The following is a 69,410-nucleotide window of genomic DNA, read 5'->3' as shown; positions in this document are numbered from 1 at the left end:
CAAACTTCTTGGTTACAGAAACATGGCATATTAATTTTATGGGGTTATTTACTCCATAAAGAAAAAATAGCTCTGAATAAACAACAGCTGAGCAGAAGCGCTTGTCGGCCATGGCGGAGAAATAGGCGTCTGGTGTGAACAGGGGGGCAGCGGACCACGTGCAATTTTCGTCGGCACGCCGCGCCGCGGCGCTTCCACAGCCGGTGTGAACCCAGCGTAATCCTGTATTCAGGGTCACGGGGGGGCTGGAGCCGATCCCAGCTATCATTGAGCGAAGGCAGGGTACACCCTGGACAGGTCGCCAGTCTATTAACTAACAATCATATACATATATTTAATTTACTTTCTATCATTGTTTTTGGATTCATCATTTAACATGATTTGGAAATTCTCAATTGCGTGAACAGAGATTGGGGGAGAAAGTAGGAAAAGAAAGTTTGGTTAGTTTGGAAATCAGTCTGTGTGTGTGCTGTCAAACGGCGCTGACACTTGTCACAGCAAACGCTAGTCAGGGAAATCTATCGACTGCTGCTGGCCAAAAGACACAGACTGGAAAAACACAACCCAAAAATACCCTGAAAGCATATTGCCATGTATCTATTGATTACAAAATATCGTGTAGTATTGTTACACTGCTTAACTGAGATTGTTGTTTCAAATTTGACCTGAGGTGACATTTTCCAAAAAAGGAGTGAGTTATAACTGCAAGGAATGTTCAGGTTAAATAAATAGAAACCACGCTGTGGGCAAAAGCCAGTCATTGCCTCCAAATTGTCAGTGTGGGTTAGAATAAACGATTAACTTTTGCTAATTCAATGACAGGCTCCAATGAGCAACTTGATCTATCTGCTACAGAGTGAGACTGTGTCCGTGAGCCAACCGAAGTTTGGCTGAGACCTCAAGGACATGGAGCTGGTGGGAATAAATAACCCTCGAGCCCAATGACCAGATTTAGACACAAAGAATGCCAGGTGGTACTATTTGCCTTTAAGGCTTGACAAATCATTATTTCTTCTGCAGGGAAAAACAAAAACAACAACAACAACAAAAAAAAAACCCATCCACCTCTCTCAGGAACTGTCGTCTCCAATCAACGCTGTGTCTTCCCCGTGCCAGCTCTAAAATATCAATGGTGGAAGATGGCCTTGTTGCTCCATTCAGTGCGTACGTGAGTGTGTCACTGCCACTCATCAGATTGGACTGCTACTAGTATCTGCCACTGTTTTTAGCACGCATTTGAAAGTGACTGCTATTCAAAGAGTGACTCATCTCCTCTCGACTATACGCGTTGCGGTTGTGTACCGGTGTTTTTCTGTGGTCTTTTTTAGCACGTGGCAGAAAACCTCTATTATCCTATTTGTGAACACCGCCATCAGACGTGGCACTTTGGCGTTATTTGACCGGACTGAGGGAGCACTATAGCAGAGGCCGGAGCCAATCTGTGGTAATGTGTCGTCTGGCATCTTTAGGGTCTGATAAGTGCTTTCAGAAGCCTGATCCTCGTGTTCGTTTTTGATTGATGCTCCCAGGATTTTTTACGCTGACACACAACAAAACTATTTATATTCTTAAAAAAACCCTGAAGGATGTATGATTTGTAAAAATAATTAAAAAGGCCTCTGAAACAGCTTTTGGACCATCAAAGGACAGTTAAACATGCCAGGGAAAGCCAGACTAATGAAGGCAGACACTTACATGGGTTTTTGCAGCTCCATAAGGCAGAGTGACACAGGTTTCATTAAAACCTCCCACACGGTTAGTAGTTAGTAATAAGCAAATGGAAATGGTTTATTTAGAGCATAAATGGTTTGAAGTAGCTGTGCTGCACTTGAGGAACAGCATGTACAGTATCTGTTCAGACAAAGGCTGGCCTGTGTGATACATACAAAGTGAGTCTTGGCATTGTGACTGCACAAAATGCTCCAAACAGCTTTTCTTACCTCCGCCTGCCAGTCAGATGTTGGATTATCCTGGAGCAGTTCCCAGCCCAGTATGAAAGGATCATCAAAGATGGCATCAATGTGCAATAACCGTCATATTTAAAAATTAAATATTGATTTCATGTTATGATAGCATCATGTAAATAATCCAGCACCTCTTATATCATTTAATATGGTTACGGACTTTCTCTCCACCTCCATACGCTTGTATTTTCAGTGTAATTCTTTTGACAAAACAAAGAGACAAAACTCACAATAAACAGATTAATTTGAGTGTTATTTTTAATTTTTTTTAGATATTGCAGCAGTATTGTTACTGTAAACTCTTGGCCATGATATTCATGTAGTGTAATCATGAGGGACATTGTTGTGACAGTGTTTAATGTTGGATAATTGTTGAGACAGAGTCAAAGGTGGTGACTAGGCTTGTTGGTGATTTGTTACAAATATTTCATATTGGAGCTGCAATCCTGGAACACACACATCACCCGTGAATAAAACGTATATGTTCCTAAGTGATCAGAACAAGTGCTTCTTTTGTTTGCAAAAGATGCCTTTACTTCTCCCACCCTTTATTCGATCAAAACCTGAGGCAGAAATATTTTTAATTGGCTCCATTAAAAATGTGGAAAATCCTTTTCGAAATGTTCTCTGCAATACTATGTACATTCCTGCCTGTGTGTGTGTGTGTGTGTGTGTGTGTGTGTGTGTGTGTAATATTCCCTCAAGGCAAGTTTGTAGTACCTGAAACATCAATGAATGGCTGGAAAATAACAATGAGGGCCGTCGTGCTTTCAAAGCTTCAGCTAAAGAAAGTCAGTCAGCACTACATCTTTGCTCCTCAGCCTTCAGAATGTGTTGTCTTTGACTTGGTCAGCTCTAACGATGCCTGTTACTATGCAAAAAACCAGAGGGCTGGAAATGGTTAGGTAGCGATATGTTGTGATGGCATTAAACAAGCTTTACTACCCACTTATCTTTCCAATGTGAGAATGGGTTGGACTAGTGACTAATACCTGACAATGCAGAACACAGTACTCTCATGTATATGTATATTTGCACGGACTACCTTACTGTTCCTCTCACTGGATAGAACATTTTGTTCATTGTATCCGTGTTGTTCTTGATTTGCAATGTGTGTAGGTGGTGAAATAGCTGATTTTGTTTGGGGAATAATGGACTCAGTAAAACATTCAATTTGGATGCTATTACCGAGCGCTACTTCATCCCCAAAACCTCCAATTTATTGCTCTTGTGGAGGAATCACAGTTGAAGTCACTGAAGTCCTACGCCCAGTAGGAGAAGAATTGAAGAATTGAAACAACTTGAAGTTCAGAGAATGGGCGTCCTTTTTAAATCAGCCCGTGGATCAGATTTGACACCCAGCACACTTTCGCAGACACATGCCGATGATTTTAATGAGCGCTAATCACCACCAGAGCTCTGTTGTGACATACGAGAGGCCAGCATCTCCACAGGGGTGTCATCGCAACTTCAGCATCTTTTACTGATGCTTTGCATCCGCCCGACTCTTAACTTCACATCAAAATACCTACAAAGCCAGAGGAAAGCGATGGCAAACAAGTCCAGAGTGTCCTCGCTTAGCGCTCCCAGCTTTTGAGAGAGGTTGCCTTAAAAAATCGACATGTGCGAGACGTCTGTCATTGTGACTTCGTTGTTACGGCAACAAAATCCTCAATTCGAACGTTCACCTTGATCCCTTGTGTGTGCAGTTTATCTTCTCTTTACAAGCTTATTCGCCCGTTGTCAAAAGATATAAGTCAGGAGTGTTGAAAAGAGTCAACAGATTGTCGCTGATGTGAGGCGGGAGTGTAGGTCAGCGTTGCATTAGTTCCAGCAACCTTTTATTTGTATCTCAGTATAAGGAATGGATCATTTGTTTATTTATGAGACCATGACATGCCTATATTTTCTGCTCTCTCTGCTGGGATGGTGGATAATAATGTGTTCTACTTGCATGCAGGAAGCCATTGGGGATGATTCCCGTTTAATTACCAAAAATGTTCCCAATAATCTTGTGCTTGATAGCTTTGCGGCTTGAGACAATTCCTCCCAATTTTTTTTTTTTTTTTTTGCCTCCATCTGTTTCAAATCATTGCAACAGGACAAACACATTGTACGACCATAAAATCATCACTGAATAAAACATAAGAGTCTCAGTGAGAAGGGCATACTGATGTAATCCCCTGTTATTCTGAGATGAAATGCTATCTTAGCTAAATGAACACCAGAAAAATCACCAGAATACCTGCAGAGTTTGTGGCAATCCCGTTGACCTCGTTACGTAACTTGCGTGACGGCAGGCAGAAGTGACTAAAACAGGAAGTACAGTAGTAGGAGTATTTGGTATTTTTTTTTACATTTAGCTGTTGATTTGATTTGGCTTTTGGAAAGCTTAAATCTGCTGCTCTCTACCATATTCTAATGGGAATGTAGTTGACAGAGACACATAAATACAGAAATGGCCTTTTGTATTACACTCCGTGTATTAATTGTTACTAACAAGACGGCATTAAACCGGCTCATTACGGAGTAGGAGGCGGTGACAAGTGCACGCGCATGACTAAAGCGTTATCATAGTTCATTAATTTGGTTAGTTTCATCTTCAAGAATGACACAATAAGAAAAAAAAAACAGTCATTGCTAATTAGCAACAACAAGAGCGACTGCCGTCTCTATTCACGGATCCTAATTATGTCTCTCTGTGTTACAGAATGAAAAGCTTGGTGTGGGTGTGAAGCTTTAATATTTCATAACAGCAAAGGAACAGATGATGGGAAGATGAAGGTGAAGATTTCTGCTGCTTTTTGAGGTGATCGAAAAACCAGTAAGCATGATGTCATGGTTTACTTTGAACAACTGCATGTTCAAGGCCTCAGAGATACCTAGGTGTCCGTAAAGCAGCCTGACAACCTCCTGCAATCTGATGTCTTGAGCCCCTTTTACACAGAAGATTCCACCGTAATGCCGGAAAGGCGAGTCAAAATATGCCGTGGAATGGAGCGTTTTGATAGAACTTTGTTTCCATAGTAATGCCGCAACTGCGTTTAGATAGCACCCCGGCTTTCTGGAATGAGTGAGAACGCAGTCTCTAGATGCTAGATGCATCAAAACAACTGTGAAAAGTGAAGTTTTGCATGACTCTTCAACGGCAATAAACATGTCGATGCGTATAACGGCGGCCTCGTATGAGCAACTGCCGGCGTTTTATCTGATTCGGATATACGTTTTGAGCTCGCTAATCCGCTGGCGACGTGTCGCCCTGGTAACACGTCTTCACTATGTCACGTCTTTTCCGCCTCGGGTGCTCGCAGCGTTTAGACAGAATGCCGTATCGCCTCGTCTCTGATGCGGCTCTGTGACGACCTCCATTGCCGTCTCAGAGGCGTAGTATTCTGTTATGCCTTTCCTCCTTGGCGAGCGTTTAGACTGACGACGGGGTGGAATAACGGTGGAATACTCCCGCAATGAAAAGGCAGTCTAAAAGGGGCTTTGCACTTTATCAGGCAGCAGGGAGAGACATGCAGATATGCATCCTGTGGGGAAGTTACAGCCGGAAATCCTGAAAGTACATCAATCTTTCATACTGTTCAATCTTTTACTTATTCCTACAGACTATGAATATCTGAGTTAATAATTTACAGGAAAGTGATTTTTTTTTTGGTTTAGGTTACATAAATGATAAAATCTGTGTATTATACCCACCATGTGCCTCTGATATCTGCATTGCATCGAAACAAAAGGTTAAAGCTGAATATTTTTGTAACGCAAAACGAATTGCTCTCACTTCTCCGGTTATAGCTTCAGACTGTCCTGATGAAAATGCCCTTGCTGTCTAGGCCCCGATCAGACAGAGAGCCTTTCAGCAGCCTGGGGGTGGATTTTCCTATTGTTTTTAATGGGAGTGAAGCATTTAACGCACTGCTTTCGCATCGCTGAGTGCACCTCAAGTTGAAAAAACTTCAACATCATTTTAAGCCCCTTTTTTGTGCTGATCACCATAAGCTGCAGATTGTGCCTCAGCTGGTACGTTAAGGTTAAACGTTAGGTAACTAGTACTCTGTATGCCCTGTGTTGAGGAGGCATGCAGAGGCTAAGGGCAGGTGGACCAGTGGTTGCCTGACAACAATAAAATAAAGAGAGAGCAAGCTGCTTTTTAAAAGGGTTTAACAACAAATCTTGTAAAACCACTCTCCGTCCGATCGTTTTTCTCTTGCAGAAAAACACAAGCGTTTGGGGAGATAAGAGGTTTTCATCGAGAAGCTGTCGGAGTGGACGCACAAGAAAGCCGGCGCTCTCTGAAAAAAGTCTCCTCATTGGAAACAATTTAAAAACGCTGGTGCTATTGATTTTCACTGAATATATATAAAGTTATGGATTGCAGCTCATTATTTATCTTCAAGAATAAGTGTATAAAACTAAAACCATTTGGTTTAAAACGGTCACATTTCCTTCCACTCTCCACCTTTACTTTTCTCCATGCTTCAAAAGCGTATGACTAAGCTGTAATTTCATATTGAGGTGTTTAAATATGTGTTTATTACTTCTGATATTATGTTAAGCACAGCATGAAGAAAATCAACTCATATTTACCAGCTAAATCCATTAAATACATAGTATTATAGTTTCCATTTTTAGTATTTACTTTGTTTTTTATCATGTTTGAAATAGTGTGTTACTGGAATCAAACCTTGCTTAAATAATTGCTTCTCCTGCAAACAAACAATGCATCTCATAATAAGACGCAGATGTAACAACATTGTTTGTACAGAAACACATTTTTGTAGGCTGATATAATGGTCGAGATCATTAATCCTAAAGCTTTTAAATGCACTATAAACACAGGAGCTGTAATGGTTCCGATTGTCTTGCTGTGACTGTGATATTTTATAGTGAATGTAAGCGTTTACTACGAAAACAATTTACTCTCACATTAAAACCCCTTACAGAACACTGTGCTCACTGACAGATAATAACTGAAATACATAAGAGAAGAAGAAGAAAAAATGCTTCACATTACAGTTTTCCCACGAGATAATTTAGGTTTCATTGTCCATGATCTTATTAAAACAACGGTCAAATTAATTTGCTGGGGCTCTCATCTTTTCATGAAGAAGAGAGACGTCTCCCTCATGTTGTCACTTCCTGGTGTTACTCAAACACAATCCTCCTAGGGAACATAAGGGCTCTCACCGCCCACAGTACAACTACTAGATGAGGAGACTGAGAGCAACTGTAGCGGATTTATTTTAGGAAGGAGGACTCCATGTTTTTTTTGTTTGAGGCTTGTTAGAAGCTGGTGTTCTGCCGTAATGCTGTTGTGACTGCAGGCGTTCGTGTTGAGAGACGGTCCTTGTCATTCTTGAACTTTGTTTCAATAGTTGTAAAACCGTGGTCTTAAAGGAGCCACTCACCCTTTTTTATATTAAGACTTCTCTCTGAGGAAATTTAAGCTTTGTCCGAGAGTCACTTCATATCCTGGTACGATCTTTCACTCACTCAACACTTGATCAAATGTCCATTTTTTTTCATCATTTGGCAGGAGACATTTTGTTCTCAGTGACTAATATGAGCTTTAACCTCACTGAAGTGTTGTTGTAGGCAGCAGCCATCTTTATAAACCAAGATAAGTGACCGCAATGCAGGAAATGTCAGGTTTGTTAACCCATTTCTTTTCATTTTCAGCATTAAGATATTACCTTTTTTTATTAAATTAAACAAGAAAAAAATCTCCAAAGGTGAGGAAATCCAATCCGACATTTCCCATCAAGGTTTACATTTTCAAAGAATGTCAGGAAAAATATTGATTTCACCAAGGATAAACAAAGGTTCACCATCCCTTTATCAAACACAGCCAGTTATTGTTATTGCTGGATTAGTCTCGGCCTCTCTCTTGTCAATTCTCAATGCACATCAGCCCACACATCACACCCAACTGTCCAAATCTTTATCTCCACATAGCGCGGAAACCAATCTACAGCACATCCTAACAGTCAATCAAGGGCTTTCCAACATCAATCAGTCATTTCTTATACATGAAACAAAGTGGTCACGCATTTATATAACTCCCTGCGAAATAGCAGAGGGCTGCAGCGCTCAGAGGGAGGTGAGTTGAGAGATTGATGGAACATGTAATACAACACCTCCAACTCGAAACCAGGAGCCAGCGCATTTTATAACCAGACACTAATTATGACCATCATCCAAAGACCTAATATTACCCAAATTACATCAACCGGCTCCTTTTTACATGAAAGGATTTCCTACTGTCTTCGTACTTGATCAACTCTTTAATGAACCTTTTCATTGCCTCTGCATAAAATTAAGATTTCACACTTCCTCTAGTGAAATAGGGGAATGTGCTACAGTGATACTGTGAACCAACTTGTTAAAGTAAGTAAGGTGCACATTTTAGACATTGTGTACTATTGCTATACATTCACACAGCCTTTTCTAAAGAACCCCCACCCCTCATATGACAAGTTTAGGTCCAAAAAATGAACCTGCATCCCATCTGACCATCGACGCATTTAAAAACAACCACTTTCAGGGGTTTGGCAATCTTATTGAACGATGAGGAACACTTGGTAACGGCTCGGAGTATTTAATTCCCCCCTGCATGGAAACACATTATGGAAAAGTGGCTTGCATCAACCATGAACTTCGAGAAAAGGAGGAGAAGCAGTTGTTGGGGAGTGTAGATAAGCTTCTTAAAAAAATAAAATTAAAAAAATACTACCCCTTTTGACATATTTAGTAAATTTTCACCAAATGAGATAGACTTTGTGAACAATATTGAGATTACAAATAGGTCAGAATGAGCCATTGCCACAATGAGACTTTGGTGTCTCTTGCAACACTTAAGAAGTTTTCCTCTTCGGCCCCTACAGGTTGGAAGTGGAATTGTCCATTACTGCCTTCGTAAATAATTTAGCCTACCGCAGCCTACCGTCGCACGCACGTTATTTGTTTGTATTCAGAACCGGCTCTGGAAACGATGAACGATTTGACCGATGTCCAGTGACAAGGTAGAGTAGCTAACGCCTTAGCTAAGCTTAGCTAACATGAGCCATAGCGATAGTTACATATATATTAGCACAATAGCTAACGCCTTAGCTAACATGAGCCAATAATTTAATCGACAATGTATTGTACACAGATGCACACTGTTGGAAAAAAAATGATTACCGGTATTATTTACAAGTCCAGCAGCAACAAAGCCAAGTCACCATCCGTCTTGTATTTTGTAGCCTCCTTCAGCTCTCGCCAACGAGTGTGAGCCGGTCCGATATTCACTCTCGTTCGAGCTCTTTCTTTGTCATGCTGCCATTTTCTTTTCTTCGTCTCATCGGACATTATACTGCCAATTTAAAAAATTACCTAGCTGCAAGGTATCTTCCACGCACCTGCTGGGTGTTCTCACACTGATCTCCACGCAGAGCCTCCACCTACCGGCTTTTGTAACGCTTGCTGTAAATCTGGTCAAATTCGTAGTCTCATTAGAACTACAAAAACACTACCCGACGAGGCAAAGTTACATAGTGCGGTTACAGCAGATAGAGGGCCGCAGAGCGAATGCTGAAGTGCCGTTCACCCGGTTTTGAGGTGATGATCCACTGAAACTATTTTGGAAACATTATTTTAAGGCACTAAAAACTCTTTAGTGTTGCTTTAAGTATGACACAAAATGTCACTGACTTGCCACAGAAAATATTATTCTTGATAATGAATAATATTTTTCTGATATTACTCTTATCTTGTCTTCTTCACACCTCCTCATCCTCCTCCTCCTCCTCCTCCTCCTCACTGACGCACCTCTCTGAGCTCTGTCTACGGCCAAGGGTAGCGCGCTCCCGTCCGCGGCGCGCGCCTCCCCCCTCCGCTGTCGACACAGTAAACGGGTGTCGGCATGAACGTCGCTGAGCTGTGAATGGACATTAATAGGGAATGTAATGTTCTTCTCCCACTGCCTGATTTCTTCTGTCATTTAATCTCTGCAACGGAAGCCGGGTGAGTTAATATTTTTGCAGGCTGCATTTCTTGACAGACATGCTGTCTACACATGCAGTATCTGAATTCATGCTCTGGGAAGTATAGTTTCTAGACGGGCGCTTCATGTGAGATGCGCACGTGAGGTTTAATTGATATGAGATAAATGTGCATTTGTCATCTTTGGCTTTTATGTATTGCACTTACCAGCGTTGCCTCTGTTCAGCTCTAAAACTGACTGCCTCCACCTTTGTGTTGATCATAACTCTTTCTGCATGTCATGAGATAAAGTCAGAGATGGATGATCCCATAGACTTTATTATAATACGTCTATGCATCTTTGTCATTGTGTCCAACCCAAGTTTTTTCTTGATTCCTGATCATGGTTATATGAGGGGAGGATTTTAATTATGTAAGAGAGAAAACAAAACAAAAAATCAAATGTAGCTGCTAGTATTGAATGATTTGTATCGACTGACTGTTGTCACAATTGCGACCTGGCTCACTAACGGAGTGATGATGAGGAGATTCTTTTCTTTGGGAGGGTTGATCTGAATGCAAAGCCAGTGCACTGGCTACATGTGTGTTTGTGAATGTCCAGTGTGTGGACACACTATATCCGCTCAAAATGAACTTCAACTTGGAATTTATTAAAAGCAAGCATAAGACCCACTGGGATTAATCTGGGAGTCTTGTTTTTCTGCAATGAAATGGCTCTTTCACTAGCAGAAGGTCAATTTCGGGAGCGTTCCCAATCCGCGGAGGTTCAAACCCACAACATTATATGAAGAGCGATCAAGAAGGATGGTGTGTTCCATAGAGATAATATGAGAAAGAGAGCCTTGCATGCGAGGTGTGTGTGTGAGTGTGTGAGTGTTTATGTGTGCATGCAGCGTTTGTGCAAGACACAATTGGGCTGGATTGGTGTGATGAAAGAGACACTGAGGAAATCACAGGGTGAGTGACTTGCAGGCTTTTCCGCGTACGTTCAGGACAAATTTGAAGATACATCTCTGTAACGGGATGCAAGCTCTGGTCATGTGCATGAAAGTTAGGCACGCCCACCCAACCCTTTCTGCCTCACTACAAAAAGGAAACAGCATCCTGCTCTGCACACTGATACTGGATGTAAATATGAAGTCCCAAGATACTGCTGGCTGCTGGCCTTTGCATGCCCATACTACGAATATCTACCATAAAGCCAGCAATCGCATTGCAGTGGAGAACATGTCATTGAGGACCCTGCCATTTAATTACTTGAAATATGGAAGGAGTGATCTTTTTGGCCGAGGAGACACATCTACTTCTGGTGTTTAATTACCGCGGGGGAGTTAACTTGTAAAGAAAATAATGGACACCAGTAATGGGTACCAGAGTCAACCCAAGGACACATTGTGTTGCTGATGATATTAGGCCACGGCGGAGCGGACGTTCATTGTAGCTCATCCTGTCAAGTGTGCTTTTATATGGGGAGCCCAATAATCCCACTTTTCCTCTTGTGATACTGATGATCATACTGAGCATCAATCTGATACCAGTAGACTTCTTATTGGACTTGGATCATTCTTTTATTTTCATTTGAGACCTTAGCTATACACGATTTATAACTATAGGTGTAGACGTCAGCATCGGTGCAAATTCCAATCCATCATTTATATTCAAGAGACGTGGAGGCAACAGTATGCATACACGTGATATACCCATAACCATTATGACCTTATTTGCATTTAAATTCCCTTGTACTCCTTCCTTGTTTGTGCTCTTACTTGGAAGCACCATATTCCCCTTTCTTTAACAGATACATTTGATATCAGCGGATTTTTAATGGAACGATATTTGTGGCCATTTTATAGAGGGAAATATTCAAACTCACACTGCACTGACTTCACTGCACCACATTTACACCTTTAAAGGTGCTACATTCAAAATAAAAAGCTTATCTACGTTAGAGGCATTGCCTCCACAAAGCTCTCCCTTCAGGAGGAACAGCTTGGGGTACACTTAACAGGGACTCACATGAATTAACATACACGTGAATCCCTACGTGAGCAAAGCGCAGAGAAGTTCTGATAACAACACACACAGAGGGAGAGCGACTTAATTCTCAGCTCAGGACGCCATTACTCCACTATATCTTTCAAATAGTTGTTTGCTGCTATATTGATGCTTTAAATTCAGCATCTGTAATAGTAATCATATTTATTTACGTAAATAATAAAAAAAATATTCTCAAGTATTTTACAAGGAAAGAAGATGAAGATAAAAATACAAGCGAGAACAATAGAGAAGCAGTATAGCAAACAGTCAATGGAAAACTGGGTGCGAGTGCTGGGTTAGGGTTATGCATTGTGCTATGAATATTTCACATACATCAGTGAATTATAGCCTGTGATGGCTATCAGGAACTACTAACTACTTTAGCTGAGCCAACTTGAGTGTGTAGGACAAGGATGCTTAAATTATGTTAAACAAGTGGAGTGATGTGCTTGGGTATATTCATTTTGTATATAGCGCAACAGATCTAACCAGTGAACTTTAAGTGTATTCATCTGAAATACAATGAACTGCAAGGTCTATAATGTCTTTGGTTTATATGCCAGGTACAACCTAAACAACTCTAATGTTTTCCATTGGGCCCACTGTTTCTGTTTTTATATGCTTTTAGTTTTTTGCACGACTGATAAGAATACAACCAGCCTCAAAGTAGAGGACCTCGTGTTCATTGACTGCATGGAAGGGCTTCTTTACTGGTGTTTACTCCTAAATTTCACTTTGTCCTTTACTGTGACAGAGCTGTCTATACCCTGTAATGTAATTTCATTAGGACAAAGCAGTTTGCATGGCTGAAATGCCCTCATGGTCCTACCACATAAATTAGATTGATGAGACAGGTACATCTTTTATCTTACCTTGTGGAGGTTTTAAGTAAGCTCTCGGTGTCTGTCTGTGTTCCCCCGGCCACTAAAAAAGCCCAGACAGATATCTGATGTACAGCTTTTCACTGACACATCGCAACCGAACTCTGTCTCGAGACGTCTTACCTATTCGTGACAGACAATGAAAATTGAGCTCCGGCTTTCCCTAATTTGTCTTGCTAGCTCTGCCTATTGTGAAAGTAACCGTGTATAATTTTCACAGCTGCCTTTAAAGGCCCATAGCCTATTCGGGAATCGATGTTTAATTAATTATCACCAATCCGTGATAGAAGATAATTCAAATTAGAGGCTTTCATGCGGACGTTAGGTGCCAAAAAAATGCTCATGCTCGATGGCTCTCTTTGTGGACGTTTGAAGACATTTGAGGTGTCTTCAAAACCAAGACCAAACATACCGACACTACCGTCTTGTTTGTGTATCTGTGTGATTTACCTGCGATTGTCTGGTTAGCAGAAATACAGGATTTTACGGTAACTGACTCTGTAAAGATGCACTACTTCCTAACTTTGACAAACCTGTAGGGGCTACATCTATTAGAGTGGTCCCTGTCTGAGAGATGGTCTCCCCTCATGGTCTTTAAATGGAGACTGGCTCATAATGCAACAAGAGTAAAAGCCTAAAGCCCCAGTAGCAGTGATCAGAGACTGCAATGTCCGTTCAGTTTCAGAAAACAAGAGTGTTGTGTTGCAACATATGGTACTTACATTTGTGTTCGTCTTACAGCCTTGCTAGTGGTGGTCCAAAGATAGACCATGTGGTTCCATCCACCCAGTCTCTACCCATTTATCCTGTTTAGGGCCAATTCATGTTGATTCACTTGCTAACATCACAGCAATCTTGTTTTATCCCCAATTAAATAATTACTTTGTCCTGCTCATGTCACACCCCCTTGTGATGGCTCTACAACCTGGGAACTATTGATCAGAAAGGCAACCATTCTCGTCAAGAAGTTAAAATGTTTGTCAGCAGAACAACATGATTTTTCTGTGAGATTCAGGGAAATGTTGTGGTTTGTGTTAAAATGGCTACTAATCGAACTGCTGTGTTGAAGTACTCTATTTGGTTGTCCGAGTCCTCCAACCTGATATCCTCCCCACATGGACTTTGTCAGCTCCTTTGCTCGCGTCATAATTGCAAGAGGGCTTTGTCACTTGTCGCAGGTAAACATGTGGTTTTGGGGCACTTACAAAAATGACTAATGCTGTTTTTCGTCTTGGGAGCGCATTCAAGGACATCAACAGGATGTTTCTCTTTAATGATGAGGCTCGCCAAGGCAACGGCGGTGCATATGTTGTTGTGGCCAGTAGCTCCCATTTATTCTGCTACATTTTTATCTTAATTTGTTATTTTGTCCGTGTTATATTAATGAAGCACTGGCATATGAGTGAACTCATAAATATAGGCAAAGGAAGTGTTGGGGTTGGATAATGAGCAGCGGACCTTGAGACGATCACTGCGGATGGCGGATCGCCCAGCAAGACCTGCCGAACCAGGCGTCACTGAAAGTGGTAGTGCCTCTGAAAGAGAGGGAGGAGAGCTGAGATGGAAGCCAAGCATCCCAGGTAGGACCGGAGGCTATTCCACTTCCCAATCTACTAATGGCTGTCTGATGTCTGGTCACGGAATTGACATGGATGAAATAAGACGTCAGGTCGACCTAGCAACAGGAGGTCGGTGACGCTCTGTGCCCACGTCTTTACAGAGACCCAGCACCATTGTGTTGGGAAGATTCCCAGTCGTTCAGGTCATGGTTATCTTCGAAAGTTTTACCGTAGGCAAACAAACTTTCTTTAGCTCTTTGAAGACAATTTGCCAGGCGATGACGAGATGACTCGCTCCATTGTGACATCAGGGATCAAGCTGCACTTGACGGACAGAGTGCAGGAGTGCAGGACCCCGGAACAGCGTTCTGTTATGCGACCTTGTGTCCCACACTGACAACAAATCATTCTTGAATCCTTTACAAGCTCATATTAAAGCAGTAAAATTGAACCAATGGTTCAATATGTTCCACCTCATTCCACAAGGACTGTTTACCTGCATTCAACCAATGTCTGCTTGAACCTGATGTGTCACTACTACTCGGACTAGAAAATGAAACCAGAAGGCTTCAGATACAGATTCTATTCTATTCTATGATTGCTCTCCTTTCAGTACAAGCTTTTTATCTCGGTATATTTGCATTTTTTTCCCGCGCTGTCCCATTTTTGAGCTTTGATCTGACACCTTGCTAGGGTCCCTGCAGATACAGACACCGTCAGGGACAATTGAGAGGGTTATGACTGAATATTTTTTAGGAAAATCCTAGTCATTCTGCCATTAATTAAACCCACTAATGAGAAATGTCTGTGTAGCCACAGCCGTATACAGCTCATGTCTCAATCCATTGATTTCCAATGTAACGCCCCGTGATTAACAACATGTCCAAGCTGCTAGAAAGAACAAACAGTGGAGTCATCTTCCCTATTTACATCCCGCAATTTCATTCCCGTCTGTCAAGTTCTGATGTACTTATTCCAAATTAAATAACCACAGGAACCAAAGACAAAGAACGGAGTGGATTGTGGATGGACTTCTCTGCAGCATTTGAGGGACAGACAGACTGACCAGTCAGCATCACCATTATCAAGGATGGCAGAAAAAAATTAATTTGTCAGAATGGAATTAGCAGCAAGGCAGTACATCATTCACTCTGCCTACATATGCTTTTATGTAAAATGGCTTTTAAAAAAAGGATCCACACAAAGGAGTAATCTCAGACTGTCTGCCATTATCACAAACTTGACATCTGTGAAAGATGACGGTTCGAAATTCCACCTCTATACCTTCCTTATTAAACACGAAACTGTCTCTATTCCTCTTCCCCTCTCAAATACTAGCCTGATGTGATGAAAATGTCGATTCCCCCCCGTCTTTGTGTCACTTTGATTAATTCTATGTTTGGGCTGATTTTTTAGAAAGCAGTGCCATTTCTGCAAACCATGCTGAATGCTTATTTTCCGAATGTTTGGGAGAAGTCAAATGTGAAATGTAATATGTTTGGTTATTGCTTGGTGAATTAGGGATCCAGACAGCACTCGGGCGCATGTTGCAAAGCCCAGCCATGAATGTTGGATATACTCTAAGTGATGCACACAAGGGCCAGCAAGATACAGTTTGAATACATTTTTCCCAGTGGCTCTCCACGGTTCGGAGTGACTTCCTGTGATTCATTTCCTCTGCTTGTAGTCCCATTTCAGCTTGATATCAGTTGCGTTCTGGCACACAAGTTATATGTCAACCCACCAGTTTTTTCATCAGGGTTAAATGGGTTGAATATATTCCGAATGAGCATAAATGAGCAGTACTTGATCTCATGTCGCAAAAGCAATGGGCCCAGTTATGTTGCCTCAACTGATGTGCATGTGAAAGAATAAAAACTGGATTTGATTGGGCAGCACTTGTCCATTACTCATCCCATGATTTCCAGTGACCTCAACAACTCATTCCAGTTTCTTTCAAAAGTTTCTGTGTGTGGGAGGGTTGTAGATGCAGGCAGGATCATGTGTGTGTGTGTGTGTGTGTGTGTGTGTGTGTGTGTGTATGTGACTATTTGTGTGTGACCGTGTGTTTTTGTTCACTGTGAATTCTCTTCCACTGCACCACATCTCTCTCTTTTCTACCCGTAGTGTCTTCCAAACACGCAACGATAAAGATAGAGATGAAAATTAAGCACCCCGTGTAGGGATGCTGTTGTGTTCCCTTAATCAGTCGTCTGCCTTGTTTTTTGCCAAAGTACATCACCTGTAAATTTGTTCCCTGAGCTTAATAGGCCAATTCTATTGTTCTCTTAATCTATTCTGCAAGGAGTCTCGCTGATGCAGTACAACCTCAGATGTAGTCTGGAAAACCATCATCCTCTGATGTTGTTCTGCTAGATTTCTAATGGCGAGGCACTTTTAATTGTACGCATCTTATTAAATGTCTGTTTTAAGACTCTAATATGCTGATGAACTACAGCAAATTCAGATATTGCTTTAGATTGTGTGAGTTACACTATTTGGAATGTATAAAACCACTCCAACCCAAACCGCATCTACAGAAAATCCAAGTGCCACTGCTTGACCAAGAATAAGAATAAGGTTAAGACGAATAAGGTAAACTAGTAAGGGTGTGGTTTGACTTCAGGGATACACTAAGATAGCAATGGATAAGGGAAGAAGTTGTGTTTTAGTGAGCTTTTTCATCTGTTTATTACCTCGTCGTTTGACATAATTTAACAATTAGGAAGTGGGTTGGGTTCGTCAAGGTTGGGTTTACAAGAAGCTTCAATTAACTGACTTCCTCTTTGTCACATTTCCAATTAAACTAATCTAATATCATTGTCACAATCATTTTAGATTAATCTGTAATTGGTTTAAGTTATGACTTGGAGTCTGTAGAGTGTAATATTGTGATATGATTTTGTTTAAAAGTTCTCACATTTCAGCAAGGTTTTTAGTATGGAAGCCTAGAGGAAACCATTATTAACACACTAGAATTTAATACGAGGTAGATAAATGACAGGGATATAAAGTATAACAAGCTTTGCATGTTTCCTATCACCACTATATCTTGAGACATAGTGGGCTGATACATTCCACTAAAACAACTCGCAAGCTCCTGATATCCTGGTTTATTTACTTATATGTTGTAAAAAAAACAGTTATTGGGGAGATAAAAAATGCAGGTGCGATATAAAAAAGAACTGTTACATGTGTTATTTTGTGAAAACCACAGTCAGTCTTCTTTTCAACAATGACGTAACTAGCATGCCCATTTGGAGATAGTCTGTAGAAACTACTAAGTTCAAGTCACTACTAATTGGTTATTTTACAGAAATGCACTATGCGTTGAGAATATATTCACATTTTATTTCCCCATTATATGTCTCATCTGTACTCACCTCTTCGGTCTTGCGCTGCAGTGATATCAGTGCACCTGCTTGGAATCAACACAATCTTCTCTTCTCTCACAATCAATAACTGCTTCTTTTGAACTTAATGTAATTTTTTTTTTTTATCAAGCGGAACTTTAAAAGGGAGGACTGAAATGATTTAATGGATTAAACACACAATTTCATGGTGAGAGAGCGGTAGAATAAGGACATCATTGCATCATGTTAACATCTGCAGGCCCTCAATCTTTAGAGTGATATTTCACCCGAGCTGTGAAGATCACACGTCTTCAGAATCCAACCACTTACCCACAAAAGAGTAACTTTGAAATCCATACTCCAAGAAAAGGGACTGAAAGGAAATGGATATGACCTCACTTACTATGGACCTTTTTGCCCTTTCATTTTTGAAAAGCAAAATAACCCCAAACTCCTTTTATGTAATCAAAAGTATTCAATTATAGCTAATCTTCGCTTGACATTTAAAGGAAGAAACCCTGCACGTCATTAATCTGTACGTGTGTAATGTGGCGTAATGAGTGAACCCCTATACGTGACCATAGATCTTCATCTATGTAAGGAGAATTTCCAACGTTTAAGACCAGCTGCCAGTGGCGAGCTAAGGTTAAAAGAGCTGCGGGCAAATCTATTTTGAAAGCCCTAAATCGAAACACTTGATAACGCAATTGAAATTGTTAATTTGTAATGTATTCAGTCCCTGCTGCTCCGTTGAAGTTGTTCTCAAGCATATTTAAATTCTAAAGCTTCACGCTGCTGCACTCGAAGCCTTTTCTCTCACCTTGCGGGTTTTAATCACCCATCTGTTTCCAACGGTGGTGAGCATCCAGCTTGAGTCAGCAGCGTGTCAGACGGAAATTCCGTAATGTCACTTCAGAAGGTTTCCTCGTTTCTCTCGACGGACGGTCACTAATACATGCTGTAAATCCCCATTCCTCTTACCACTCCTCATGCTTTCACATATGGATCCACCTTGAGCAAACATATGCAGTGTGCCAAGAAACTACTTATTTCATATTTTATCACCCAGCTTCTATTCTGCATTACATTTTCCAACATCACTCTAATTGAAACATTTATTACCAGAGTGACAGTGTGCCAGTACTGTATAACCTTGATGTGCACCAAACAACTGCAAGGAGACTTGCTGAATAGATGGGTCCGTTTCCAAGTCTGATGCACTATGGTGAACACCAGCCTTTATGTAACAAAGTTAGGATATTTATTGCAGTGAAGTTGATGCATTCAAGGGCAACCCGGCTTCTAAGACATCCAATTTCACAGTTGTAGAGCAGCTTTTATAAATCAAGTAACAACTAAATTCCCATTCTCCTCCTCATGTTGTTTGGTGTCACTATATAACAATAATCATAATAAGTGCAAGATGGCAGTATTCGGATAAAAGAGACATTCAAAAAACATTTAAAATTGCATTTACGCATGAATTATGTTCTTGTTTCATTTAGCCATTTGCTTCACTGCCTTCACTCAGTCCATTTAACTAAGGTCCCATTACAAGGTAACTGTTGTGTAAATAAGTGAACATTGGCAGAAGATACTACTTCCTGCTGGTTTTTGGAACTATGCATGAGGTGCGCTGATTATGTTGGTTCATTATGTGTTAGTTTTACATAATGCATAGGGGATTTTCTAATGAAGCTAAATGTTTAGTATGTGTATAACAAATTCACTGTTTGACGTTTGCAGAGAATATTTGTCCAAGTCAAAGTGTATGTTTGAGAAATAATATGAGCTTGATACTAACATATTGCTTCATACGCTAATTTAAAGCTGTATTAATGAGTCTTTTATCAGTTACTTAACAACAAGAAATTTCAGGCATTGCTTTCTATTAATGTATGAAGCCCTTAAAGGAAACTTACTATCAACTTACTATCATATATCACTTCCTTATTAAATTGCTCATATAATCATTGACTCGTTCAAGTGGTTGGTTAAGTGTGACACTACATTTGGGGAAACTGCTATGCGTGTTTGTACTTGGAACATTTTACAACATATTAAAACGTAACATAATTGTACAGATTTTTATGAAAAACATCCACATCTTTGCAGTAGTATTCACGGCACACTTCCAGCGTGATCCCAGTTGCACACAGTTTTATTTACTCTCAGTTTGGACTTTTTCGTATTTTTAAGATGGGCTTCAAATTTAATGATTACATGATCAACATTTACGTGAATAAAATTGTATATTATTTTGCAGACCAGAACGTTTCTTCCACTAAGCCATGTCCTGTACAAGGCAGATGCGAATATAGATCATTTTGTGCCGTGATTCAACAGCGATACAGATAATAGCTTTCAATAATTTGCCAAATACATCTTTTAAGGGAACACAATTGCTTTTTTGTTCTTATGCAGGCGATGTGACATAAAAGTCATGGGGAAGACGTTGGGGCAGCTGAATGGCAAAGCACAGGACATTCACACGGAGATGATTTGCATCCCACCTGTAGGTTTCAGCCATGATACACTGATGTTAAGGAGAGATCATGGTTTGGGGTAGATGTCGGAAATGTCGCTCGCTTCCAGTCAATGATATTTAACCAAGACTAATGCTTTACTTGGCAAAAGTGAATACTGTTTAGAGAAAACAAATGAGCCACCATTGACAGTGAACACTTGCTTGCAGCTGTTTTGAGCTGCGACATCTGCTAAACCTTCTCCCACAGTACACTGCCAGCCCAGAAAAAGTTAGCAGCTAGCTGCTGAGCACGTTTTCTTTTCTTCCCTATGAGCTGGTGACGTGTTTTGCCAACACATTAGTCGAAACAACTTCATTAGCTGGCGCTATGTGTGTGCTGCGTTTCTGGCAGCTTGTGTTGATGCTTCTCGGTGTTAAGGGGCCATGCAATTTAGAGAGGCAAGCATTTTGCTAATTTAGTGTGTTTGGCTGCTGATATTGTCTCCGGGAGATTTCTTAGTATTGCTTCATCTCAAGTGGTCATCCAGGGTTACCATTTAAATTAATTAAGACCATTGATTGTATTAAAACCAATATGTTAAATATTTAAATAAATTCTCTAAATATTGGGTAGCTCTTTAACCCTAATTTGTTAAGAGATAACCTCTGCTATTTCCTGGCTGCTTCTGTGGGCAAACCAATTTCTTTGAAGTTAATAGCACGGATGTCTTTTGAAGTTTAGTCTTTTGACAGCCTTCATTTTATCTCCAAATAATAACATAGAGGCTGTCCATATTTAATATGATTGGTGTTCCTTTGGGGAAAGGGTGTACCCTGAATGCTGTTTGTGTAAAGACTCGTATTGGTGAAGTGTAGGATGTACGTTTTATGAGAAATTGAATTAATTTGCATAACAAATTCAAACCTATGCATATTACACTGAGGTGTTCTGCGTTTGCTCCGAGCTATACACTTTCTCTCTTTAGATTTCTGCTCCAACTCAGGGTGCTCACAGTAATTGATGGCAAACGTGCTACAAGCTGTCCTTAATGGAGGAACTGGCTGCTGTTAAAACAAATCATAAAAAATGAATGTGGGCCACCATTAAAGAAATAAAGCATCGTATTTTTATAATGCAGAATGAATAAATTAAGATTAGAGTGAAGAATTTATAAATGTGCCAATATATTGTAAAATAATGAATAAAAAAACATGTTAAGGCACGCAAATAGATATTCATTCACATATGCATGTATTTGTATTGAAATGTATTTTCCATTTCATTGTGGCAGGTTTTGATGTAAAAGTTTCCTTTTATTTTTATTATTTCATTGCGACAGTTTATTTAATTGGCACGTTCACAACAACTCAGCTTGGACATGTACAGTACACAACGACAATGACTCTGCAGCAGGCTATGCACAAAACCTGATGTCACTGTAGGTGAAGTCCTGTCACCCACATAGAAAACCTGCAGGGTCTGCTTGTGTGCATTCACACAATTAAATAAAGAGTAAAAACAGTGTAGAGACTGCTCCCCTTTTTCATTTGAATGCAGAAATTATCAACATGCAACAATAAAACAGCACCAAGCGTTTTTACCAACCTGTCTACAGTCAATCAAAAGTCATTGATAGATTGAAATTAAAAATACTGCTTTAAAATAGGCCCTGTAGGTCAGCATGCACCTCCGTTATATGAGGATGACAGCAGACGTCTGTTTACGAGAAGGCAATGTTGACACACACACACACACACACACACACACACACACACACACACACACACACACACACACACACACACACACACACACACACAGCTGTTTCCCACAGTAACCTGGCACTTTGGATGATGGTCACAGAGATGATTGGTGGGACTGGGCAGTTGTGTTGTCAGGATGTTCAGTGATGTATAGAGGAAAGTAATTTTCCATGCAACTGTGTGTATCCAGTGCCCCCACCGTCTCCCGAAGACGGTTTGCAATGTGGAATACAGAGTGAACTGACTGTGTGTGCAGATGCGCACGTGTTTGCTTTGCTGCCTATATTTAAATACCCTTATGCAGTCTGCGGTCTGCCACAAAGTAAATTGTAAATTTAAATCCTGTAGTGGCTTTAATCAAGGTAAACAGGGGATCTGCCTGTTTAATGATGGTGGGCTTTGATGCAGCACTTTCCAGTTAAAGAGCACAGATCAAATATACCACCAGACATGCTGGCTTCAAAGAGACTTGATCAGCTGAAAGGGAATGCCTCCGTGGAGTCTAAAAAAACCCACTGTTCATTACTAACACCAGCAACAATCGCACATTGATTTTAAACTCAGCACACACGGCTTTTGGCATGTGTCATATGACATTTGTGTTGCTTATGTGGATACAAATATGTGTACTGCTTATACGTAATGACCATAACGTCCTCAGTACTCAATGAGGAGAAGATTGCATTGCAGTGTGATATAAGGCTTTTCAGCTCAACTGGTGCATCTCAGTCATTCATGTGTGTAGGTATTTGTAATGGCTGCCTTGTACAGTATGTGGTGGCTTCATTTAAATGAGCCCGTTCAGGCTAATGCATGTACACAATAGTCTATATACTGAATTACAATCCTTCCGTGTTAAAAGTGAACTCAAATCTGAGATTGATTGTAGGTGCACACATAAACCAGATATACAGACCCACAGATGGTAAACAGAAAAATCCAATAGATTTCAGCACTGCAGGAAATTCAGAGACAATAAGAGAAAAATATGCAGAGTAGTCAACAGCAATAGACAAATATTTTGGCGATTTAAAAGATATTTCTTGCAGAAAGTCACATTAGGTTGAAGTATCATTTAGTTTTGTGCGCTACCACTCGGTGAACTCCATCTCTCTTCTTGCACAATGTTTGTCATCAGCACAAACATTGATGTTGCCGTGGCTTGCTAGCTATCAAGGTAAATGTAATGTTATCTTGACAGATGTTTTTTATTAAGCGACTCTTTTTATCAGCGAGCAAGCGAAACAATGAGCAATAAACATAATTAGTGTGAGCAAATCCGAAATATGAAACCCGGGCATTGTAGCTTCAGGGAGAGACATCACTTGCATATTTTGTGTCTGTAGTCTTTCTAATTATGTATTTTTACGTCATTATGTCTCATACGTCGACTTAAACTTTCACGAACAAATTTCACTTTCTTGACGTGCAAATTATCTTTTCAAATGTCAAATATCATAATTTTAAGAATCTTTACATTGATGACAAATATACATATATGGTTTACACACAGCACTCCATAAAAATAGAATTGATGCACTGATGTGCCTTAAAACCATATGAATCAACACTAGATAGGAATGTGAAGCTGTTGACAAAACAGATGCATATGAAAACATCTGAATGTGTTCAGCGTTCATGTGATCCATAACAATGAAGGCTGGTAAACACCACTCAAACACAAGACTGACTGCAGCAGAATAAACCATTATCACCTGTACATGCTGCACACGCCGTTACAGCGCCTGTAGTTAAGCGTATAGAATTAAAACAAAAGAAGGATTAGAATCTGGTTGTGCACATTAAATCCAGCTAAGACTTCTATATCTGCATGCAAGCAGGTAGAGAGGGCTGACGTTAACATGGTGGTGCATTTGCTTGTGCAGTGAAACAGCAGCTGTGACACGCACGGAGTGATCCTCTGAGGCTGGAAACAAGGACACAGGTCAACGAGTGAGAACGGTGACTGCTGCAAAGTGGACATGGCAGCGGTTTAGCCCACTCGTGGTAATGGGAATGGATGATATCAACCCTTTGGTGCAGGAGGGAGTATGAGTGTAACAAAGTAAAACAGACACACGCATTAGCACAGATACAGTATGCTGTGTTTTATTCACTTGGTATTATATTCCAGAATGCTAAGCACCATTTTTTCCCGTTTTTCATTACCTTGCTAGTGGTCTCATCTATCAAAATGTGATTAAAATTTAATAACAGTTGACTGAAAATCATCGGAAAGTGTAATAGAAGTAGTCAGCCTTGATACGGAGCCCTTTACTTATTCATATCGTTTCATGCCATTACCATTCCATACAAAACACAGTTTATGATGTCACTTTATCACAATCGTGTTCTAATGCCAGAATCCATCCGTTCCTTCGCTTGTGCGTGACGTTTCCTTTCCACCTTCATTTCAAGTGAAAAAAAAACAAAACAGCCGTGTCCTTAGCGGGAGCCCCTCTTACGGCGTTACTTCTTGCCAACTTTGTCATTTAGCTCCACCGCCTAATTAAATAGATACAGCAGATGAAAAGAGATGAAGAGACAGACCCTGCAAGTGAATGAGAGTTGGTGGCGTCTTATGGTGCTGTTGTTAGTCATCTATTTTGCATCTTTCCGGAGCTGTCAGTCGGCTTCTTTTCACAACTCTCCTCCTTCCCAACAACACTTGGCAGCTGAAAGTCTTGCCTAGTCCAAACCGTTTGTGTTTTAGAGATTGTACTCCATGTGACAGGTGCAGCGTCCCCCGTTCTTTTTGGCGACTGCCATGTTGTATGCGTGCATATAGTATATATTTCCAGTATGTCTTGCGGGTGCTTGCATTTGTTCGAGCTGTAAGTGAGAGACACTGGCGGGGGATGGATTCAACTAATCTCTATATCTTCATCTCTGAATGCAGAGGCAATATTTCTAACTTGCTTCTGCTTTGTCAGCCTCCCTGTTATCAGCTCACCCTGAATCTGTTGCAGACTGCAGAAGCATCATCACGCTGTATTAATGAAGCTTGATATTACAGCCGCATAATAAGTAACTTTTATTGGGAGGGGGATTTGTGAAAATACAGACACTGATTTGAGTGCTGAATGAATCTGCTAATATTGCAGATCATGGAGCCCATTCAAAGTTACTGAACAGTGCCAGGGTGTGCTGGTTGTTATCTCTTATCACAGTTTTTTGTAATGAGCGGAGAAAATGATGGGCTTTATTAAGATCAAACTTGAAAGTTATTCGATGATGTTTTAATACAATGTGGCCATCATTCATTGCATGCTGTTTTCTCTGTTTGCTGAATCTGTGCACGAGTGCTGGGTGGGGTATAAAGCAGAGAGCAGATTCACTCTGGCTGACTGGAGCTTATCTTCAGATGGCCTTGAACAGAAAGCCTGTGTTTTTTTTCGAACATTTTAAGACAAAAGCGGGTGATTTTCTTTGTTGCACATAATGACAGGCTGACACTCTTAACGCATGTCATCAATCACCGCATGCATGCCCAGACACACACTCTGACATACACAACCCACTGGGCCGAATCTGTATATCTAAATATACATTTATGCACATTTTCACATCAGTGCAATGACAAAGAGTGACAGAAGTGCAGCAGTAATTATCATCTATCTGTCTGAACAAGTAATCGGCATATAAAGTGTAACTGTAATGTTTTCTTCCACATTGATTCGAGGGTAAATGGGAAGATGTTTATAATTGCATATCCAAACAGAGAAAGACAATTTAATTTTCTTGAAATATTCAAATCACAGGTGTAATGATGCAAATACTCCAAAGCAAACCATTTTGTTCTAGAATAGCTGTGAAACATGTATTGTTTTTAAACTTTTTTTGTAGGCAACGTAACATAATGTTGTGCGACTCTTCTCAGCAAAGAGCTTTATTACATTGTGAAACTGCACTTTAGGAAGTCATTTTCTTGCACCGACCTTGAAAATCAATTTTTAAAACCTTTGCTAACACGCCCGAGCTGCTGTTTTAAAAAGTAACCAGGGAAAGCAAACAAATGGTGCAGGCAGGAAAAATACAAATGTATTACATATTACTAAAGTAGACATACGTTGTCGTTGAAGAAATACAACTTTGAATAAAGGTTTTTCAATAATCTAAACGGTTCTTTGTGTTAATATGCTTTGTAAAATGTGCTTTTTTAAATACAATGAAACCGACACACTAAGCAAAGAGCACATTGGTGACTCAGGCTGGCTAAAGGATGGACTGCCCACACCTTGACTGAAGTAGTGATATGCCACTTTTTTTTTTTTTTTTTTGCTGTAATGGTCCAACAATATAAAAAAAAAGATATTCTCCTCTATATAGAACCCTTTTGTCAAGAAGGGGCTTTGAAAGGTTTCACGGTAAATTCCATTAGCTGGCGCTTTGCCATCAGTGAGGGTTAAGTGAATTGAAATCTCTCGTCTCATTCAGTTGTCATGTAGCTTTGCCACGCCGCTCACCCACCCTCCCCCTGGTGGACCGACTCTGGGAATCCAATGGTCTCCGCAGAGACTTGACAGTCAGACTTTGACTGCCTTTGGTCCATCGCCACACTAAGTAAAAGTACTGTACTTCTTGTTGTTTCTATAGCAACAGTTCCCACTCATGTCTTCAGGATACTGTGCAATGCAGAGAGTGAAGGGAAGCTGCAATGACAGTCATACCTGAGTATTTCAATTTTAATTGTTGTGCCTTTTGATAAATGAATGGTTTATTGAATGTATTCATATTCCCGATACAAAGAGGGATATTTTTGGATTCATCAGTCAACACAAAATATATCTGTCTGACGTTGTATGTTCACACGTCAGTAATTTCAAAAAGTTTATCCAGTGGATTCTGATTGATTTTGAAATGCCTCTGATGTTCTAATAAAAAGAAGTCTGGATAATCATATTAATGAGAAATACGGATCCTTATTGGAAGAACAGAGGTCACAATGGTGAATACTCAGTTGATCAGCTCAAAATAAGGGCCAGTGAGTCACAAAGTAGAAAAATTAAAGAAAGATAGACCAACATTAGCATCTGAGAAACCACTGCATCCTCTGTGTAGGTGTACACGTCCTTGACTGTATCTTTATTTTGTCGTTCTCTTTTCAGTCACTCTTCCCTATTCCTCTCTCTCTCTCTCTCTCTCTCTCTCTCTCTCTCTCTCTCTCTCTCTCTCTCTCTCTCTCTCTCTCTCTCTCTCTCTCTTCTGACAACTTCTCTTTTTTTCTCTCTCTCTCTCTGTCTCTCTCTCAGGTGCATGTGCATGCAGAGGTAATGTGATGGCAGCGCTAGCAGGCAGGACAGATCCTAGCGGACGATCTACTGCACACTGAACCAACTGGATGCAACACATTAGAGCTGAGACAGGTAGGAGTACATTGCTAGATTTCTACGTTTAGAGTTTTGGCAAACTTTTGAGGGGAAGTTAACATTTTGATTTTCAAAGCACTTACAACCATTTAATGTCTCAAGACCTCGCCAGACAGTCTTTAAAGTCCATTATCATTAAAAGCACATTGAAAATGACAAATTTTGAATGAAAGCATTTTATCTGTCCTGGCATATCTTATGTATGAACTGCAGAGAGCAAAAAAGGAAGAGGAATAGTAAAGAATAGTACAATTCTTGCAATCATTTTATAGCCCTAAAACCCTCACTGACTGATTCGATTCCATGCCAGATTATTACCAGCAAGATAATAATAATAATAACATACACACCAGTCAAAAAAAGATTGACTCCAAATGATGTGTCATCTTCCGAATAGGAATTTCCCTAAGCTCCTTTTATGTCTAATGCATAACTCCCTTTTCATTCTGCTTGCAGAATGGATTTCCCCAATTGCACTGAAGGGGTGTTTGCCACAAGCAGTGGTAGTAATGGCTCACTGGAGACCGCTAAGCCACCTCCCAGTAAGATCCCGCTTACCCTGACCCTCTCCATCCTGGCTATCCTGACTACGTTCTTCAACTGCCTGGTGATCACAGCGATCGCAGTCACGCGTAAGCTGCACCACCCAGCCAACTACCTCATCTGCTCTTTGGCAGTGACCGATCTGCTGGTGGCGGTGCTGGTCATGCCCTTCAGTATTATATACATCCAGAAAGAGATCTGGCTCATGGGCCAGGCAGTGTGCACCATCTGGTTAAGTGTGGATATCACCTGTTGCACATGCTCCATCCTGCACCTTGCCGCAATCGCCATCGACCGCTACAGAGCCATCACTGATGCGGTGGAGTACTCACGCAAACGCACAGGGGCCCGGGCCGGGGCCATGGTGGCGGTGGTGTGGCTCCTGTCCATCCTCATCTCACTTCCTCCTCTGATCTGGCGGCACTACAGCGGCGATGCAGAGCAGGAAGACCAGTGCATCATGATGCACCATCACATATCCTTCACCTTGTACTCCACCCTTGGAGCGTTCTACATCCCTCTGATGCTCATCCTCATCCTCTACTACAAAATCTACCGGGCCGCTCAGACCCTGTACATGCGCAGGGAGGCCAGCCGGGCCAGCCGTTACTCATGTATGACCAATGGCAGCATGATCCCATCATCCTACCCTGCCGGAGATGGCGCCGACGATGAGGGACCCCGAAGCCCGGAGCCCATGAGTCCACCGGAAAAGTCTTTATCTGAACCCTCGACCGAGGAGCCGCCACGTGAACGGGTGCGTGTGTCGGCAAGGGCTTTGCCGTCTAAGTCGCGCCGGCATGCGTCGCGCAGTGAGTCACGTACTGAGTCACGCCGGAGCCAGCTTTCCCAAGGACCACGGATCTCAGGCGCACGGGAGCGAAAAGCGGCGTCAACACTGGGGTTGATAATAGGGGCCTTTGTCATCTGTTGGCTGCCGTTTTTTGTCAAGGAAGTGATCGTCAACACCTGCAGTTCGTGCAGTACCTCAATGGAGATGGCCGACTTTCTGACATGGTTGGGCTACGTCAACTCGCTAATCAACCCCCTCATCTACACCATCTTTAATGAAGACTTCAAAAAGGCATTCCAAAGACTCATTAGGTGCAGCAATTACCTCTGATGGTTACAATTATGCAGCTATATCATACCCATACACCACCCCATGTGCACATGTAACCAGGAGGGGGCTAAATAAAGGCTGGAAGTCAGCGAAGTACTGACTAAATGCTGACTCAATGTGCCTGAGAGACAATAAGGATTGACACCCATTTCCAGTTGCTCCACCAGGCACTCCATCAGCCAGAAATGGCACCAGCTCAGCAAAGAGCTTTGCAGCTAAGTTCCACATTGAAATCCAAGACCTGCCATTAATAAAACAGCCTGAGGTTTCCTTGATGTTAATTGGTGCATTTGAAAGGACACTGACATGTTGGTTTTTTTTTAGAAAAGGGGCCACTACTGACCTTTTTGAAACCTGGGTTCTGAGCCCCATTAAAGGCCCTTACCCATTAAGGCGTATCCATCTAATGACCTCCCTTCTATCTAGTCCGTGCTGCTGGCTTACGTGTAAAATACCACAGCATGTGAATTCCTATGGCCATGACGTTGAGGGTGACTTTCATTGGATTAACCGTCGCAGTGATATCTAAAAGAAAGTGTTGTTGAATGTGATACGTATTCAGCAAAACACTCCAACAGATATGAATTATACATTTGTAGATTGTTGGAGCTTTTCGTCAGCCGATGGCAATGATACTGGCTTGATTCATTTGACAATCGACAGTGGGACCTTATTGCCTGCCTTCCATAAGTTTCACAAATGCTGAAGATTTAACACACCATGTTTTGAATGTTAAAACCATGTTTTAAATGTTTAGGATGATCAACTAAAATGCCTTTAATGTGAATCAAATGTTTTATGGTGTAGGACCAAATCATACCATTAATTAACACATTCTGAATAATAAAAGAAGAAAAAAATACTTGGGGACCAATTAAAAAAAAAAATGAGTGTGTCTCAACTTTCACTACAAAAGATTAACTTTTGGAGAGGGCTTAAGGTATTGGGGTTCCAGGTTCTATAAGACACTGCCACTTTAATTGATGTATGACCTTTGTGTTCCTTTAAGTTTGTTTATATATCCTGGAGCCATTAATCACCCCATCCCATCTCCCTCCCACGCCATAACCAGCATTAGGTCAATGAATGTGAGAGCCACCAGTGCAGAAATCCTCATTACATGGATCCCACTCAAGGACTTGGAATAGACCTAGTATTTCTTTTCCGCCTCCAAGAAGGCACACAGTATGTTGATGGAAATATTGTGGATGAGTCATGCGTGTGGTGTACTGTATGCCAGGAAGATAAGGTGTGTCATACATGCACATACTGTACATCGGACAGTATTACCAGTATGTGTATACTGTTTCTTTCCTTGTCTCTCATTGTCTCAATAATCGATAATAAACAGCCCACATATGAATGAATCTCTCCTGTTCTTTTTTGAGTTCATGATCATTTTTGATATGAAGATATATGTGAGTATGAGTCCAGAATGAGAGAATGATAACGGCGATAACATAAATGGCAACTGATAATTGTTGTGTTAATTGATATTGATAGGATACACTGCTGCAACCACATATTTTGTGCTGCTGACTGTTAAATGTGAACAGATGATATATATATATATTTATATTGTTTTATATTCTGATGTGAGGGCGCCCCCCTGTGGCTCGCAGAAAGACTGCAACCTTTCCAGTTTGTTGTGGTGAACTGCATCACACTTTCAAAGCTTCAACAGGATTCATGAATCTGGAAATGTGAAATTGTTCATCTTTCTTCATCTATCAAAGAAGTACAATTAATGAAAAAAAATTAAATATATTCAATATTCAAAAAATATATTATAAATCCCTCCCACCAAAGCCAACAGTTAGCCTTCACGCAGACATTATTTTCCTCCCTGTGTTATCCAATATATTGTTATGAGCATTGTGTTCAAAAACTGTTGATTTTTTTTAAATTAGAAAAATATAATTTTTATTCACACCTTTTCTCACCAGTTTGTTTTTCCCTGTTCCAGTTCGGCCCACTGTTGTTGTGGAGTGGTTATGGGAAAGTGACACCTTTGATACACCATGTATGTCCAGCTGCTTCTACGTTTGCTGTTGGTTAGGAGCTTCACTATAGGTGACTGTGGAAGTCCACATTATGCCTCCTGCATTAAGGCACCATGTAAGAAAAGCATACAACCGTAGGCATCACTTATGAAGACGAAAACAGGGGCGACCGTGTTCACTGGAAACTTTTGTTGTAGTTTTACCAACATTCCTGTGCACCTTCTATTCAAACATGGTATTGACCAATTACTTGTTTTTAATAGTATAAATCTGAGCACATAACACTGTAATATGTCTGGTTGTAAATTCCACTCTACACATTTTAGATGACAACAGCCTACTAATCTGATCACTGCTACTATGGAACGGCTTTCACAGACAGCAAATACATCAGATGACCATTAAATTACCATAAATACGTTTTGACAATGGTCTCGTCCCATTAATATTGATGTTTTGTTTTTAGTGCTATAATAGTAAAAAATATGGATGATTAAATACATTTTAAAATCGATAGTACAGTGAATTGTAATTACAGGGTTGCCATGTTGGTTGTGCTTCGTTGTGGGGGATACGAGGATGCTACTTTTCAAACCTGGCAACTTTGACTATGCGCTGGATACACCAGACAGTATGGCGGACAGCGAAAGTGATTTGGAAACAGACGGGCTTGAATTGGCTTTGGACACACTGTGTGAAAGACACTGCAGCGACCAGTCGTCCCTGAAAAGCAAAGGCTACTGTTCTGAGTTTTGTGAGGTATGTTGGACCCTATTTTGTTAAATGGTCTCCATAGTCGGCGTCTTTGTATTGCTAACGCTACTAGCTTTGCTAGCTAACGTTAGCACCCAGACTAGCAGGCGTTATATTTAGCGTTATTGTGTAAGCTAGCTAAGACTACATATCCCCCAAGAATCACAGCATAAGTTATTCGCAAAATATAGATGGAGATAAACTGCATTCATGGATAGGCAACTACGTGTAATAGGCTACTCGTGTTTCTCGAAATAGGCCTATCTGCCTAATATTTGATAATGTTAATGCTTAGCTAGCTTGTTAGCTAACGTCAACTTAGGCAGTTAAGTTCACGTTAAGTTAAGCTTATTAACGGTATGGTGTAATCATAGGTTTCCTATCAAGCTGTGTTACTCCAAACTATTAGCCATTATTTAAACGTTATTGAAATGTTAATGACACAACAGAAACGGTTCACAATGCCAGGTTAGGTAAATAACGTTACGCCAAAGACGTAGGGTTACGATCAATACAAAACGATTTAACCAACATTAGAAAGTTACCAAGTAGAAATCATGCAAAGTTAGTTTAAACAAACACCAATGTTAGCTAATTACAAGGCAAACTTACGCCAATATGAAATCATTGTATGTGCTCTTGTAGCAATGCATGCGTCTGACATCAGCCTTGTTTATGAGATATAATGCTAGCTATCAATGCTAATTCTCTTATTCCATCTAAATTGCTCCATCTAAATTACTACACTTTCCACAATCCTATAACCTTTCCCAGAGGTTTTCTTACCATGGAGATGATTATAGCATGATAACTGAACTGTAAAACATTACAAGATATCAAACCAGCACAGTATACTCGACAGTTTGCAAACACTATGCAGATCACATACAAATGTCCCTAAATTATTATTAAAATGTTAATCATTTTGAGACTGCTCTTTCAGTGTGTTTAAACTTTGATGGTTGGTTTCGTATGACGTTTTGTTGGCTATTACATTGGTTAAACACATATGACTGATATATCATAATAGTGGCAGTATTGTTGGCTGTAATAGTATATTAAGTATTTTTTTACATTTACATTACACACTCAGATAGTAAATTGCCCACCAATGTATCATGCACTCCAAGTGATGTCTGTAGCAGTTGAAGCTACAATAGATTAGAATATATTTCACACACAAGTTGTTAACGTGGTCAAATGTAGGCTAATTCAAGTTACTATGGGATCAAAGTTGTTATGAGTAACATCTACAGGTGACATACTTAAGCACGTTCAAATCAACCACATCTGAATGTGACTTTTAAATTAAAAAACTGGTGAATTAAAAAAGGAATTGTCCTAATCAATTGAAATGAGCAAGTATTTACTATTCCTATATTTTTCTTTTCTTCCTGCACAGTTAGTTGAGGAGTACACGGGGCAATGGCAAGTTCCTCTCCCTCAGCTGAAGGTGCTGCGGACTGCACTCTGCAGTTTTACCAAAGCCACGGCTGCCTTCCCTGATGACTGTCAGCACATCCATTATGTTCTCAGCAGCATGGCCTTGTAAGTAGTTTGATACATATAATCTATGAAGAAAATATGATTGAGGGATTGCCTCTACATGGCTCTCAACACGGTGGTGACTGAGTTGGGTCCTAGCAGCTAACAGCACGACCCACACAAACAATAGCAACTATGCTCACCTAGACGTTATCGTCAGCATCTGCCACTTGTGCACAGTGCAGCGGCAATTAGCTCGTCAGTAAGACACACAGGTACTTACTCACGTGTACTAACAAGCACACACGGCCGGTCTAGCTATGTAAACAAAGTGCAGCGATGCTAAGGTTACATTCATCATTCTCCACTCAGGATGCCATTATTCCACTTTATCTACAAAGGAAATGGCTGCTAACTTCTATTTTAAGTCTCTGAACTAAGCACCTTTTAATAAACAGGCATACTGGTTTTCTTTCAGGAACTGTTACCAGGAAATATCACTCTTTAACTTCTTTGTAACTACTTGTAACTGCAAGGTATTAGCTCTTTCATTATGGGACAATCGTTGTGGTCCTTACCCTTAATCCAAATGAGGGTTTGCTGAGCTGAATTTACAGGTTAAAATGTTTTCTCACATAATCTAAGATGCTTTTTGGCAAACTAATTTTTCTCTCATTATCTTGCAGGAGTTTCTTTGAACTGATGCTTTTTTTCAGCAAAGAAGAATTTCTGGAAGAGCCTTTAAAAGACATCCTTGATTCTTTTCAGGTGACAAAAACCAACACACTGTCTCCATCCATAATTTTCTTATTCACACAACACACAAGCTGCCGCACCTTCCATTAGTTAGTTGTGAGTGTTAAGTAAAAGTTAGCAGCGCCTAGCCAGGCTTATGCTAATGTTGTATGGTCAAAATCCCCCAAATTTGAGTGTTTGCTACCGTTAATCCATTGTAACCATGCCATGTCAGTAAAACGTCAATATGTCATTGTGTTTTTAAAGGTGATTTGAATGAATTGGATGTATTACTACTCTTTTCAGGAGTGCCACTCTCGGCTCCTGAGGCACAGGAACATTTATCTTCAGCATGTGAAACTCATCATTAAATCCGGAGGCCCATGGGAGAATCCAGTGCTGCAAGGAATCCTGAAAGAGGCAGACTTGCCAACAAAAGAGGGTAGGCTGATGGCTATATATCACACGTTTAGCTGCCGCTGTTTTGTATACAATTTTTCAACAGAATTTTGCATGCATACTGTCTAAGCCAGGGGTCCCCAAACTTTTTCCTGTGAGGGCCACATAACTTTTCCCTTCTCTGATGGGGGGCCGGGGTCAGTTTGTAACAGAAAAAGTTTGACGATCGCAGGGGTGCCTAAACGTAAAAATGTATTGTTTTCTAGAAAGCCACACATAACCAAATAACCCTCTCTGGGTTCTTCACAGAAAAAAGTCAGGAAATAAAGAATAACAATATTTATGAAATCAATAATAATCAAATAACCCTCTCTGGGTTCTTCACAGAAAAAAGTCAGGAAATAAAGAATAACAATATTTATGAAATCAATAATAATCAAATAACCCTCTCTGGGTTCTTCACAGAAAAAAAAAGTCAGGAAATAAATAATAACACTATTTATGAAATCAATAATAATCAAATAACCCTCTCTGGGTTCTTCACAGAAAAAAAAAGTCAGGAAATAAATAATAACACTATTAATTAAATAAATCATAACCAAATAACCCTCTCTGGGTTCTTCACAGAAAAAAAGTCCATGGAACATTAACTTTTTGTTGTGCCGTGCACAATCTTAACAGGTAAAAGTTCAGCTTAGTTGTCAGAGCAGAATCTCTTACTTAAATGACTCATATGAGCAAAAGTTCTTGTGTTCCTTCCTTATTGCATTTAAATGTGCCTGGAACTGTGGAAACCTGCCTGTGAGGTCTCGGTGACGTGTGCGCACTGCGCGCCGTCAGCCAAACTTCCGATCCGCCAGCTGTGATTCGCATTGAATCAATGGACTTTATTTACGCCTTGCGCCGAAAGTAGACCAGGTTGGAGCTGGCGAGCTTTCAGCGCAGTCTCGGCGAGGCTTTTTGCCACGAAACTTCCGCTACGCCAAGCTGAATCTGTGACGCCTCCCCCTGCTGCGCCGCCACACCCATCTTGGCACAGGCGATCCACCCAACTGCCAAACTGATGGTGCGCAAGGCTGCACGGGTCGAAACTTGCACTGCGCTGGCTGCGCCACCCTGCGCCGCCCTGCGCTGGTCTACGAAACTAGGGCCCATACAGTGCATGACTGCACTGTATATGAAAAAAAAAAATCAAAATGCATCTCTGGTATTGTTCAGGGGGCCGGGCCAAATGTGGAGGCGGGCCGTAGTTTGGGGACCACTAAAAGTCATGTGTCATTTAGTGTTTGGTAAGATCTAAAGTAAATTTCAATTCTTACATTTTAGTGATAGCAGAAATAGTAGCTGATTTTATGCTGTTCTTAAAATATTGCTTGAGCAAACAAAACTCAAGGACCAATAAAGAATTGTAATGACACAGTGTGTAATGAACATCAGTGTTATTATTTGACATTACCCCAGCCAACACCTGTATGTAAATACCCCATATCATAAACATGAACCCATGTAATCTCTCTCTTGCAGTTGAGGACTATTTAAGCTCGGAGTTGCCAGTATTCTTTGAGCTGCGGATTCGCTATCTGCGGGCCTGTGAACGAATGCAAGAGGCCATGGCCTTGGCTAAAAGCTGCCTGGAAAATCGCGAGGCTGGAAAACATCTATACTTCCTTCAGGCTTACTTGACCTGCCTCTATAAGGCCTCGCTGCATGAACACCTTCACAAGGAGGTAAGAGAGAGAGAGTGGCAAAGGATGAGAGGCATTGCGGGGCTGTGTGAATGAATATGTTTGCCCCTTCAGATGGCACAGTATTATAATGCTATGTTAAAAAGAAAAATGTAATTAGTCAAAGCTATATGATTTAGGTCAATGTAAGCTGCTTTTGTTGTATTTTTATGCATGCTTCTACATATCTTCTTCCTTAGATGGCAGATATAGATGGCCGTGATGCAGTGGAGATCATATGCAACACAGAGAGCGTTGAAAAAGATGAGCTTCTGTTGTCACTGTGTAAAGCTTTCCTTACCCAGCGGCTACACAATGGTGACATGTACTACATCTGGTAAGAATAACTTTCTTACAAATGTATCACTAATACTACATTGGACTATCCTCCTGGAATATGGAATGGAATTTTTATTTTTATTCAATACCCCTTCTATTTGGGAATACCGTTCTAATGCTTTGGAATTAGAACCGTTTTTGCGCAATTAACGTATAACTGATGTTGCTGGCTTGTTATCTGCTGCCTTCTGCAGGGACCTGGTGTTCATCTGGAGCAGGTTGCACCTAAGGGCCCATCCCTCCAGACATGGTTTCCTATCCGAGTGCTTACAGTTGGCTTCTTCTGCTACTAACATTAGAGCCATCTTCCCCTTCATCAAACTGGTCACCACAGAGGTGCGACTGAAATCACAACATCTTCTTTTTCCATGTTGTGTTTCTCGTCTCGGCCGTAATCATTTGATCCTCCTATCTACAATTGTCAATAAATCACTTGTTTATTTCTGGACAGCTGGGGGTTGAAGGAGTCCAGGTCTGTGTGGAGCTTTGTGCCAGGGCCTTGCGGCTGGGTGACCTGCAGGCTGACGATGTAACCCAGTCCCTTGTATGCAAGACCATCGCATTCCTGCTACCTCATGACCTGGAAATCTGTCGAGCATGTGCCCTGCTGGTCTTCTGTCAGGAACGTACCCTGGAAGCGTATCGAACTGTCTGCCTGCTTTACATGCATCCTGACGAGGAGCCGCATCCCCACAACAGCCCGGTCCGGACCAACGTTCGCTTCCATATTCTACAGGTCAGAGGGGCTAAAGAGAGGAATATGTTCTGATCTGTAGTTATATATTTGATGTATTAGCATAGTGATTTGTACCTGAGATGTTTATATTTTTGTTTTCCAGATGCTCAAGCAGCGCCTGTGTTTTGACCCTGAGTTTTGGAACCTCCTGACTCTCAGGACCCATTGCTTGGAGTTGATCAGTGACAAGGTCATGAAGGCTGCTGTTCTAAGTGAGATGAGGGAGGAAGAGGAGAAAGAATACAGTGAAGAGCTGTTAATAAATACGTGTGTAAATGACTCATGTACCCAAGATTTCAGTTCCTTCCTGGATGGAAAGCAAGAAAAGAATGTTGCCCCATCAAATAATGCTCTTCTGAAAAGGAAGAAATGGAGGAAAGGCCTGCGAAGGAGAAAGTCTATCCCACTGTCGGACGATGAGGCCGCCATCAGTGATGACCCAGAGTTCAAATACCCTCTCAAATCCACCTCCTTAGGCAATAAGCCTGTGTATTCGCTCAGACGAAATCACGCTAGCATGGAAAATTCAGCTTCTGTTAAAGCCCCCCTAAACCGCAAAAGAGAATACCTGTCTCGATGTGTAAAGAGCCAAATTTTGAAAAGGAAGGGTAAGAAGAAAAGATGGTTGCAGGGTCTTCCAAGGCTGGAGCTGGTGCCTACAGTTAAAGAGAAGAAGATCGCCGTTAAAGAGAAGAATGCCAAAGTTAAGGTCAAACTAAATGGGAAAAAAAGGGGACGGAAGCCTTTACAGAAACTGGAACTCTGCTACCCTGATAATGAAATATCCCTGATCAAGGAAGAGCCTGGTGTTGTAGAGACAATAACTGACACAGAAGAGAAAGAGCTGGATATGCCTCACCTCGAGAATGAACTTGAACAAAAGAATGAACCGAATGAGAATCCATTTGAGCAAATGGATGATCTTGAGAAGGAAGACGGACTTGAGAAACTTTCTGACCTGGTCTTTGATGGCAGTCTCAATGAACAAACCCAAAAGGAATCTCAAACACAGTTTTGTGAAGGTCTACCTGTTGAGCCTCAAGTCGCTGTTCCTGCTGTTGAAGCTGATCCTGAGCTTGATGGTCCACCCTTAGATTTGTTGGATTGTCCAATAGAAGTGTTGCACAGCTACTCTCTGAAATTCAAAAAACCCGAAGAGGAGAAACTGCAACCTCCAGAATCAGTGGCACCAGATGAGGTTCATAGTGACACAGGACAAGACCCCCAACCCACTGTGGAAACAGAAGTGTTGAACACTGAGGTGAGTTGTCCGTCTGTAATGATCCTCCCAGCAACTTTGTATTGTAGATTTCTAATTACTGGGCACATGTATTCCAAATCATGTATGGAGTACTCGTGTATATCCCAAAAGTGATAGGTAGGTAGATAGGTTTATGCTCTTATTTTTGAGACTTACTAATATCAATGCCAGGCACCATCTTTTTAGATCCATATGCTCTGGTCACATGACATTACAGGTGCACCATCCATTCTGTACAAAACACCCAGATATACATCTTATATATGAAAAATATAAATGTTAGAACCTCACAACTCATCGTTTGAATACCATTAAGCCAGTAGCTGTCCTACAAAACCAACCTATAGATAATCACTAAGGAAGGGAACAACATCTTCATCTGGAGTCATCCAGGGACATAAATCATTTAACATTTAGAGAATGAACATAGTACCAATTACAGCGAGTAGCTTGCTGCGAAGAATGTTTTGACCTCTACTGACATGGCATATAAATAGGGAAATAGACATGAGGGGGTTCTCCTCTTTTATTTGGACTTTTATTTTATTTTCTGCTGACATCTCTTGAACTTGTAGCACTTATTTCAGTGATTTGTTGTCTTTTTTTCCAGGTGAAAGCCAAGAGATCGTGGAAGGACAGAGTACTCCGAACTCAACAATATGCCCACTTGACGTACCACTGCAACTTCTGCCACAAAGACTATAAAGGCTTGAATGTCATGAGGCATGCTCTCTCACACCTTAAGAATAGGAAACTAAAATGTATACTCTGTGGAAAACGCTTTAAACAGCTCCCCTTTGCCAAAAAGCACGTTCTGGACCACATTGATGAAATGAGCAAGCAGAAACCCCCTGATAAGGAGCCATGCACAGAGGACACTCCAGCTGCTAATGGAATAGTAGATAATGTGAAAAATCAAAGTCAGCCTGCCGATGGAAATCCGACTTCCATTTCCATTGTGGAAACTCCTGAACCGAAATCTGGAGGCGAACCGAAATCTGGAGGCGAACCGAAATCTGGAGGCAAACCTAAAGTGTCAAGCCTCAAGAGGGAAGATCGAATCATCAGGAACCTCCGCACCCTCATCAAAAAGACATCTGTACTTCACAAGAAGTGCAAGAACCCTAGTTCAAAATTATTCAACCTGGTCGACTTCAAGGATGAGCAGGTAGTCATTAAAGATGGCCTGGTGATTGTAAGCAGTCCATCTGTGATGGAGAAGGAGGGGGAGGAGAAGCCAGCAGAAGAAAATGGCTATGGTGTGGACACGTATCACTTGTGCCCCTCAGAGACCTGTGATAGAGTATTCCTGAGGGTCAGCACCACACTAACAAAGCATGCCATCAAATGCCATATTGGCGAAGAGAAGGTGCTGGAAAGGACTTTTTTGTGGACCAAACACAAGTGTTCACTATGCCTCAGGTAAGACATACAGTGTATCAGGCACCTGCACCTCCATTTACTGCTCTGTTATCTCAAAATTGAAAGGTGGGAAACTGGATGTACATAACAGTATCCACAGTAATGCCTGGTATAGCTGGCCATGTGAATGCAGTTTCCCTGTTCTACATCCAATGTGAGTCTACATCAGGAATGGTGGAAATGAACTTTAATCAATCAACAAATGGTTTTTCTTAAGAGCAAATGCATGTGGCACATTTAAAGTAGAACATGGAGGATGATTAGACACCAGTAGGGATTAAAGCATGTATGATTTGGTACTTTTTTTGGATTCCAGAGTCCTAAAGACTGAATAAACCACATTTGTTAACTTCCAAATTCACATAATGTGATGAATACCAGATCACAACCAGTTTTTCCACCAGGTCCCAAAATTCTTTTCAGATTTCCTAGTTTTTTTTCTACATTCAAAATAAGTCACTATAATTTTTTTATTATTCAGCATTGATAAAGGTTATTTATTACAAACTATTGTTAACTGTTACTAACTGTTCTTTCCTACAACAGGCAGGTACAGTTTCTCCCACATTATAAGGACCACATGAAGCTCCATGATAACACTCTCCAGCACTTCTGCTACCATCTGGAGTGTCAACAGCGCTTCTTGACACTGCAGGAATTAAAGGACCATGTCAATACTCACCAGCCCTTCAGACCTCAATGTCCAGTCACAGACTGTGAGAAACTATTCTCAAGCTTTCAAGGTCTATATGACCATGAGTGGAGACACTATATCCCAGCGCCTCAAAAAGAGGAGCTAGAACTGGGACCCAACAGACAGATGAACGAAAATCATGAAGCTCCCTGGAAGCAGAGAGTGAAGGTTGAGGAGTTATGGCTGCAGAGTAAAAAGGGGCAGAGGGAGAGTCCGGCTGTTAGTCATGACAATGCCTCTAAACTTGAGGATCAGCCATGCAAAGTAAATGTCCCAAACAATAATCAAGACCCGTCTCAACCTCATAATTGTTCAGGGAACACTGTCAGTCCTGAGCCCAAGGACAACAACAAAGCTGTCACCAATGGACACGAGGACAAAACAAAGAAAGTGTCAGAGGGAGAGGTCTCCACTTCCCATCCCGGTGCTGCTCCAGCAACTCCAAGTAAGAGCTGTCGAAAACGAGTGCCTGTCCAGTGGGACCCCTTGAATGTCCGAGACCTCGAGGATTTGTCCACTTTGTCTGAGGGAATCCAGCAGAAACTGGGAGAGCCCCACATCACTGAGCACAAAACCTTCAAACCCGAAGATCCTTCATATGCGACTTTTGTCAAAGCCCCCTTCATCCGGCCGCCACCATCCACCTATCTGGATGAATCTCGGCTCTCGATGCGTAAGAGGAGGTCCACTGACGAGGCTGTCCCGAGGAAAAACATTTACTGGAGCAATAAGAAAACCAAGGAGCCTGTCCCAGAAACGCAGCAGCAGGTGGAGAATGTGACCTCTGTGCAGAAGATCAGGCATCGCTGCGACAAATGTCTTTCCTCTTTCAGCGGCTTGGAAGAATTACAGAAACACCAAGCCCTTAACACCTGCTCTGCACTCTTTGGCTTTGATTCTGATGATGAAAGTAAGTGTACTTGATGCGCTGATTATAAAGTGTACCAGACATTAATGTATGGCACTTTCTAACCCACTTTTTTTCTTTCTCTTTCTTTAGGTTAGTGGTGAATGAAGAGGAGTGTTAACTATGGTGACCACTGTACTCACCACCTGGCTCAGGGCAAACATTCAAGATAAAGGAACACTGGAGCCCTTATACTCAAATACAGTATTCAATACCAGTTTGTATACAATGGGGAAATATGTGCCAAAGTGGTTAATTGGTGGAGGTCCTTTAATTTAATTGAAAAAACATATTTTGAGAGCTAAAACTAGTTAGTTTCCCACCATCAGTTTGTGATTTGTCAAGTAACACAGAAACACTGAAAAATGTCTGCAAACTGACAAATATGGCACAAGACAACCCCCTATTGTTGTCCATGTTCAAGTACACTGTTACTTCCCGCCTTAAAGTAGGTTGTTATCCCACTATTCCTGGTTTACCACAGAATGCCAGTCTTGATGACACAGATTAGCTTGACTCACCATACCATACATGGTTAATGTAACAGAAATATTTATTTATTTTTTCAATTTGACCTGTTGACCTTATTAGTTTTCTGGCATTTTGGATCAAGTGGATTCAAATTTTGTTATGTAGAGACAGATGGCACCCCCAACTAATTTCTTTCATGGACAACTAATTTATTTTACCGTCTAATAAGTTATTTGGGGGGATATAATTATTTGGGTTTTTTTCTGGTGTTTTACACTAACTGCACATCTGACTTTCATACCTGTGGTGTTAAAAAAAAGTCCAGCTTACGATTTGAAAGGCCTATCGTATTTTGAGTATGGATTTACATGGAGTATATCATAAGCAGCGATTGCAGCCACATGAAATATTGTGAAAAATCGTGTGAATTGGTGGAAAGATGATCCCAGTACGTATTGCCCTCTGTTTAGCATGTTTGTTCGATTTGTCTTCCAAATGAATCGTGTTCAATCTCTGTAGAGATGTTTAAAATACTCAGTAGAGATGACAATAATAGTGGATGTATGGTGATTGCATCCTTTTTCCACATCGCTACATTGCTTATTCTAAACAAATACAGCACAAGAGGAAGTGTTTTCAGCATAATGTGTGTGGGCTGCTGTTTTAGTCGTGAAGCAGGATTGGGTTTGCCTTTGTTTACTAGTCTTCTGATCATGGTATGACAGGAATCATTTACTTATTAAAGTGGTGACCAAAACATCTGAGATCTTGTAAATCTGCCTTCATACTGTCACACTATTATTCTGTACAGTATTCAAATGATTCATTCATGTTAGTGCCAAGACGGAAACAGTGTTGTAGGTAAAGACAAACAATCAAACCAGTAATGCCAGTTTGCTTTTGACTCTGTTAAACTACATGACCATGTCTGTCACTTTGTAGAATATTTCACGTTGGTCGTCTGTCGTGTATATACTTTTGAGATGGTTGATCCGTTTAATAACTTTTTACCGTAATGTTTTTATGGGATTGTACACTTAATCCTGTTTATTTATATGTACAAATGTTAATATGTTGTAAAGGTATTGATGATTCCCCATCTATTTTTCTTAAGAAAGTGATTCAGTTTGTTTGAATAAACAAATTAGACTAAAAGTCTGTTGTTCTGGGTGTTAATTGTATTGTTTTTTTTAGATATATTATTTGTGTGTGTGTGTGTGTGTGTGTGTGTGTGTGTGTGTGTGTGTGTGTGTGTGTGTGTGTGTGTGTGTGTGTGTGTGTGTGTGTGTGTGTGTGTGTGTGTGTGTGTGTGTGTGTGTGTGTGTGTGTGTGTGTGTGTGTGTGTGTGGCTCAACAACCAGTTTACTTTGGTGTCTGCTTTAAAGTGTGTACAGTATGTAATAAGCAATGTAATTATAAATTCAAAGAGATAGCAGACAGTCAACATATATTTTATTTCAGTTCAGCATTGCATAATTACTATTCATAAACATATTGCTTTATTGTTAACCCCAAGGGAAGAGGAAAATTATTATATTGGAATTGCACGTTTAAAAAACTTTTTGCATCACATTTTCCTGATACATTTTCAGAAAAGTACAGGGATCACCAATATATGTAGATAAAATCCTTTTGTTCCATCTATTTCATCCCACAAAGTGTCTTTCCCTTAACATTACTGTAATGACGTTACATGTCGTAAAGCCTCGGGAGCACTTTCACGGAAGACATGTTTGCAGAAAAAGTGCAGTCTATTGTTAACAATGTGATAAATGGGGGGGGGGGGGGGGGGGTCCAGCTACTTCTTATGGCTGAGCATAAAGGCTAGAAACAAAGCAGTGAGAGAGGCAGCGACTCCTGCTATAGGCCACCATTCAAATATGTAGAGTTTTCCAGTATATTGTGCATTCCAGTTTTAATGCATGCTAGTTTTACCATATGAGTAGGTGCTGCTTTCAGCTTAAGGACAAAGAAACCGACAGTTATAATAATGGGCATGACAATGTCTTTTCAAAGGAATACGGACCGTGCAGACTGAGCTGAAATTGTTATGCACAACATGCATCATACAGTGCAATGATGACATCAAACGTCAGAATTATTATCACTCACATGTTCCTTTGACCTGAGATAAGACAATCTTTGAATTATGGAAACTGAGAAAAGCCCTTGAATAAAGGGTTTCCGTAAGCCACACACACATTATCCATCATACAGTAATTATATGAACTCATGTGTGGCCATTACACTGCAAGATGTTAAAAAGTCTTACAAACTTTTGAAATGAAATGGAAATGGAAAACTAACGAAGTTGAATTTGAACGTTGGAAAAAGAACATGAAAAGGATCCTGTACAGTTGTGTAAGTGGAAACACAACACACCAAAACCCTGCAAACTCAACGGACACTTAAATTGCTACATTAAACTGTATTCAAGACTACTGATTTGGGTAAACATTGTTTAGTGAAAAAGTACAAATATGTCAGCAGCATTCAAAGTTGGTGATAAACATGCAAAGTGTCAAGAGTTTTGATAAAAATTTTGGTAATTCAAAATATCCCCATATCTTTTACCAAATAACTGTGCTAAAAACACAGCAGTAGCACTTTTCTCAATTGAAAATGGAAGACCTGGATCAAAAAGAGGGATGGACAACCATGAAGCTTCACATGAAGTAAGGAAGAGACCAAATGCCACTAAAAAGGTTAGAATTTGTTGAGCTAATAAACTAATTAAGACTTGCAAAAGTCTGAGCACTCTAAAAAATGTAACGGTTTCTTTTTTTATTCACGGACTGAATCCTATAAAAGGATGGGGACCTAGAGGGTACAGCCCTGATAGCCACAACACAATACAGTTCCACTCCAACCTGCGCCAGGCGATGGGAAGATGACCGACTGCTTGTCCAATGAAATAGAGCTTTGAACTACAGGTCATAGATGCTTAGAAAAAGGAAACAAATGATCATACATTTCTTTAAAAATCTTTAAAGGCTTGCATCTTGTATTTTAGAGCCACAAGCGTAGCTTTTTTGTGGAAATCTGCAGCCCACTAAACATGAATGAGTAGGTTTGCAAGTTCAAAGGGTTTTGCTATGGCTTGTCAAGGCAGTGTGTATCTTCCCAGTCTGCTCTGATTAAATACTCCGCTTCAAATAGCCCAACGAGTGTTGTATTGGACGAAGAAGATTGTGATAATCTGTGACTCCTGAGTTGTTGACATGGCGTTTAGGAAATAGGACTGGAGAGCGTTCAAGCTATATCAATGACTGTTATTATTATTATGCAGTATGCTTTTGGTTAGCTGTGGCTGTGGCATTATTTAAGTCAATAACCCGTTTAATGTACATCTCTTCTCATTAAATATGCTGCTGCAGTGCAACGTTTCTGTGTGCAACTTGACAACGCAAATACACTCTCTGCTACTTAAAACTGATAAAAGTTGAATTTACAATTTGTATATAATATGAAACTTCCAAACATAGGGTGTAGCAGCTTACAGTAAAACTTTAAAGCTAGGATAAGCCTACAAGAGAAGTATGATTCAAAAGGTACAGTGCAAATGTGCCCCTCTCACCACTTGGATATACAGTTTGTTTTGCATAAAAACCATTTACATGGTTGAGGACCAGCGGGTTGCATTTGGCAAGCACATCATCATCATCATCATCATCATCATCACCAACCTTCTGGTTTTTAAGTAGATGCAGCCCAGTAGAGAGTGGACAGATGCCAAGACACTTAGCATAAAGCTGGACGTGAATGTATTTGTGCGTGGATGCTCAGTGGGTCCCGTTTGTGCTCCAGTCGTAAGGGAGGAAGCTGACTTTGGTCTTCCCAGCAGAAAGGACACCCTGCAGGCTGGTCTTCTTCGGAGAGTCACTCATGTGCTCCACCACCCACTTCAGCAGCTACAAGAGAAAACCCACCTACTTTTACTTTTGGCACTAGTATGGTTTGAAGTATAAATGAGTCTGAATGTAGGACTTTTACCTGTAACAGAGTATATTTACACCGTGATATTGCTACATTTACTTTAGTAAAATATCCAAGCACTTCTTCCTCAGCTGTTGTAACATCTATCAATAAGACTGCAAGGTTGGTAGCTGGGAGTCAAAACTACCTTTTCATCAGTTCCCCCAAAGTCAGCTTTGTACCACTTGAATATCTGACTGAGGCGCACTTCTCTTTTCCCAGAATCCACCATGCAGGCATCGTCGTTCTCCAAGAAGGCCTCAGCTGCTGTGCGGAGCTGGCCGTCAATGTCCTGATAGGGTCGAGTAGATTTGATAGAATTGATTTTGGGCCATTCAGCCTCTTTATACTTGCCAGATATGTTGTAGACACACAAAACAAAGTAAGTTTATACATGGTAGAATTTAAGTCCACTTACCTGTGGTGTGTATGTTTTAATTGGTGGGCAGCCCTTTGCGCCACAGTTCAAGGCAAAGTGAATGAGGGGTTCAGCATCTGGAAGGGCCACCTGGTGGACAACGTGGGAAATGGGATTCAACATTACATTAGTCAATCGGCAGGTGTCATTGTTGAATCAGTGAAATGTTCAGCTGGGATTGAACAGAATGTCTGAATACTTGTAGTCTGGGGTCTGTTTTGGAGAAGGGCCTTAGAAGCTGCGCGACACCTTTTCTGTTCCCTCTCAGAACACCATTCTCAATGTCCTGTAATGTGAACACTTCTCCTCCAATCAGGTAGCTCACATAGTTGAAGAACTATCAACGGGACAGAAAAAAATACATTTAATAGTCATCCATTCCTGCTTAAGTGCATGTGAATTTAATCAATCAATCAAATCATCCATCAACCATCAAAAACTTAAGACAACACAACCATTCATACCACTTAATATGCATGTTTTATCTTTATATTTCAGTCTTGATGAAGCAGCATCGATAAGAAGATAGAATATAAGTGCAGCCTACTCTGTATCTCTGCCACATGTTGGTGGGGGCCCCCAGGCGTAGGTACCCATGGATGACCAACGCATTGTAGATGTTGATGAAGAAGGCCAGCTTCTCCTCCCGACTCAGCGAAAGCAGCTCCACCCGCTGCAGCTGGATGGCTAGCTCACAGTAGCGCTCAAAGGAAGGGTTCATGGACATGCCCTTGTAGTCCACGGACTATGGGAGCAGGAAAAACACATCAGACCTCAAGACTAAAGCACACAAAGTAAACCTGTAAGCAGTACTTTGTTTCCTGTGCACAGATGGATCAAACCATAACTTCCACAATGCAAATAATGCGGTGCATGTCACATAATCGTACCCTCGGGAGTTAAAAACAACCAAAACATGCAGATGAACACAGTCTGTGTCAGAAGCCCCGAGTTAATGAGGACATTACCTTGCCATCGGCAGAGAGATGCTCAGTGAACAGTTTCAGAATCAACTCCCGTACAATCAAAGACAGCTCTGCAGCTGAGAGACAGACAAGAAGGATGGTTAACGTTTGATAAGTTCAACAGCGTGTTCTGGCGAGGCCACCCAAACCAATATCTGAATGGTAAATGCAACTGTGTTCACGTAGCCCAAGAACCTTGACAATTTAAAAGACATACTTGATGTTTTGTTGCATTGTAAAAATCAAAACAGTTCATAATATAAGTGCATTTTTAAAGTAGCTGTAAAATAAACCCGCAGAAATAAATAATTAATCTAACCTTGTACTAAATAGATTATTATTAGGAAACATGTCCTGTGAGGAAAGAGAGCATTGAAGATAAATCCAGCAGAAAAACAGCCAAGCATAATAACACTGACACACTGACAAAAGCAGCGATTACAATCACCTCTATGTTGTACAGGACAGATTAGCTCGTTAGTTAGCCTCTAGAGGTGTGCAACTTTCAGGTGTAAAGAAATTACAGAGCTAGGCAATCAAATTAAAACCTAAAACATTTTCATCTGTCAAAAGATGACACCGAGAAGCAAACATGGTTTTGAAATAGGGCTTTGTGATATAAATGTTCAGGTCAAGTTTTACTTTATTTCCCCAGTATGCGTTTAAAAAAAATGCTATTATACTACTTATACTATTCATCAGAACTATTTCTCCTAACATCTAATATCAAACACACACTATCACACTGCAGTTTAAAAAAAAATAGAGGTATTTTGAAGGTCAAGCATAGACTTCCTGCTCATACTCCATCATAGCTATCATACAGGAGGTGGAAGTCATAGATCCATGGATATATATTTTTTTTATGAGAGGCCAAATATCTGATATATCATTAAGCCCTACTTCAGTAATTCCACCACAAAGCTCACCGACATGTTACACAAACCCAAGCGAACCCAAAAGGGTCACACACCAGGCCAGCAGCAAAGAAAAGCAAGGGTTAGAGAGCATCAGGGGAAACCTGTCAGCACAGACCAAGAATAGAACGCATGTATGCCCCAAAGCCCGATCCAGTCCTGACCTACCCTTGATGGGACTGCAGGCTGCCGTCTGTCCTGCGTTGAGGGCTGAATGAGGGTCATCCTCCAGCAGCCTGTACAGTGTGTCTTTCCCTTCTCCAAAACTCCCATCCTGCTGCCCACAGCCACGCACAGTGACCATGTACTTCTTCTGCAACAATGCTTGGCCAGTATTACAGGCCTCAGCCCTGGCTAGCACACACACGGCCACAGTCAATAGCTGACACATCTGGATCTGGCTGTAGTTTTGGATGAATCAGGGTATCGTTGTTCTAATAACTAACTACTAAATCAAACTGACACTGAAAGTCTTGTTCACTGCAGGACTGCAGCCTTACTTACCCATGCCCTTCTCTCTGTGCAGCCAGTCAACCAGTTGATCACTTGAGAAGCTCTTTTTGTACAATGTCAGTCCCCTCCTAAGGGTGCCAATCACACTGCCATGTTTGAGGTCCTGTACCAGGTCCGCCAACTCATCTTTCTCACACATAAACTCTGTGAGGGCAGGAACACGCCAAGCCACACACGTACAAACACACAAAGATATACATGTTCATACCCGCATGTATGAAAGAATATGTGCAGTCCATTCAAAACACATATCTGGTTGGTGGGAAAGGAATCACCTGAACTCTAAATCATTCTCCTTATCCAGAACGGCTGATTTTGTTATTGCTGATAGAAGGACACATAATCACATATTACAGGGTACTATCTGCTGTTACAAACATAGCACCTAGCAGCACATATCAGCATCCCCCATCACCACATCTGCTCATGTTAAGGATGTTTTCCCCTCAGTGTTGTTAATTTCACCAGTTGGCAACCCATTATAGAGCAGACTAAACCAATCTGAAACTGATCTTGTTTTAAAACTCATCCTTTAACAATAAGCACTTAATCCTCTCGGAAATCATTGGGGTTTTTTTCTGCACCAAAGTTTTTACAGATTACACAATTGGCTGTTCCCGCATGTGAATGCAACAAATTGATCTGGATAGACCAAAAAAAAAAAACAGTATTTTGTGTCAGACCAGTAAATCCCTCACCTGTATCAGAATCCCCGGCCATGTCCTCTGGTTGATTCTCCTCCGGCAGCGGCGGAGCATCTGCTGGAAGAGGTTCTTTCTTGACCACATTCACCAACCTCTGAAGCTCCTCAGGAGCCTGAGGGGAATGAAGAAGATCAACACAAGTTCAAAAACTATTTTGAATAACAGCACGTGCAATTCGGACACAATGAAAGAATATACACAAAGTTTACTAGTATTGAAATAAAGTAGCATCCTTGGGTGTTTTCCTCTCCTTCTTACCAGTTTCTGCAGGTCATCGTTGCCCCCGACATGAATATTGTTAAAGAAGATCTGAGGGACTGAGCTGCGTCCCGTCAGCTCCTTCACCCTGGCTCTCAGCTCTGGATGCCGTCCCACATCCACATCACATACCGGTACTCCCAAACTCCCCAGGGTGGCTTTAGCCTGGACACAGTGTGGGCAGCCCTGGATGGAGTACACGGTTACCCGGCCCAGAGCACTGCTCCTAAACTCCTCCATCTGCAGCCGTAACGAAAAGACAGGGCAAATGGGTTTTAAGCTTTAGCTGTCCAGAGAAAACTAGCTGAGCTCTATGTTTTCATGTACTTTATCCAAATATGGGTTCATATTTACACATGAAGCATATTCATCGGACACACCTTTGAGCCTGAAAGAAACTGTCGACCTTCTCTGGGTTAGCGTGTGGTTTCACATCTTGATTTATGAAAGATATGTTGATATTAAAGAGAGTATTATTAAGCTTTGGTTTTTGTGTGTAGTCTGGATGTGTAAGTGTTGTTCGTATATTCACGCTTGCATACGCAAATGTTTACGTGAATATATTTTTGATATTGCTTTTGTGCATACACACATGAAAACATTTCTTCAAGGAGAGATTTGATAGTAAAATCTAATGTTTCAAAGTTGATATTTATTCTCACCCTCTCATTGACGAAATGTGGCAAATGCTGATGCCTGCAAATCCCTTCTATATCTATATACTACCTGAAATAGGATTTACCCCCCCTCCTTTCTACACATACAATGGTGAAACTCTTTGTATGATTGAGATTGACTGGTTATGCAAAATGCATGTGCTTTGTGTTCCCTGTGGGAAAAAAATGTTCTCCAAATGCTTACGCATGATATGGAAAAAATCCAGTTCTTGTCCTCGACATTGTGTACTTCTGTATGATATATTATAGTTTATAGTGATGCTAACCAGCTATCTCCTTTACAGCTCTCAGAGAGGTGATTATGAGGTGTGGGAGGAACTATTTTTGCCTGACATAGGATATGACTGGTGCAACTTCTTCAACGCTTATTTCACATGTTCTTGTGTTGAAAGCCGGTAATGTGTAATGTGTATTTTGTGTGAAATGTTAGTACCGGTATGTGATTTTGTATGAAGTTAGTCAACGACATGGTTCCTCATTGTTGTGATACGTTGTGAAACAGTTTTAGGTCAGCAGACATTCAATATTAGTCTAGGCTTATCAAGTGCTGGATCAGATAGCACCTCACCTTTGTGAATTTGAAAAATAGGTCAAAGTACAAGTTTTCTCAAGGAACTTCCTTGTTGAGGTAACATAAGTTAGTGCTTACAAATCAAACATAAACAGTTCCCAACACATTTTTCTAATATTACAATTGGTTTCATCTTTCATTTCTATTAACAGTTACATTTGAAAGTAACAGCTGTGGAAAATAACAACAGGTAAAGCAAGCAGTGAATCTGGATATCTTTAAAATGAAGAAATTAAACGCCAGAGAACGGTTGTATGAACATACAGAATTGAGGAAATTGCCTTATTGTTGTAGTTTAATTTTAAGGGGTGTAAATCGTTACCAACAAGCAAAGCTAACGTTATATTGAAGTTGTTTTTACAGGACTTCGGCAAGAAGATAACGTTACATGTTTGTTTAAAAATCTGAATAGAACCGAAAAAATATATAATAAATAAATAATTATACAACTCGTTTAGAGACATATAGGTATAACGCTGGATACATTAAACGTACGTTATACGAGCTAAACTATGGCGTTAACAAGCTAACGGGGATAACGTTATATTCGCCAGTAATAAGGATACGTTACCTTTCAGCGATCGACTCCCTCGCTTAATTCGGCACAATTTAAAATCGCACGGCTGCTCCCTTTAGTCCTGTTAATTAAAACATGGTCGGCAATAAATATGCAACGTATAACGCCAGCTGAGAGGTCGCTTATCGTGCGGGGGAATTACCCAGCTGTATCGGCAGTGAGTACATCATCATTGCGCATGCTAGCCATGGATGAGTACGATGCTAGCCCCATATTAGCTGCTTTAGTTAAGCTAGCTGTCTTGTCTTATGATGCCTTCAGGGGCTCCTCGTAAACGCGTACAATTATAACACCCAGAATCTCAAATAGCTTTACAGACCACAATCACATGTTTTGAGATGACATCACATCATGATTATTTCTGCTGTACACTCCTTGATGTATTTTGTCCTGGCTGAAATTTGCAGCCAAAGCAAACACACAGAAATGTACCAGTTTGATGTGAAACCATTTATTAGTGCTATTTGTGCTGCACTAGTGCTGCCCTGGAGCTTTACTAGAGGGTTACAGTTGGATATGTTGAACTAAACCCTGATGGTTTGTTGGCAAGCCAGGGGTTGCACTTGCCTTTCCAGTGTGACATTGTGGTGTGATTATGTCATGACACATAATGCCATCTATAGATTATGTATGACCAAATGTTGGATGATCTGAATTGTGACCCGACATCTGCTCAGATATTGGTGACGCAACCATAATCAATGCAGAGCAGCAACAGAGGGAGGTCTTCCATTATCATTATTATTATTATTATTATTATTATTATTATTATTATTATTAGTAGTAGTAGTAGTATTATACTTATTAGAATTATTGTCATCATCATCATCATCATAATCATCATCATCATATAATTCACTAGTGTAGTTGCTGCTGTCTACATTAGTCCTGATGTCAATTTAAAAAAATGTTTAGTGCATTTTTCAAATTATTTTAAAAAATGCACTAACTGGGACAGACAGTAACGTGTTGGGCAGAACTGGGTATTTGGGTGCTTGTTGTGTATTTAAACCCGAGACGCCAATAATTCCGATAGCCTTAAATGCAGTTTCTCTTCTTTTGCCGGATATAGCGACCATTACTTTTGCGCGGAAGGGTTTCCCACTAGTACATGTTTCTGCACGGACATTTTTGGAAGGACACGAATGGACGTAGAGGAGTTTTATTTTGCGGTGTAGGAAGATGTTAGGTCTGTCAGAAACAGAGCGCAATGGATGTACAAAGATACTGAAGTCGATGTCAAAAGGCGACTTGATGTCACTCAGTGACACCGTGACGAATAAGATGATAGTTGTGGAAAATCTTACAGGTATTCTTTCAATATGTACCAGCTAGCAGGGAGCTAGCTAGGATGCTATTAACGTAAACATAAGTTGATGGTCGTTACTTTCCACTTTCTCACATTTTAACGGAATTAACACATTAACGTCAAACGAACACATTTACATGTTACGTAAATTGAGTGTTTTTACGGGTGGTTGTTAAAATAGCCGTGAACTAATGCAATAACGCGGCAGTTTTAGGAAAGGAAAGTAAACTGAACATGCGTCAGACATCAACTATGATAGCTTCTGTTTGCACACGTTTACCAGGAAATAAAAACATATATTTTACTAATGCAGATTATATTTGCATGAGCTGACCCCAGCGACACGAAACATTTTACCTCTGTCTAAAGGATATATTATGTTCACCTGTTCATACAGAGGCCACGGAAACAATTCTCTCCTTCTCTAAAAATGCCGAGGAGCTCTTGAAAAGGAAGAAGGTGCATCGCGACCTCATATTCAAGTACCTGGCCAAAGAGGACGTGGTGATGCCCCCCAACAGCGAGAAACACCAGCTGGTGAAAAGGGCACTGCTGCTTTGGTCGTCTGGGAAGGTAGGGACTGGAGGCCAGGTCAGCCTTCCGTGATATGTTGACATGATTTGAATATGTGGAGGTAACGTTTAGGTAAGATGGTGCCTTAGGGTGTCAATACTTAGCGATTGACAGCGTGCACTATTGAACACGGAACATGTCTGCAAGAAGAAGTGTATTTGAGTGTACCAATAACATTTCTTTTAGGCCGTTGTTGAACCTCCAGGAGAGAGAGATTTGTCCACAGACGTGAACGCAGAAGCGGGCTTTGACCCGATGGTCCTCGGCCAGCAATTCTGCCAGTGGTTCTTCCACCTCTTAAACAGTCAGAATCCCTCACTGGGCCAACTGCCAGAGGATTGGGGACCGCAACACTTCTGGCCAGATGTAAAGCTACGCCTTCTCTCCAGGTAAGAGAATGATCATTAAGCTACTGGGTGTGGTTGTTAGTTTCTCTGTGTTTCTCAGTTATGTATTTTGGGAAGGACACGGCTGCTGCAGTTGTCTCATTTTTCTCCTAATAATAATGCCATCAGAATAACTGGAAAGATGGAATAAGACATACAAGTTCTACACACGGAGGCATGAATTTGACCCGTGTTTCACAATAGTAATAATTCACTTGGGGGGACATAAGGATGTACTGTGACGACAGAGCTGTGTCTCTTATTCTCAGAGCTGACAACGAACAGATGGAGGATTTCCTGGGTGCTGAACTGGTTAGCCTTCGTCTCCTATCCTTGACCAAGGAAGAGCACCTCTTCCTTAGTCCCAATCTGCAGCCTCATGGCCTACGGGCCCTGGCTTCCCCCCATGGCCTGGTACTGGTGGCCGTAGCTGGGACCATCCACAGAGACGCAGCCTGTCTGGGCATCTTTGAGCAAATATTTGGCCTCATCCGCTCCCCGCTGGAGAAGAACAGCTGGAAGATCAAGTTTGTCAACCTAAAGATCAGAGGGCAGGATGCTCTGGGTGGGACCGAGATGGTAGCGCCTGCCTTAAGTTACAACTCTACTGAATTACAGCTACTCTGCAGCTGACGGTACCCAGAGAACCTTTGACTAAACATGCTCTCGCTTTACTCATCTAATTTACATTAACATGTTTATCCAGGCAGTGGTTTTCAGAGATCAGGACCAGGCAACTTATACTGAACAAACATCTCTCCTGCCTTATATTTAGCATGTCAGGGTGTACAGGTGGGTGGACACGGTTGCATCTATATCTACTTGACACATCCCCTTTTTGTTTGCTGCTTTTCCAGAAGATGGACGTCTCTGCTGCTTCTTCTTGCTTATGCCAAGTTTTGAATCCATTGCTTTACGAAAGACCAAATGTAAATACAGACATCGGTGTGCTTTTGTATATATGTATCATATAAAATATAAAGATTATATTTACACTTGTGTTCTGTGATGACAAGAAGGTCACTACTTAAACAGCAAGAATACTGTCTTCATATGACACTAGAAAGTCAGTAAATATTTTTAACATAATCTAAGAGTGCTGTGCTTTCATGGGATGAGTGTCGGCCCATAATGTTTACAGATGTAACTGATTAGTATTATGTATATGAACTGTGAGTAATTTGTACATTTTAAAAATGACCATTTTAGTTCTCTCTTCAGTTACACAGACGCCTGTTGCGGTGTGTTGCTGAATCACTTGTGTTGCGGCACTGCCGTCATTGTGGGCAAAACCTTGTCACGTGCGTGAGTTATCCTGCGATTCCCAGCAGTGGTGTGGAATAGCTGCCTCAATGTAAGAGTCTCATTCTCATCACATTTTACATTTTGATAGCATATAGTGCACAGCTGTGGAGAGAATGAGTGTCTAGCTGTTAAGTGCTTGTTTGCTGGGTGTTGTATTTATCCTGGGGTCCAGTGTGTTTTGGCACACACTTTTGCTTGATGAATGCTAGTCTTGTTTGGCCGTCAACCAAAACAGAACAGGGATTACTTTGGATGACTTCACTTGCTCATATGGAGGCCAGATGATGTGCAGTCCCATGCCTCGGAGCTGATGCTGTAGTGAAGACCCAAGAAAAATGACGTATTTGCATCGTTCACCAAAGTATTGTCAGGATGAACAGAAGTGCTGCTCTATGGTTATCATGGTATCTGATGTTTTTCTAACTTCTTTATTCAGAATGTGTGAGTAGTAGAATGCATCTTTGTGACTTTCACCCCTCACACACCAGCAAAGGGCAAGCATGTGTACATGGTTTACACACACACACACTCTATCACCATGCAGCTATATATGCCTCTCCAACTCTATGAAGGGGATGATCTATCCGTGTGGTCAGACATCTAATATTAAAAAAAAAAAATTTGATTAGCTGTGGCCAGGAAGAAAACCTTTTCCCACTTGGCACATCGGCAGTTGTATTTGTCCAGCCCTTTTCAAAGCAGACATTCTATGTTTTGTTGTTGGGACAGAACCCAACAGCAGCGCTGTCCTCACTGCACGGCTGAGAGCAGTACAGGAGATTCAGCCCCATGGGATGAATATCAGAAAGGTCACGGTGATGAGGATGCAAGGGAGGGTCCAGTGTGTGCTATAAAACAGCCAAGCAACGACCTTAATAGACTCCACCTGCTTTAAAAATAAGGATTGATCCCAACAGCAACTGGCATTTTTAAGCCACATTTCACCTGCAGAATCCATCATTTATACTGATATGCCATGTCCCCCATTAATTATACAAAAACAAATCTACAATAGATTTCATAAGTTCCAAATTCTCATGAAGTGGATCTGGTTTTCCATCGATTCTACTCCGTCATCCTAGTCAGGTCACATACTGTATAGGGGTCTGGTGGGGCACAGAATATGCCAGTATGACTCTGTGGCTTTGGTGGGAAATGTCACATGTGGGAAATTATTCTTGGCAGCTGTTTTCAAAGGCCCCTGGAATAGTTAATATCTGTGACTGTATGGGTCGGAGCTGCATGGCCCTTTGTGCTTTACTGAGCCATAGTTGTGGTTCGGGGGAAACCACTGCAGCCATTGATCTCAGCCTGTTCACCTCTCAGAAAGAATAATAACAAGCTGCTCGCCTTCTGTCTTTATGGCACTTGGCTTCTCTGCGTTTTAATAAGCGGTTTGGCCACGGGCGCAGCTCTGACGCACGGGTTCAAAAATACCGCTGCAGTGGCGTCTGGTGATGGTTTTGACTCCAAGAGCTCTTTTTTTTCTCTCTCTCTTTTCTTTCCCCTCCTCTAATAGGGAAGTGTGTTCGTCATAAAGAAACATGCTAAATCTTAGATCCATGGCTCTTTGAAATAGCTTAAGGGTGGTGAACCACGGAGACTGCTGCTCTAATTGTCCATTTTCCATCCATTCATTTCCATCAATTTTTTCCTCCCTCCACCTTTTACTTTGATTCTGACTGATTGGATGTTAGGTTTGCTCCAAGAAACAGCGCCATTAGTTATCAAAGATGACTTTATTAAACACTTCATGCTACAGTCATTTTTCACTCTCTGACAATGTGATTGCTTTAAAGATCCATTAATGCCCAAGTGTGATTTTCTATTAAATATCTACAGCAGTCATTCTTAAAGTGGATCCAAGGGGTTTTCTCAGGGAGTTCAAGGAGTCCTTGAAGTGGTTCTATGCAAATTGAATAATAAGCCTTGTCTATAAAGTGTTTATTAAAAATATATATATTTTTAAAAATGGCTATAATAAGTCACGCAGGTTTTACTTTGCAAAATAGATATTTACTCAATAAATCCTGTTTGTCCATATTGGTTTGCCTGATGTACGTAATGTATTTCTCATGTATTTGTTTACAGTATGATATAGAGTGACACATTGATGGGAAAAAAAAATACTCTGTCAATATCTCTTGTCTGCTTAGTGATGCGTCGATATGACTTGACCTCATGACAACGTGAGGCCAGAAGAGGGCAGACAAGCTACACCAGCGAAAGGAAAGACTTTGATCCCTGGCCAAGAGAAGAGTGGGGAGGCAAAAAATCCATTCAACTCTATTACGTGAGGAAACTCATCAACTCCTCAGAGCAATATGATAAGCTGATGTTGACCGGGCAATCTCTATCTGGCCACTGCCATGAGGAAAACTGTAAATTTGTCCAGTTTGAATTATCCTCCATTAAAGTAATGGGCTTCTAAAAGAGAGACACGTTAAACTGTTGCCTTTCATAGGCACAGGAGCACATATTTCACAAGTCACTGACGTGTGAATCATTTATCGGTACCTGTGAGGGTGTCGGTGACCATTTTTAACACTCTTAGCATTGCGCTCTCTTTGGACAATAAAGGACAGGATTAATGAATGGGAAGGGACTCGATCAATAGGCGATGGTGTTTCTCCCACTGACAAAACATGTTGGAGGATAATGTTAACAAAGTTTGACAGTTTGAGTTTCAGCAGTTTTTCATGAACCGGAACCTGCACAGAAACAAGCCCATAACTGGAGGAGGAGATAACGAGGTCACAATCCACAATTCTCCGACCTGGTGTCTGCAGAGGAATGGTAACGAATGGTAATGACAAACTGCTGTGACAAGGCTTTTAATTGAGAGTTAAATTGCACTACTGCTGTACTTCAACTCCAGTTAATTATACTCCTTTGCATGTACCTGAATCTATAGAACGACATTACCTCTTGTCCGGTCACTTCCTGCCTAGTGGTAATATCCTGGAAAGGTCTACTTAGACTCAAGATGCAAGCAAAGTGATGCAATTTGCATTTTAAGTGCATTACACAAAGGGAGAATGAGTTCAACCACATTGTGGTCTGTCGAATAGGGTTTGGGCCTTGTGTTTGTTTTGACCTTACGTGACCTCTTAGCCGTTGTTGGGAGTATGCCTGAGCCATTGCTTTCTGCGTGCATCACAGATCGCTCTTCATTACGTTCCCCCCGAAGTCTGAGCTGACATCATTGTTCCGTCTCAACACAAATTGGTTTGGACCGACGAGGCAGCCGTCACAGTTCATACCGGCCCCTCTCCTGGCCTGGCGGTGTATCCTTACACATGCATCATTATCTCACGTAAACAGTGGAAATGCGAGAGCGCTGGGGGAGTGGACGCCATTCAAGGCAACGCGGTGAGGGAGGAGGGGGGGGCTGAGTGAAAAGATCCTGGGCAGTGACACTCTCGCTTAACGTCACTTAAAGAAAACAACAAGCAGAGCTGTTTCTGGAGGAAACAGCCGGGTCCGACGTGTTTATTTATACTGAACTAAATATGCATGTTTGAGGGGAATGCATGCAGCCGCGGATGTTTCAATCAGAGGAACACATGAGGGGAACAGACGTGTCCCTCACATTGAGATGTACTTGAGCTTGCAAACAATGCCCTGTGCTCTCTTTATGTTCCTCCGTCTCTCTCTCTCCCTGTCTCGCACATAGTGGCTCCACTGTGCAGCTCTGCACTGAGTCCCTTTCGTATGCAGCACAGGGGCCCCCGGTGAGGGCCTTCCCTTGGCTCTCCAACTAAACAGAGAAGATGGTGTTATCAGAATACTGCCAGGAGGTTGTCAGCTCGCATTGGGCCGGGCTGAGCGAGTGGCCGGTTGGCGGATGTGTGTTCGATGCCAGGGCTCCCAGCGCCGCTCCCTCCGCGGACATCTGCTGCGCGTGGAAAAGCTGTGCAGTTTTGTCTGCGGTCACATCTTAATCCTCCATCTCTTCGGCTGCAGCCATGCCTGGCCGAGCAGACCAGCAGCTCTGCTCGCCTTGCTCGTATTAATTGCCCTTGCCTGGCTCACTGTTTGCTTCTGATTACGCTCATTAATTTCAATTCCCCAGGAAGCTACCATCACTGTGGCTGCCTTCACACACATATAACTCACTCCAACATGCATGCATGGGCAGCCATAAATGCATATTCCTATGGACACAACCTCACATTTCATGGTATACAAAATAGTCAACATTCTTTAAATTGATTTCTTTGTCTCTCTTCACACCCAATACTGCAATTATGATTCCAAATAAAATAATACAATAATATGTTTGGGTGGGCAGGGGAGTGTGATTGTATCAGTGATCTAAGTATCCATCCATCTTCAATCTTTTTTTAATTTTTCATTTATTATGAATCATCTATTATGATTTAAATCATTAGCGTACAATGGAATCTCCTGGTTAAATGTGGACGGAGTTCTGATATGAACTTCCACTCTCATTAGTTTTCTGTAGCCCGTGCACGGAGGCAGACACACCCTCCATGTCACTTGCTTTCTACGTCATCAGCAGCTACGGGCCGCGTCTGTCTGTCGGCTGGTCTCTCTCTCTCTGTAAGACGGAGGACAAGCAGAAAGTTGTTCTGACCTGCTGGTCATACGTCATCGTCCTCGTCTCAGCAGGTGGACCACATCTGGTAAACTCCCAACATCTGGGCCGACAGGGTGGGCCAGTAAATATAGCAGTGCAAGGAAAAATCAATGTCACACCATATTATTACCTTTGACTCATTACATATTTTAAGCTCATATGCAAACACTTTCCTCAGAGCCAATACATGATCAGCTATAGTGCAGCAGTTTAGTGGCAATACTGATGAGAGTTAAGCCGTCCCTAGCTGTGTGTGTGTTCATATGAAATACACACAAACTATAAGGCAATTTAAATATTTATAACAGGAACACAAGCATTTGATCCAGGATAACGGATTACCGTCGCATACAGTTTTCAAAATGTGTCTTTCTGTATTGATCCACGTGCATCATGAGCTTAAAGCTTAAAGTTGAGCGTGACTTACTGAGTATGGCTGCTGCTCCTCCTCAGCAGCCGCTAAGCTGACCTAAGGGGCAGTAAAACCCTCCAAAAAAAATGCAAAGCTGTGTGGCCCTTTGCCTTCTGTCACTCTATCACCTCAGAACCCAGGATTTTCTGGGAAAGCGGGGCTTCTGGTCTGACTCATCAGACAGCTGTACCTTAAAGGGCCTCATGGGGGCATCACCCGGAGGGTCAGTGCCCTGGGCTGTGATTCGACGGCCAGGCACAAATAAAAACCCCCGAAGCTTGACAACTTCCTCGCTGAGCCCACGTAACCCAATTAGTGAACCGGTCCTCAGTCGGAGGAAAATGAAAACATTCCGGACTCAAATTCCCGGGACGGCCGTACTCGTTTATTAAATCCATTTCTTGTTTCACCCCCTTCCTGAGATTTTCTAGGACTGAATTTAATGGTCCTCCAAGGAGTGACTCAACAATTCAATGTCATGCCAGTGGGCTGCAAATATACTGTACTCCATGCTGTGCTGAATCCCGCAGACAAGCTGGAGTACCTCACATCATTATGTTAACCCGCTGCTCTATTTTTTTAAGGACATCCACATAATGAGATTGTCTCAGCTCTGTGAGTTCAGAAAGCCTACGTTAGCAGCGGGCACCGTAGGCCGTGGGGGCCCTGGATGCTGGAGGGTGGAGGCAAAGACGAAGGGAAGAATCAGCAGAAGGTCATATTGATTGATAAAGCACCCCGTGGATCGGGGCTGTGGATCGCTTGCCCCCCCGTTGTGTGTTTGTTGTGGGATACCAGACTGCTGCCCGAGGGCCCCGAACAACACAGGCAGGCGGAGAAAGACAGCGAAATCAATGATCATCTTATATGTTCTTCCAAATCATCCAAAGTGGCTCCCCTGTTTCACCTATGGTGACTGAAAACAATCGGATGATTTGTTAAAGACACTGGAGTTCAGGGAGAAACAGCAAGCGCCTCCTGTACTCGATGATTCTCTCTCTCTCAAAAATAAAGACATCCTGGCATCATAAAGCAACATGGAGGCCCCAAATGCCACAAATTCCGGCCTGCGAAATATGAGGATGATGAGGAATGCATGTGAGGAAGGCTACATTTGCCTATTGAGACCAAGCCCCTGGTGTCTTCTCTCTCCCTTGTGGGCTCCTGACAGAGCCAGATAGGCCTCCTCACTGCTGACAGCCAAATGTCCTCATCCATCCTCATCCAAGGGGCCCGCAGGCGTCATCAACCCCGTCTAGATTTCCCCCGACGAAACCCCAGAGCAGGAATCTCTTGCCCCCAAGCCCAGCAAAGCGATGGAGTTGGGAGTGTCCCCGTGGAGCCTCTGTCAATATGTCATCATCGTCAGAGCTGCCAGTTGGCAGCATAGTAACCCACTGCACATGTGTCAGCAAAACAGCCTCCATTTTATTATTATTATTTCTTCTTTCCACTGAATATCCATCGCAGGACTCGCACTTCTCCTCCGTATCCCCATGAAGGCTCATCGCTCAGGCGGCCCATGATGTGCTTCCCCATTCCTGTGACGGAGAGGCATTCGTGATGATGAACGGACACACGGGGGAGCGTTTGTTTTGTGCAAGACGGGGGGGGGGGGGGGGAACTCACAGTCGGGTGGAGCCATACACACAGGAAGCAGACGTAAGCACTTACGGTCCAATGTGGCGGTGCTGACAAGGCAAATTTTAACCAGTTTGAAGAAACAAGCCGACCGTTTCATAGGATGATACACCTTCGGTACAAATGTAGCGTATGAATTATTTAGTTTAATCCTTGTGTGCAGAGCTACAAGGGGAAACTGGGAAGCTGCGGCTATAAAGATATACTTGATAAACTCCCCTTTGCAACGGGAAAGAAGGCCTTCATAATAAAATCTATAAGAAAAGGTATAGAAGCATACACGCACACTTCAGAACAGGAGCTGCCCTTGCACAGTACTCTGACTGTGCTCACAATACAATAGCTGTTCTTGTTAATGTCACCATCTATCCTCTACAGCAAGCGATCTGCAGTAGTAGTCGGCACCAGTGTCATCATACAGACGTTAACGATATTTACTCATTTAGACCAGAAAGTGCTCTGTAAACACAGAGCACTTTGCTTAAAAGCCAGGAAATCACAGCAATATCACGGCCATATGGAGAACGGAATCATATTCAGCAGAACGTTTCTGGGCTTCACATCGTTAGGCCCGTGACGGTAACTGTTTACACTGCATTTAGCGCGGGTCACAGAGAAATCGTGACAGGGGAAAACAAAGAGACTCGTAAAGAAAGAGAACACCCAAAGGCTGAATAGTCCCAAGCAGAACGTCCCTTTGCGGTAAATTACAGGATATTGCAACTTTGCAGCCATCGCCGTGAATTAATTCTGGCGTGTCAAAGGAGGAGAGCAAGCATGAGTCCACACATGTTGGCTTGACATTCCCTAGACTAGTAATGTGATGCACAGCTAATAGGGGACCAGATTACTCTGAGATTTCATTTCAGGAGCGGCAGCGGTAATGGCGGAGACGATGATCATGACTGCATTACTTGCAATTAGATTTAAAACATATGAGATATTTTGTTTACTTCCCCCTCCAAGATGTCAAAGAGATGAAGCTTTCCTCTGGCTTTGCTCTAAATGTGCGCTGAATTAAAACTCGTCAAAGCTACTTTCTAACATCGATGGTACGGGATCGTGTGTGCGTCGGGCTCCGGGGTTGAGAGCGAGTCAGAGGCTGCATGTGAGGGGATGTGTGACCTTTGACAGAGGAATGTTTTTCATAGCCAGGTCATCCATCTTCATTTTCTCCTGGTGGTTACTGTGCTGTACAGCATTAATTCACAGCGCTCGAGGTGTTTGGATAGCTCGCTCCATCGGACGAAACACACCCAAACTGTCTGAAATGACGTGCATCAGTCAAACTTTGTTTCAACAAAGGATCGGGTTAACGTCTTGTTATCACATACCATAATAGAAGTCTCAGGGATCACATTCTTTACGTTACAGAAACATTTGGAAACCATAGAAAACATCACCAAAACGTTGGTAAAATAGTGAATTAAGCTCCTATACAATTTATTTCTAATGCATTTTATATATAATATTTAAAGCATACATGAAAGTTCAAGAAATTAACTATAATTCTATAAGGGATTCTGCAGTCTGCATTTGCAAGGGCAGCTATATGACAAACACACCAATGTGAATCCTGCTGGAAGCTATTGAGCGAAAAAAGATCTCCGACCTGTACTGGATGTTCTGAAAAATGACACTCACATAAATGACTCTTTGTTGGTCGAAGAGATGAACTGTTATTCGCGGTGTCTTTGCTTTCAATTTGTCTGCTATAAAGTCCACTGTCCTTCCTGCCTCCATAAATCCAGAGACACTAACAAAGTGGAGGAGCCTTCAAATCAGCTCCCTTCCAGCGGCAGTCGATGGGGCCGGCCTCTCAAGGACGCTGATTGACATTTTATACAGCTCCTGCAGTTTAGTGATATTGATGGCATTCAATTTAACTGTATATTCTTTTAATAAGAGGTGCTGCCAGATGCCTGGCGCTTTCAAAGTGCTCTTTAAGAGACAGTGAGTTGCAGAGGAAGGGAGGGAGACACAAAGAAGGTCAGAATTAAGTGATTTGCTTTCTCTAAAGCAATTATTTTAAGATAGTGGCGTTTTTTCTTTCACTTGGCAAACGCTGTGATCGGTGTCAGATTTTTTTTATTATTTGGCTCTGTACTCCATGATATTAGATTTGTAATGAAACAATGGCTATGAGGTTAAAGTGCTATAATAATTGACATACTGGCAGATAACATAGCTGTTGTACATCCTTTGCTATTAATAAAGTCCTTGATAAAGTCTACAACCAATAGACACAATCGAGCACGTGGTCTCTCCCCTGCCAGGCCTTCACATTTATACTTTTCTTGTTTAGGCACTACATCTTTGAAAAAGAAGGTTAAATGATGGTGGTTACTGTGCTTCTTCAGCCAGGGTACTCTAAAACTTTAATATGTGTTTACACTGGATGGTGTGGGGGACTACGGTACCTATAAATCCCCAGTCAAAACATTTAAAGTGTTGAGAGGCGACTTTCCCCTGCTCTGACTCTCTAATCAGGTCTAGGGTACAACATCTATTCCCAGCCATGTTTTATTAATCCATCTGCATCCTCAAAAAACTAGGCCAGCCACAAAGAGCCCAGACTATCCACTTGTCCTTTGTACACATGGCATTATTGTTCTTTTTCTCTTTTTATACTCGGGGGGTCAAATGCACAGTGCAGTGCTCATGTCATTTTTTTTTGTTGTAACGTGAGCTGCCTATCGGGGCGGACGCAGAGCAGTACAAGAATGGGCTCTACAATATGTGGTTGTCCAAATTCTATCAATATGCCTACACATTTGCAGCGTTGGACAGCAATGTGCAAAAAAAAAGAAATCGTTTGCAGTGAGTTCCACGGGCTCTTGTGTCCAAACAACAGTGAATGACTGCTTTAATTCACAAGACTCTCCATTGCCCTCTCCTCTGTCGTCCTCTTTCTAAATGCCATCGGGCATCCACTTAGTCTAGACGCCCGACCACACAAGGCGACACTGGTTGCCCCGAGTCGAAGACACTGCCATGTGTGTGCGTGCTGCCGGGTCTGTGTATACCAAGCCACTTACACGAAAGGAAAAATAGATTCATGTGGCGCACATGTGCACCACGTGGCTCTGACAGAAAGAGATCGAGTGTGAGAAGCCCCCCCCCCCCCCACAACCCCATGGGTAGGCTACAAGGAATCTGTGGCAGACAGTGTCACCCACCCTGGCTACTGCTTTAATTAAAGCCCTAATGATAGGCTTTCAACTGAGAAGCAACTTATCATCACACATAATCGCTCGGCGCTAGTTAGCGCTGGCAGAATTGCAACCATCTGCTCCACTAAGAACACATTCTGATCATTCTTTATATAGCGCTGGTAGTTCACTTACAGTATTTATATTAGGAGACCCCCATTATGTGAAAGTCTGTTTAAACGCGGTACATTAATAGAGCACATCTGTGTTGGAGGCGCTTGGATCAGCAATGCAGTTGAAATAGCAGAAAAATATCCTCTTTTTAGGATATCATCATAATATTATACTGTAGGTGCTGATTCGGTGATACCGGGGGCTGGATTTTAGATTTCTTTTTTTTTTTTAGGCCTAGTTGCCATCACTTATTTATTGTTTATTTTCTCCATCCCTCTGCTACCATAAACTAATTAAAATGTCAGATTATATGGGCTCAATCAAAAGTGTTATTTCCGTACACAGAATGTCATTCAGAGGGGATATTTCTAAGCTGAAATCTGTAAGCATTCCTGCACTTCACCACCCTCTCCGGCAGCTTTATTTGAATTAGCCGTCTCAAATAGCCCCGTGAAAAAACAGCAAATTGTTATTTCTGCACAGATTAAACAAACAAGATATAATGTGTTAATGTGAGTTTAAGAGGTTGTGGGGGGATACGTTGCCTTTGAGCCAGGTTTCCCCTGATTCCAGTCTTTATTCTAAGCTAGTTAGAGGGCTGGAGGAAGCTTATTTTTTATTGTACAAACATTAGTAGGGTTATCGACCTCCTCATCTCTCAGCAAGGAAGTGAATATGTATATTTCCCAAAATGTCCAACTTTTCCCATAATTATAATACATTATGGTCTGCTCACTGTGACCCTAAAACAAGTGGTTAACAGAATGGATGACTGGTTGATGACTAGATGGGTGGAGCTTCAAAGGATATTTATTTAATTATAATTGTAATTAAAAAAGTTGAAGCCTTACAAAATCTGGTAAAAAGTTAAACACTTAATGCAAAAGTGGAGAGGCACCCCCCTAAAAGAAGATAAACTTGTTTACAAAGATACATCACAAACATTGCGTGTGACTATAAACTGGATATTTGATGAATTTTCAAAGTGAATATGATCCTATATGTGGAGGAAATGAAAGAGGCTTTAAATCACAGCCACATAACACGCTGTACAAACAGCTTGATATACAGCATGAGAGAAATGCTACTGTTGCTCAGAAATCTGCATATCACAGGGGAATTGCATTAATTTCCACAAACACCATTTACACAGCAGGTTTGAGTGATTAATCGCTTTCTTAACGTCTGATTCGTTGACACAAACTAAATTACAGCAACAGACTGTTTTCACACTTTCATTAGGAGCTTGTTGCTTTTTGTGCACACGGCAATGAGATTTACTTCCAGCGAATCAATCCGAGGTCAAATAAGGAGCACTTAAGGATTATTTACTAGCTCTGAAACACAGTGGCAGTCTCGCTGACAGAAGAGCTGAAGCCGAAGAGCTGATGTAATTCTCCTCCATGTTGGGTGCCTCAAATGCTCTGCTGAAATAAAAAAAAGAGAAAAGCTTTGGCACGGCAAAGTGATGAGAGCAGCTTGCCTCCACTGATGTAAATCCTGCCTCTGTTTGCTGAGGGCTCCTGATCAAAGGGAAGGAGGCAGAGCTGGAGGGTCACGGGGAGACACATGAAGTCAAAAAGAAAGTTGCAGTGTTGCAAAGCTGAGTCACTATAGGTGTGTGTGTGTGTGTTTGGGTTTGTCAGGCTAATGGCATAAAAGCATAAAGCTGAGAAGATTATACTGTTTTTCTTTCATGGCATTCTAGTTCTCATATTAGAGCAGGCCGCTTGTCGGGGTCGTCTAAATACGCCTGTATTATAATAAATCTGCTGCAAAGCTCTGAAACCCTACCATCCTTTTTTTGCAGGTGTCTGGTCGACTTCAAGTTCACCCTGTGCGGCATCTCCCTCCCTTTCGTTCTTCTCTTTGTGCATAAACCTGCCCCCAGCTCAAAATGAACAGAGGATGACACGAATAAAAAAAAGGTTTACTGTCTGAGGTGTTTGACAAACTCTCCCTGCGGGGCTCTTTAATCATTCATGCTTCATTAACTGGCTATCTGTTTTCATTTTGCATCTCTCTTTTAAAGAGGATGAGCAAGGTGGAGGGCTAGGTGGCAATAATCCATTTTCCTGAAACACAACAGTGGCATATATTTATTTTTCTTCGTCAAGATGAGCAGAACATTCAATAAAGCAAACTTTTGGACCTCAAAGCACGACAGCGTGTACCAGGATTTTGAAAGGTTGTCTGTCAGGCACAGATGTACACTTATAACAGCTTCATGACAATTGTTCACTATTTATTTCTTATGGTAGAAGTATAACCAACCTTGAAACAAGGTTGGTTATACTTCTATTATTCTATAGAATTATGCGGTGCTGTAAGGAAACAATTCAAATGCTAATCACCACCAGGTCTCACATTCACACACCTATGTCTGCAAAATGTTTCAATACGGTGGCAGGCTAGGTTGTTTTTTCTAAAGAGTAACTGAAGAAAAACATCGTTTCAGAACTAATAACCAGAACCAACAGAGATTTCAAGGTAAGGGTCATTCTAAATGGTTCAGGGTGAAGACATAATAAAAGAAAAAGTCTTAGAGATGAAGTACAGAAGTAGTTCGTATAAGACATTGTTGTTCACAGAGACACACATTTCAAAAAGGCACAAGGACACTTCTTTGTGTGTCTTCTCACTTATTCTTCTCACTTTATTTTTTATTCATCCTTTCAGTAACAGTTATATAGGCAACTGTAATAATAAATGAATGAATACAATTAAACAATGCTTCTTCAGGTGGACTTTAAAATATCAGTGGTATATATATTGTTATATAACCTTTATTTAACTAGCTTTGTCCTGTTGAGATTAAAAAACTATTTTTCAAGGGAGACCTGGCAAAAACAGTCAGCAGCAAATACATGTTTACAAACATACAAATGTCGACAAGTACAAATACCATTTAAAACACTATGATTTAAAGAACAATCAATGAAGGAACTTTCTGTGAGCCAGTTATGGAGCCTATTCAGATAAAACACTGACATCTTATGGAATCTGCTTCTAAAACTTTTACTCTTGATTTGAGCTGTGAATGAGACAAACTCTCATTAAAAATCTCTCAAAAATAAATTCCAGGCCGAGGGAGCAGAATACCCAAAAGCTCTTTTCCCAATTTCTGTCAAAGCATTTGGGACAGAGAGCATAAAAACGTCCTGGGAGTGCAATGTATATTGTCCAGTATTTTTCCGATTGATAAAAACACATAGGTAGTATGGCAGCAGTCCAATAATTGCCTTATAAAGGTGTACCAATGTGTGAGCCTACGGGTTGCCAGAAGTGAATCCTACCCGGGAGTACAACTCACAATGATGAGTCAGAGGCTTACAGTTGGTAATGAACCATAGTGCTGCATGGTAAGGTGTGTCCACCATATGAAGAAATTGAGCGGATCACCATAATCTAACATGAGGATAAAAGTTGCTGCAACAAGATGCTTTTTTACATTTAAAGAAAAGCACAACCCTGTTTCAAAAACATAAAAACCCAATTTTAGCCTCAGTTTCTTCAGAAGGTGTAGTATATGTGATTTGAAAGTAAGGGAATCATCACTCAAAATACCAAGGTATTTGTAAGATTTAACAAGCTCTATTTCCTTTCTGTCCAGGGTGACCACTATGGGTACATTCTGTGTCTGATACTTTGAGTTGGTGAACATCATCATTTTGGTCTTATCTGCATTTAAAACAAGCTTCAGCTCATGCAAGGTATTTTGTAAAATAAAAAAATGCATTTTGCAAATATTCAGTGGCCTGTGCAAGAGATGCAGCACAGTAGTATTCAACAGTGTCATCAGCATACAAATATAATTTAGCATGTTGTCTCATTATGACCCATATCTTTCACATAAATAGTAAATAAACGTGGACCTAATACAGAACCTTGCGGCACCCCCTTGTGAACAGATACATTGTCAGAGCATAGCCCATCATATCTAACAGACTGTGTCCGATTGCTTAGATAGAAAACCAAGCAGTTGCTTCTTCTGAAGCAAGTGGAAGTGGTGATGTTGGATTTATTGAATTTTGAATAATAACACATTTTTGAATTGTCATGATCATTTTTTTTTATCCTGGATGAACAATATTCTTTCTAAACATGCCACACAGAGGTGACATTCATGCCTCATTCAATGTATTTTCAAACACTTTGTGTCCTTTTCAAGAGGCTTCAAGAATGCAGACTTAATTCTTGTTTTGTGTTTTCTTATTAACGTCGCCACTAAAGAGCAGGACACAGCTCTAAACCCAAACAGAACAAGAGGACATGCCAGCAGAGTGTACAGCTATAATGTAATGC

General features: G+C 41.3%; 4 protein-coding genes across 6 annotated transcripts; 3 read left to right on the top strand and 1 right to left on the bottom strand.

Moving 5' to 3' along the window:
• Nucleotides 1–27,236: 27,236 nt before the first annotated feature.
• On the top strand, nt 27,237–30,387 carry htr1fa (5-hydroxytryptamine (serotonin) receptor 1Fa). The gene is made up of 2 exons (XM_084022682.1): nt 27,237–27,377; nt 27,837–30,387. Exon 2 carries the CDS (start codon nt 27,838–27,840, stop codon nt 29,044–29,046), a length of 1,209 nt encoding a protein of 402 aa, XP_083878808.1. The 5' UTR covers nt 27,237–27,377; nt 27,837; the 3' UTR covers nt 29,047–30,387.
• A 1,241-nt stretch (nt 30,388–31,628) lies between these two features.
• LOC311022176 (zinc finger protein 654-like) lies at nt 31,629–43,110 on the top strand (the record flags this gene model as incomplete). Of its 2 annotated transcripts, XM_084023265.1 has the most annotated exons (13): nt 31,629–31,808; nt 33,205–33,350; nt 33,974–34,055; nt 34,329–34,464; nt 35,946–36,148; nt 36,346–36,482; nt 36,679–36,820; nt 36,936–37,220; nt 37,324–38,481; nt 39,092–39,467; nt 39,504–39,903; nt 40,450–41,507; nt 41,598–43,110. In XM_084023265.1, 13 exons carry the CDS (start codon nt 31,629–31,631, stop codon nt 41,600–41,602), a joined length of 4,308 nt encoding a protein of 1,435 aa, XP_083879391.1. In that variant the 3' UTR covers nt 41,603–43,110. The 2 variants fall into 2 exon arrangements, with proteins under 2 accessions (XP_083879391.1, XP_083879390.1); XM_084023264.1 differs by having other exon boundaries at nt 39,092–39,903.
• Nucleotides 43,111–43,410: 300 nt separating this feature from the next.
• On the bottom strand, nt 43,411–51,758 carry LOC311022179 (uncharacterized protein). 2 transcript variants are annotated; one of them, XM_084023268.1, is made up of 11 exons: nt 51,545–51,756; nt 49,726–49,965; nt 49,462–49,579; nt 48,755–48,907; nt 48,419–48,604; nt 47,337–47,410; nt 46,916–47,113; nt 46,568–46,705; nt 46,369–46,458; nt 46,099–46,242; nt 43,411–45,886 (listed from the first exon to the last, which is right to left on the bottom strand). In XM_084023268.1, exons 2-11 carry the CDS (start codon nt 49,963–49,965, stop codon nt 45,758–45,760), a joined length of 1,470 nt encoding a protein of 489 aa, XP_083879394.1. In that variant the 5' UTR covers nt 51,545–51,756; the 3' UTR covers nt 43,411–45,757. The 2 variants fall into 2 exon arrangements, with proteins under 2 accessions (XP_083879394.1, XP_083879395.1); XM_084023269.1 differs by lacking the exons at nt 48,419–48,604; nt 48,755–48,907 and having other exon boundaries at nt 51,545–51,758.
• Nucleotides 51,759–52,676: 918 nt separating this feature from the next.
• On the top strand, nt 52,677–54,915 carry cUnh3orf38 (chromosome Un C3orf38 homolog). The gene is made up of 4 exons (XM_084022882.1): nt 52,677–52,859; nt 53,257–53,432; nt 53,619–53,821; nt 54,088–54,915. Exons 1-4 carry the CDS (start codon nt 52,733–52,735, stop codon nt 54,449–54,451), a joined length of 870 nt encoding a protein of 289 aa, XP_083879008.1. The 5' UTR covers nt 52,677–52,732; the 3' UTR covers nt 54,452–54,915.
• The last annotated feature ends 14,495 nt before the right edge of the window (nt 54,916–69,410 follow it).

The sequence above is a fragment of the Eutrigla gurnardus genome (assembly GCF_963514095.1).
Source record: "Eutrigla gurnardus genome assembly, chromosome: 12".
Classification (NCBI taxonomy): Eukaryota; Metazoa; Chordata; class Actinopteri; order Perciformes; family Triglidae; genus Eutrigla; species Eutrigla gurnardus.
This window is presented reverse-complemented; position numbering and strand designations above follow the sequence as displayed.

Bases quoted from the DNA above. Each gene is read 5' to 3' on its own strand.
- htr1fa (XM_084022682.1), top strand. From the start codon at position 27,838: ATGGATTTCCCCAATTGCACTGAAGGGGTGTTTGCCACAAGCAGTGGT.
- LOC311022179 (XM_084023268.1), bottom strand. From the start codon at position 49,965: ATGGAGGAGTTTAGGAGCAGTGCTCTGGGCCGGGTAACCGTGTACTCC. The intron at 46,706-46,915 runs GTAGGCTGCACT...TCCCGTTGATAG, and splicing joins ACATGTGGCAGAGATACAGA to TTCTTCAACTATGTGAGCTA. The intron at 46,243-46,368 runs GTAAGTGGACTT...CGACCCTATCAG, and splicing joins TTAAAACATACACACCACAG to GACATTGACGGCCAGCTCCG.
- cUnh3orf38 (XM_084022882.1), top strand. From the start codon at position 52,733: ATGTTAGGTCTGTCAGAAACAGAGCGCAATGGATGTACAAAGATACTG. The intron at 52,860-53,256 runs GTATTCTTTCAA...CTGTTCATACAG, and splicing joins AGTTGTGGAAAATCTTACAG to AGGCCACGGAAACAATTCTC. The intron at 53,433-53,618 runs GTAGGGACTGGA...CATTTCTTTTAG, and splicing joins TGCTTTGGTCGTCTGGGAAG to GCCGTTGTTGAACCTCCAGG.